The 72,089-nt window shown below is 40.8% G+C and overlaps 1 long non-coding RNA gene across 2 annotated transcripts; it reads left to right on the forward strand.

Annotated features, from left to right (window-relative positions):
• Positions 1 to 23,241: 23,241 nt before the first annotated feature.
• LOC141372915 (uncharacterized) lies at positions 23,242 to 32,257 on the forward strand. 2 transcript variants are annotated; one of them, XR_012378436.1, is made up of 4 exons: positions 23,292 to 23,394; positions 29,610 to 29,715; positions 31,634 to 31,702; positions 31,921 to 32,257. It is a non-coding gene; the product is annotated as an uncharacterized lncRNA (long non-coding RNA). The 2 variants fall into 2 exon arrangements; XR_012378437.1 differs by lacking the exon at positions 29,610 to 29,715 and having other exon boundaries at positions 23,242 to 23,394.
• The last annotated feature ends 39,832 nt before the right edge of the window (positions 32,258 to 72,089 follow it).

Here is a 72,089-nt window from a genome sequence, read left to right on the forward strand (position 1 = left end):
GTAATAATTTCCATTTCTCAGTGCACTAAGTTTAAGGTTCCTATGAGGGATCCAAGAAGAGCTGCCCTATAATAATGATAATAATCATTATAATGGTAGGAAATATTTACTAAGGGCTTGTCAAGTACCAAGCACTGTTCTTAAGCGCTTACTTGAATTAATTCCTTTTTCCCTCACAACAAACCTAGAGGTAGGAATTACTATTATCCCCATTTTATGTATGGGAGAACTGAGGCACGGAGAAGTGAAGTAACTTGCCCAGGTAGGAAAATTGTAACCAAGAAGATATTTGAAAGATATCAGCATATATAATTTGCTCAAGGCTGTGGGAGTTAGTGAGAACACTCGGGGATAGTGTAGGAAGTCAGAGAAGATGAGATGTCCTGGGACCACATCTTAAGGAACACCAACACTGAAAGGAAGGAAGGGAAAGTGGAACCCCAAGTCTAAGTTTGAATAGCTAGAGAGTCAGTAGGTGCCACAGGCACCATGACAGAGGAATATCGTGAAGAGGGAAGGCCCAGGAGAGACATGTGCCGCTAAGTAGGTGAGTGAGGAATACACGAGGAGTTAGCCATGTGCAGTTTACTGATGGCCCTAGCCAAAGAAATTTCACTTGAGGTGATTAGGTTAGAGCATTACAGACTGTTAAAAAAGTTAAAACAAGAAGTGCAGTTAGATGGGAGAAATAAGATGGGGCAGAGGACAAGGATTTTCCCATCAAGATGGAAGATTCATGGACTAGATGGGCAGTGCTGAGAAAGGAAGATGGCCAACCTCCCATCATCCCTGCTGCATATGGAATGGAGAGAAATGTGCACCTTCCCTGTGAAAGGGTAGCAGGAGAAACACTCTTCCCTGGGGTGAGCCAGAGTTCTTTTAAGGCAAGGGGTGGAGTGATCTTCCAGTGAAGAACTTGAGGGTGAATGTGAATCTGTTATTCCATAGGCAGGACGGAAGATTTGGGGACAGAAGATTGGAGAAGGAAGTTGGTTCAGGAGAAAAGGAGGGGATTTACGCAGGAGGAGATTGATCTCCAAGGAGCTTAGATCGGGGGTGGTGATCAAGGAAGATGGAGATGTATGTGAAGCATGGTGAATTTGACTGGGAAGAAAAAGGTTTAAATAATTAGACCTAGGGTCCCCTGGGTGGCTCAATTCGTTAAGTGTGTGCCTTCCACTCAGGTCATGATCCTAAGCGTCCTGGAATAGAGTCTCATGTCAGGTTCCGCAGGGAGCCTGCTTCTCCCTCTCCCTCTGGTGCTCCCCTAGCTTGTGCTCCCTGTCTCCATCTTTCCCTCTCACTCACTCTCTCTCTCTCAGATAAATAAATAAAATCTTAAAAAAAATAATTAACCCTAGCAGTATCCTGATGAAAGTCTTGGAGTTAGAAGTAGAAGGCCATCCATGCCTCTTGGGAGTGAGCCTTGGCCTGGTGAGTTACCTATACAAGGGACTCATCCCACCTCGTCCAGGTAGGAGGAGCCAGTGCTGGGCGGGGCTGAGGCTTGGGTGAGGTGAAGTACTGTCATTGGATTACTGGTGGGGACCCACAAGCCCGCTTACCCCACATGCCCAGCACTGCAGGCCAGCGCGTGCAATTCAACCACCGGGTCAACAGAGAAACATCTGCACCCTCAAATGTATTTGTTCCTCATCAACAGTAAATAGCTGTGATTTAGTGTGGACCAAGAAGCCAGACACTGCAATTGGAAGTTATTGGAGAAACTGAGACCCCTAGGTCCTTCAGCATTTCATCTGCAATTTCATTGTCTCTCCAGGATAACACGAGGCACTTCACAGCTGTCAACTTTCCTTCATTGTGAAGCCATGGGAGTCTCAAAGTCCTGCGTTGACAGCCCGAGCAGTCCTTGAGCAGGGATTGATTGGCCCACGTGGCTAAAGGAAACCCCTTAGGAGGCTTTTCTGGAAAGACCCTCCTTCCTCAGCCTCCTTGATCTACAGGTGCTTGACCTGGAATGGGTTCTCAAAGCTGGAAGCAGACCTGTGGATGCTTTTCTAGTGCATCTCAAGCTCTCATTTGTATCCTTTTGGGGGCTCCCTCGAAGGCACACAAACATCTGCATTCCCTACACTATGGAGGCAACACAATGCTTTAAAGCCTCTCAGAAAACCTACAGGACAGTTAATATGATTTAAGCCTATATTTAAATTTTATGAGACTCATTTTCAAGGCTAATAACCCAGTTTACTGTGCACAATATCAAATGCAAATTTTATTACTGACTTGGTAAAAACCAAGATGATCGTCATTAGCATATCTCCCTACATCACCCTTTTTAGCCAAAAGGTGCACCAGGAGTAACAGTGGGGGTTTTTATATGTGTTATAAATTACAGTTACTATCTCATTAGATAAACACATTTAAAATCAGGTTATCATTCACTTATATATCAGAAAGTTGTTTGTTCAATTGCAGCTAGTATCATATTCTAACATATGGTGCATGAAATTCTTAGACTAATAAAATTTCAAGGTACAGGGAGCTGGTGTCTTGGAAAAAACTGTTTCTGCTCCACGAATGGGTCGATATAATCTGTAATTGCTTTGAAACAATTATGCAGCAGGCTGTTTTGTACTTAATAGTATTTACATCCTTGGTTTTATTAGCAACAAAATGTGAGTGGAACTTGTGAAAGAGAAATTAATTTTTCCACTAAAAGATGTAAACTTTTAAATGAAGGTTCCAGCAGATTGAGGGAACTAAAAACGTGGGATCGGTTGGTTCCTGATTTCTTCACTTTCTTTTTACTGTGACGCTTCCCATTTCTCATTAACATACCAGAACCTTTTATGCAATTATAAAAAACAAAACAGAAAAAGCCTCGCAACATCCAGGCTTCTAACTTAAAGTTATATTTTTAAAGATGCGCGGTTTCTAGAGCTAATAGTCAAAAACGGGTTGGCCCTGGAAGGCTTACTTTGTATTGCTTTTGCAAAGAAGAAAGGTACAGGTAATATATAAATGTATATATTCTTTTATGTAAACTGAGCACCCATCTCAAAACAAGCAAAAAAGACCAATAGCCTTTGAGCCTATGCTCGCTATGGACGATGCATGAAATAATAATCTTTGTGTTAAATCATTTCTGTAAAGTTCGTGGAGTCTTGGAACTGTCTTGCCCATGCTGCATGTTAGAAAGAGCTTTGAACTTGGGCTCACTCATCTGTACAGTGAGGACACTGATACCAAACTCACTGAGTTTTTGTGAGAATTAAATTAGCTACAGTTTTAATCAAAGAGCTTTCTAAGCACTAAAGCACGACACAAATGTCAGTCGCCACAAATGATTCCTCATTTTTTTCTTAAAGCCTTGTCCAGACTAATAAGGAAGCACAGTACTGCGGGGTCTCTGTTTCATCTGGTCTTTCCAGGTGGATCTTTATCTTTGTCCCATAATCTCTTTCTGGACATTTACTGTGACAGAAGGTCCCATTCAGACTTTTCCATCTGCGTTACACGTTTGGTCCGATGGTATATTCTCTAACATGGTAGCATTCGTAGTGAGTAGAACATGAACTTTTTTAATAACTTATTTTTTTCTTATGTATAATGCATGCTCATTGTAGAAAACTTAGGAGATGGAAGAAAAAGAAAAAAATTATAAGTCCACACCCTAATGTTAGCTGATTTTGAAATATTTGATATAGTTTGATTTTTTATTGATTTATCTATAATACACATATGCTCATGTTTTATATAATTAAAATCACACTCTACTTAGTAATATATCTTGCCCTTTTCACTTAAAATTATATAATGAACATTTTGATGTTATCTGAAGTTGTTTGAAAAGATTAGTTTTTAACAATTGTGTACTATGAACAAAGAGAGTATAAAAAGTTGCCTCAAAACTTTTTATGTTACATGGAAATCAATGTAATTCAATTATAATTAGAAATTTTCAATATTAGAATTTTATTATGAAAATATTTAAATTAGAGACTATCTTTTAAGATGCCCACCCTCACAATTCAATTATTTTATATCTTTGTCAAAACAAAACAAAACAAAAAAACAAACAAAAAAAGCAAGTCACATTTGGAGAGTCTTCCCTCCATTTCCCTCCCGGAACTTGTCTATAGAGATTGCAGTTGTTCTCTTTTCCTGACCCCAAGACCAGACCACCTCTCCCCAGGAAGGTGTCTATTTGAGGGGTGTAGTTTTCTGAGGGCCTAATTTGTAGTTTTCTGAAGGTAATGACTAGAGAGGCACAACACTCCATTAACCAAGCTGGTAAAATTAACTATGTCCATCCCAGCGGACCACGGGACTTCTCATGCTTGGTAAATGTGATAAGACTTGAAGCTCTTGGTTTTCATTTTCTCACCATGACACAGAACTTGTTCCCCCAGGACTGAATTTTTCCATTTGAAGTAACACGAAGCTAATACTAAGACACTTGGGTAGACATAGCCCATTGCCTAAACATATGCAGTTAAAAACCAAAAAAAGTTTAATGGTTTATCTGCCCTTTAGTGTAAAAACAAAGAATTTACACATCACATATTATGCAAAGATGCAACCACCTCTTCCTTAATTATGAAGAGATCAACCTCATTTTTCTAATTGTAACGAGAGTCTCTATTTAAAACAACGAATGCAGATGAAAGCAATGGTAAGGGGCACCAAAGATCCCCAAAGTCAACAGAACACTTATTTCTGGACATCAGCTTTGGTCCTAGGTATATGCCTTTTTGTCATTTAGCAGGATTTGTGCTTTGATTTTTTTTAAAAAATGAGATCTTCTTACTCCTAATTCGGGTCTTCTCTGCTTTTGTTGCTCCTGAAGTGTAACTACGGCATCTTTGTGTTCTTCTGACCCATCAGTAAGCTATCAGTTGATATATTGTTACTTATCCTTTGCCACAAACCACCCCCCTATGTATAAATATGAAAATCGTCATCAACTGGTTAATGACCTGGTAAACTTTAACAGAGCGACTTCCAGAAAGAATAACTGAAACACCAGAAAATTTTCTTTTACTAATTAATAGAACTTACCCTAATTAATATCATCCAGTGAATGTTTTTACAAAGATGCCAAATATAACTAAACATTTATATTATTTGATAGGAGATATGGTTCTCATTCGTAAACCACCAAACAAATATATTACACCATTTTAATGCAGACAGAGCTTTCAATAATAACAGAACATTTCTCCCTTTCTGTTATGGCTGTGGAGAGCTGATCAGTGTTTAACAACTGGGGGAAAGAGCCCTGATTTTTAGCCTCTGCTGATTTCTGTGGTGGAGCTCTTCCGCCAAGACTGATTCAAGTCACCAATTGACTTCACTGAATGAGAAGTTGGGAAGACTCGCAAAGTCCCTTCAAGCCAGTTTAAGTCAGCTCCCGAAGACTACAGCATTATGAGTTTTACATAGTGTGAACAAGAAAAAAAGAAAAGAAAAGTAAAGAAAAAGAGAGAGGACGAGATAAAGAAAAACCCTCTGTTTTTGGTTCATTTACATTCACTCCATGACTTGACCCTACTAAGCTCTCATTTACTTTGATTATCTCATATTTACTTTAAAACTTTCATAAAAAGCAGTTCATCTGAAAGGGCTTTCTTACATCACCAAGGGCATGCCTAGTGATGAGTCAGGTAAGGAGCGTCAGTAAGGTGTGATCCTATAATGTGTGAGATTGTACAGTTTGCAAAACGTGAGACTCAGAATCATCCTCGAAACTCAAATGTGCACTGTGAAGATTAACAGGAAAACATGTTCAGTTTGTTCTTCTGTTGTGTCTATGGTTTCAAAAAATTTGTTCCAGTAGATTTGTGCTTAGTAACAAAATGACTTTCTCACATCTCTTTCAGGGGCTGCAGTGTCACTAAGGGAACAATAGTTGTGTTGAAGCTACTGCCCGTCTCCTCTTGGCAGCCTCCCTCTTTGGGGCTTCTCTTCACTTGGGAAAGGTAGAGCCCGAATTCCCTGTGTCTGCAAACACTTGTCTTCCCCAGGACGATGGTCAGTTCCCTGGACGGTGACATCGACGTCCACATTACTGCTGGGATCTGTCCTGAGTAATGTAATGTCGTGGCTGTGTGCATGTGAATCTATGGGCGTGTGTGTAGTGTGTGTGTATTTGTATTTTTGGCCAGTCCTCAGAAGATCTGACTTAGAAATAAACAAATATAATTTTCATACATACATATAAAATCACATATATATGAATATATCTCAATAAACACAATTATATATAATTATATAATTTTCACATATGTACAATACTATAAACACTTTACAATTTTAATACAATTTTGTATGAAGTTTTGTACAGTTTTTATATATTGACACAGATGCATGTATGTCTATAGTATATGTACTTGGCAGAGGAATGGTTTTCGTTCTCATTTTTTTTCTCCATATTTGATGAGAAAAGGAGAGAAAGTTATCTGAACCAGAGACTTTAAAATTTCAGCTCATTTGTGATGGTTAATTCCTCCTCCAGATGGTCTCCTGGGAAGTCTTCTGTGCCCAGTGGTGCCAAGGCAGCTAGGACACCCAGGTCCCCACCCAGTTCTCTGGGGCTTGTCAGGGAGGGGCTGCCGTCCCTGCTTCTGTCCCCTCTAATTGGCTGATCTCCTGACTCCCACAAGAGTCAGGTGTCTTTCCAAGAGAGAGCTGTCAGCTCCTCTCCCCTCCAGTCTTGCTCTGGAGATCCTAGTGTCTTTCTGCTTCACCTCACACTGCTTCTTTTTTTTTCCTCTTTATATTATTCTCTGAATCCACCTTTTTGTAATCTCTTTCCTTTTTTTTTTTTCCTCTTCTTAGGATCATTCTTTGATTCTCTTATGTCTTACAGATTTATAATTTTTATCCCTACACGACTGGTGTTTAATTTTCCATCTTTAACCTGTAATCTCATTTACTTTAAATTTTCACTATATTTGGGCCTTATAGCTCAGTCTTTCATCTTTTTTTGTGTGTGAAGATTTTATTTGTTTTTTTGACACAGAGAGAGCACAAGCAGGGGGAGCAGCAGAGGGAGAGGGAGAAACAGACTTCCCGCAGAGCAGGGAGCCCGACACAGGGCTCTATCCCAGGACCCTGGGACCATGACCAGAGCCGAAGGCAGACGCTTAACGACTGAGCCACCCAGGCGCCCCTCAGTCTTTCATCTTTTATACTTTCAACCTTTTATCTTGTTGCCTTTCATGTTTGCTTTTAAATCTCATCAATTTTATTTTACTTTTTAGGCTCAGCCTTAGCTTGGAGGGATTTTAACAACAGGAGCAATAAAAAAAAAAAAAACCTTACTCTTTCTCATTTGATGATTTGTTTTGATAATGAGAAGAAAGAGTTATGGCTACAGGGATAGTGGAAATGTAGAATCATCCACTGGCCAAACAGAGGAGGCTGTGACTTCCTCCCTCAGGCTGCCCCTGGAACCAGCCCCTTAGTCAGCTAAGGTTGGCTGGTAGACCTGGGAGCCGTGGGTTAACTATGTGCAGGGCTATAATTGAATCTCTAGAAAGAGCATATTTGATTTATTGAAGTGGTATTGCTTCCTTATATCTTAAACAAGGGGTCAACTAACTGTGGCTGCTCGACCAAATTTAGCCCACTTTTCGTAAGGAAATTTGTTGGCACACAGCCATGCCCACTGGCTTACCTATTGTCCCTATGTGCTTTTGTGCTGCGACAACAGAGTAGAATAGTTGCAACAGAGATTAAAATATTACCTATCTGGCCACTTACAGAAAAAAATTGATGCCCCCTATATTAAATCATGCAGTCATTATCCAAGTATCATCAATACAAGGCTTCAGAGACCGGAAATTAACAGATGTGGTCCATGAATTCAAAGAATTCACTGTCAGGTGGGATACAGAAAACTGAACACATGTGCGTGATACAGGGGGCTGTGTGAAAAGGACGATGGGTCTTTGGGGTCAGAAAAGACATTTCAGGGGAGAACTAGGTTCAGAACCACAGGTAACTGGAAATCAGGCAAAATTCTGGGAGTGTGGTGGGAAGAAGATGTGGTTCATGTAGAACCTTCCAGGCACAGAAAACCCACGTGCCTTGGCCCAGAGACAAAAAGAACATGGCTTGTTTGAAGAAGTAGGAAAAGCTCAGTTTTGCTGCAGCACAGAGGGGGAGAGGGAAGAGAATCAGGCCCGAGTGGCGCCTGAGTCTGAGGAGCGAGGACCTTGACAGCTCATGTGACGAATGTGGATTTTATGCTGAGGAAAATGGGGAGCCATTGAAGGTATTAAGACAGAGGAGTTAAAAAACAAAACAAAATGAAACAAACAAAACCAGGAGTGACTAAATGGGATTTCCATTTTAGATATCATGTGAGCTGGAAAATAATATTTTGTACGTATTGAAACTGACCTGAGAGGAGGTACCTGTGTTTACAAGATGGCCTTGAGCCATGCTTCACTGGAAGGTGGCACTCGGAGGGTGTGGCTGTCAGCTGCAAGCTCCAGAGAAGAGTTTTTTCAAAACCAGAGAGGGGACCAGTGGGAACAGGGAAAGCAGAAGGGAGGAGAGGGCCAGATGAGGCTCTGCTGATGGGCCAAGGCCTGGTGAGACTCCCCAGTTGGGTCACCAAAGGACATCTCAGGACTGTGGAAGCCCTCTTGGTGTTGAACTTCCTTATGAAGTTGTTGGCATTTCTGTGTGGTAAGCCCCTCCCTTCTCTGCCCCTCTCCCCAGTCTTCAGTAAAGTCTACTATGTCCGTAAATTCTGGGGGAAGAGTTACTTTATGAAGAAAGGGCCAAATTTTACCACCAGATTCTGCTTTGTCCAGTGAGAACCCTTATAAACTTTTTAGTTGTCACCCTGGTCACTGAGCCCCTTCTACAGTTCACGCTGGGAGAGAAAAGTCTGCAGACACCCCTCTTTCCAGAGTTAGGTGAAAAACAGTCTACTCTGAGCCTGACAAAACTTATTTGGGTATGTTCAGTCTTATCACATGACTGGATCCATATTTTGAGTGATGTAGGGTCACAAGATACAGCCATAGGTTACAACTTATAATATATATAATATTATATATTATATATATATATAATATTATGTATATTTATAGCTGGTCATGTGCAGTATATGTAATTTCTCAGCTTTGTCAATCAAGGTATATTTTCCCTTGATTTTGAGAATCCAGACCATTGAGTCATTGGGAACTCTTCCATCATCATATAATCAAGCACTGCTTCCTTATTGGAAAGTTGTATAAAAAGGTAAATAAAATATACTCATGACATCATGAATGTCACCAGTATTGTCACCAAGACAATTCAAGCACCACTTGGAATAGAGCTCTCTTACCTTTGTTTATTTGTTCATTTTATTAATTCTTTTACACAGAGTACTCTAGTTTTTACCTGGAATATAGATTCTCCATTTTAAAAAAGAAGCAGCTCTTTTTTTTTTTTTTTTTTTTTGAAACAGGTACTCTCCTATATGCCTGGTGAAATATAAATTTTACAAAGCAACTTAGCGAAAAGAAAAAAAAAAGATCTTTAAAGTGCTCATTCTCTTCGACCTAGTAACTCACTTCTAGAATTCTTTAGGAATCTATCCTAAGGAAATAATCAGGAAAGCAGTTACATAATTTTGTACAAAAATAACCAAAACATTATTTGTAAGTACTGATACTTGGGAACAACCTGAGTTTTCAAAAGTGGGGAATTAAAAACATAAATTATGGTCTGTGTCAATGATAGATTATTTTGTATCCATTAAAAATGCTTTCAAAAATAATCATAGAGAGAAAGGCATATAATACACTTTGTGGAAGTGATAGCAAACAAAAACACACAATATCATGTTTTATGGACTCTAAAACTTCATTGATGTTAAGAATAGGCAAAAGAGTTTCCTTAGAGTTGTGGATTTTGTACCTTAGTCACCACTCTTAAAAGAGTAAGATGGCCACCCGCTAATCTATGTCTTTTACACTCTTAGTACTCTGTCGTTACAGGCTGTCACCAGCTTCTCTGGCAAAGCCCCCTTCCTGTATCTGCCATGTAGACCGTCCTTGAAATATTTCAGGGCGTCTGAAGACCGTGGTGTCACTGCCTCATCCTCGTGGCATTCCAAAACAGCCCCCCAAAACCACACCTTCATTTAGCAATGTCTGTTGTGCACCACACTCTCAGATTGCCCGAGGCCAAAAGTGAGGCTAAAACCAGGAATAGACTTCCTTGACCTTTCCAGTCTAGGTGGGAAAGACAGGGAAGGAGACCCTTGTTCTCTAGTGGCTGGTAATTTCACCAAGAAAACAGATAACAACCAGCTAAATGACAAGGCAATTACAATGTGATTAAGAAACAATAAAAGTGCCATAAACTGTACGTGTCACAGGAGTTTGAGGATGGGGAAAATTAGTATGGGTTGAAGCAACTTGAGATACAATCATTGATTTAGTTGGCCTTTAAGTGAACCATACAGGATGCATAGATACTCCTATTTAGAGAGAGGAAAAGAGAAGAACATTGCAGTTTGGGGAACAACAAAAATAAACGACAAGTTTCTACAGACAGAAACTCGACACCTGGGCACTCTTCAACTTTGTTCCTTCAAGGCTCACCTCACCTTCATTCCCTGGAGACTTTAACACCTGTGTCATGTTACCAACTAATTTATTGCCCTGTCCGAAAGCAGCATGAATTCCTGACTTTTTGACCAAACTTTCACTCTATAAGGAGTGAAATTTCAAGACTCTAGAAAATAGGTCACATCATCTTGGAGATTTGCCCCCAGTTTTCATCCTCCTTTCTCTTCACTGGGCCTCCACGGAAAGGCTCCACAGTGAGGCACAGCAATGCAGTGTGAGGGAGCTAACACTTAGTGCTTTCATCCTGCAAGGACCCTACCAGGGATTGATGACATCACCGCTCCCCATTTCAGGACACTGAGATCTGGTGAAGTAAGTTGTCAACTGCTACGTGATGGAGCTAGGTCTCGAACTTAGTCCAGCTCGGGGACTTGTTCTCAGGGATTTCTGTACAGAGCTGGATGTGAGTAGTCTACTCATCCTGGTCTCTCTTTTCTGCATGATGTATTTTTTTTTCAATTTAAATTTTTTATATATTTATAAAGAACACTTTTTTATACTTATAAAATTAACATTAACTTTTAATATACCTGCAGGAAAGTATATTACCATACGTGAACTGATCAATTTTTATAAATTACATACATATGTAACACAGGGAACCAGCATTTAGAAGAAACAAAACTACCAATGTCCTGGAAATGGTCCTTGTGCATACTTCCAGACTACACCTACCTAAGGAGAACCAGTATTCTGATTTCTAAGAGTGTAAATGAGTTTTGTCTGTTTTTATAGGTTATATAATTTCAAATCATACAATATATAATCTTGTGTCTGACTTCTTTTGCTCATAAAATCTATAAATTTCCTTTTAAGTCCTGCCTTAGCTGCATCTTGCAAATTTTAGGATGTTCTGTTTTCGTTAGACTTTAGTTAGAAAATATTCAAAATTTCCCTTGGGATTTCTTCCTTGCCCCATGAGTAATTTAGAAATATGTTCTTTAGGGGCACCTGGATGTCTCAGTCTGTTAAATGTCTGACTCTTGATTTCAGCTCAGGTCATGATCTCAGGGTTGTGAGAGAGAGCCCCAAGTAAGGCTCCATAGTGGGTGTGGAGCCTGCTTAGGATCTTCTCTCTCCCTCTCCCCTGCCACCCCCACCAAAATATATTCTTTAATTTTCAAATATTTGGGGGTTTTGCATGTATCTTTTGATTATTGATTTCTAATTTAATTCCATTGTGGTCAGAAAACATACCCTTGTATGATTTTTTTTAAGATTTTATTTATTTATTTGAGAGAGAGAGAGAATGAGAGATAGAAAGCACGAGAGGGAAGAGGGTCAGAGGGAGAAGCAGACTCCCTGCTGAGCAGGATGCCCGATGCGGGACTCGATCCCAGGACTCCAGGATCATGACCTGAGCCGAAGGCAGTCGCTTAACCAACTGAGACACCCAGGCGCCCCCCCCCTTATATGATTTTAATCTTTTAAAATTTATTGAGACTTGTTTTATGGACCAGAATATGGTCTATCTTGGTGAATGTCCCATGTGTACTTGAGAAAAAGGTATATCCTTCAGTGATCGGAAGAAGTGTTCCAACAATACTAATTTGGGAAGATTGATTGATAGTTATTCAAATCTTATATACTAGCTGGTTTTAAATCACTTAAACCTAAATCCACTTGTTCAAACAATTATAGAAAGAGAAATGCACTGTATTGTAGATTTGCCTCATACTCTTTTTAGCTTGGGATTTTTGCTCCATGTATTTTAAAGCTCTTTTTTTTAGATGCATACACATTTTGGATTACTGTCTTCTTGTGGAGTCCTGTAAACTATATTTCCTTGTCTCTGCTAACATTTCTTGCTTTGAAGTCTACTTTTAACAATTAGTGTTTGCATGGTATATCCTTTTCCATCCTTTCTTCTCCTTTTTTATGTTTGTCTTCATATTTAAATTGTGTCTCTTCTAAACAACATATAATTGTGCCTTGCTTTTTTTAATTTTAAGAAGAAAAGGATTTAATATAGAGAACTAGGTACTTATAAAATCATTGAAAGAAAGCAGGAATCAGAAACCGTTAAGTTGACTCATAGACTGCCATAGTCACAACCCAATGGTCAGAAAGGTAGACATGTTGGGTACAAGTACCTCTCAGCAGCCCAAGCTGGTGACTAGGCAGCGAACATGTAGATACCATGTCTTTAAGAGCTTGCTTCTAGGTGTCACCACCTAAAATCAACAGCAAGATGGTAACTGAGACTCAACTTCAATATCCTCATCTTGCTACTGCAAATAGTTGCAAAACCTACTGCAAATGTGGAACCTAGCTGCAAGAGCCTAGCTGCAAGGGAGTCTAGGAAACATAGTTTTAAGTTTTCCATTTCTTCACTACTGAAAGGAACCCTAGAGAAAAGTGACAACAGAAACTGCGTCCAGGGATGTGGTACATTCTTCTTGTTTTGCCTGGAGCATGTGTCTGTTACCCTCAACCCTTATTCTTCCCCAGAGTGGGCAGTGCTTTTCAAACTGCGGATTATCACTAATTAATTGGTCATAAAATGGATAGAGTAGGTATTTGCCAGCAAGGAAAAATTTACAGACTAAAATGAAATAGAATAGAATAGAAAAGTTAAGTATTGCATGAAACGTCTGCTTTGGTTTTGTGTGAGGGTGTGTGTGTGTGCGTGTGTGCATGCACACGTATGGAGTTCTGTTTTAAATTATATGTGTTAGTGCAGAACACAGTCAGAAGCCTTGAAAAAAAATCCCTTAAACCTAAATCCCTCTCTTGTGTGTTGCAGAGAACTTCATAATTCCCTCACTTCTAGATTCTGTTATTTATTTATTTATTTGAGAGAGAGCACAAGCATGGGAAGGGGCAGAGGGAGAAGCAGGCTCCCCGCTAAGTAGGGAGCCTGACACGGGTCTCAATCCCAGGACCCTGAGATCACGACCTGAGCTGAAGGCAGACACTTAGCTGACTGAGCCACCCAGGCTTCTCCCCTCCTTTTTTTTTTACACTCTATATGGGTTAAACATCTGTTTCCTCATTAGACTCCAGCTCCCAGAGGTCAGGTGCTATGCTTGTCTTGCTTTCTGTTACTTTGGCAGGAGGTCTGTCTCATAGTTGCATTAAAAAAAAAATAGACTCTAAGTTTTAGAGCAGTTTTAGGTTCACAGCAAAACTGAGCAGAAGAGACAGAGAATTCCCACACGGCTCCTGCCCCATCACAAGCACAGCCCTACCCACATCTCATGCCGGAGGGGTATATTTGTTACACTCAGTGAACCTCCGCTGACACTTCATTATCATTCAAAGTCCATAGTTTACATTTGGATTCACTCTCGGTGCAGTACATTCTAGGGGCTTTGACAAATGTATAATGACTTGTACCCATGATTACAGAATAGCTTCACTGCTCTAAACCTCCTCTGTGGTGGACCTTGCTTTTTTATCCAGTCTGACTGGGTAAAGTAGAGTGAGTATCTCTGATGGGGGGGAACTGCCTTCTTAAAGACCCGGAGGCTGGAAGCACTGACAAAGGGATGCTTGAAATGCAGGAAGCCTCAGAGCAGGGAGAAGAGATGGCTGAAGCAGAGTAGCCTGTGTCAGAGGCCAGCATGAGAATTTTAGCCTCCTTTCCTGAGAGCAATGCAGAATTGACAAAGAACATTAACGTGGAAATGACATGACCGAAAAGGCCTGGCTTTTCTGGTGTCTCAGCGAATGCCCAGGGGATTTAGAGAGTTTTCTCCTTGAGCTGGTTGGAAATCCAGCATCCTCCTGCACTGTGAGAGCTTTGGGGATCCAGGAGAGACCGATAGCTGTTCTCCATCATGCCTCATAGAGTCACACTCTGTGCACACACATGTGCAGCTTTGCCCCAGCCAAAGGTCTGGACTGCTTTCACAGATTGTGGATCTCCTCTTCTGCACATGTCCCTCCTCCCTGATACCCCATCTTGCAATCCACACTTGCCTCGCCAGGTTCAGATCCCGATCCTGGTTTCTATGCCCAGCAACAGTGCAGCTCTCTGGCTGGCAGTTTGAAAAGTGCCCCCAGACAGACAGCTGGGGTAAATGCAGAACTCACTCGGGAGTTTTCTTTCTTCCAAGAGTAACAACCTTGCACTGTCTGTTAATCAATGCCTAAAAACAGTTGCTTAATATATTTTGTCCACTCTGATAGCTGTTTGCTATGGGAGGGGAAGCCCAATACTCATCTTTCTATCATGGATGGAAGCAAAAGATAGAATGTCTTCCTTTTGGGGGACTTTTTTCTGCCTTTTGTGGTGTGTGTGTCAGAGAGAGGGAGAGAGAGATAGAGGCTGCGGGGGGGCTGGTGTGGAGGGAGAGACCTGCATTTTTACCTCTTCTGTGACTGGTGAAGTAAGGAGAGTCGCCCCTCCTTTAGAAGGCTGCAAAGAATAAACTGTTAAGATTGGTCCTGCCCCAGATCTTAGGTCAGTGCGGCTTAGAGGACCACTTGCACTGAAATCCTTAGGCTCCATCCACCTTGTACTGAATCAAAATCTCTGGGGATAGAGCCTAGACATCTGTCTTTTCATGACTCCTCTGTAATTTTATGTTCTGTAGAACTGAAGAGCCATTGCCTTATGGGGGAGGGCCCTTTCTTTTTCTTCCACTTCCATACATCAGCTAGGTAAACCCAGAGGGCCAGGAATGTGATGTGGGTAGGGGTACGTGGGTGGGGCCTGTAGATGGGGGCTGAGTCCTCTTCAGCCTCTGGTGCCTTTGCATCCATGGGATCCAGCCAAGCTCACCAGGTGGAACAGACAGGAATAATAGCGAGTAACAAGGGTTAGCCCTGGAGTCTCAAGTGGTATGTATGGTCAGACGGCTACCATATTGGGTAGCATTCAAGGATGATAGCATTAGTCATCATGTCCTTTACTTTTACCCCCATATTCTAACAAACAACAAATACCACAAATGGCTAAATTCTCAGTACGACATGGATAAGTATCATACTGCATAAACATCTGTAAAACTTTTAGCATGCGAATTTTTAGAAGACATTGTGTTTGTTGATTTACTGAACCTAGCAGCGAGCACAAATATCATTGTCAAGTGGGTAAGTAGATCACAGGGAATGGTTAAATGGTTACGTGCTAACTTCTGTGTCCTCCGTGTCTCTTCTAGAGCCTATTCCATAACTGGCATTCAGGGATATTTATTGAGCAAACAACTAAATAAAAGTGACACTAAAGCAATTTTTATAAGTAGGGCTGCTCCTATTGTTTATTCTAGACATCAGAATCTTGACTCCCCAGGGAGCTTAACTCAACTGTAAGGGGTATAGTATACACCTAGATAGTATAGTTGTGGCTATAATAACATGTTCAAACATATTTGACCATAGAATTCTATTAGAATTACAATATATTGACATGTATGAGCACCAATAAAAACTTATGTTATAATGTGGGCTTAGAGTAGCAACATTAGAATGGTTTACAAACAGATTGTTGTTGGAAATGTTGGAAGTTTGTTCCATATGCTCCTTAAAAATTTATAACAAGAAAGACTGCTAGTAACACATTTGAGAAATTAAAGTACCTGTATTTTATCAAAGCAAAATATGTTTAAAGTGTTGAAGTTAGAGGGTTAGATACATAGCCCAGCAAACACCTGAGATGGGTAATTGGTGAATGTTAACTATGTATCAATGAAAAAAGTGATAGGCTTTTATGCAGCAGGTTATCTGCTATGCAACTAAGAAATCTTTGGTAGAATGATGCTCCATTATCTTATATATCACTAAGAAAGACCAAAAAAAAAAAGCTGCTAATTAAAAAACAGAGAAATTCTTTCTTATTTTCTGGTATTTTCCATACAATAATATGTCTATGCCAACAGGAGTATCAGTGATGCAGTATTTTTTAAAAAAGTAGTTCCTTTGGGAAAATGAAAACACTAATTTGAAAAGATATATACACCCCTATATTAATTGCAACATTATTTACAATAGCCAAGATATGGAAGCAGCCCAAGTATCCATCAATTGATGAATGGGTAAAGAAGAAGTGGTATATATACACAGTGGAATGTTACTCAACCATACAAAAACGAATGAGATCTTACCATTTGCGACAACATGGATAGACCTAGAGGGTATTAACACTAAGTGATTTAAGTCAGACAGTGAAAGACAAATACCATATGATCTCACTTACCTGTGGAATCTAAAACAAAAAACAAATGAACAAACAAATAAAAAAGTGGAAAGAGACTCATAAGTACAGAGAATGAGCTGATGGCTGCCAGGAAGGAAGGGGGTGGGGAATGGACTAAATGGGTGAAGGTGAGTGGGAGATACAGGCTTCCAGTTATGGAATGAATGGGAATAAAAAGTCCAGCAAAGGGAATAGAGTCATGGTACGGTAATAGCATTGTATGGTGACAGAGCATAATGTATAGACTTGCGGTGAGCAGGGCATAATGTATAGACTTGTGGAATCACTATGTTGTACACTGGAAATTAATGTAACTTTGTATACTTCAATTAAAAAAGTGCTCCTTTGGGATTTTCTTGTAAGTCACTGACACTCATTGATGTCGATTTACAAAAAATAATACCTATCAGAAGTAACCAATAGAAAGTTCTCCAACAGCAATCAGGTGGATATTAACAGCAGCTCAAGTCCTTAGTACCAACAAGGCACATGACTTAATTAAAGCAACAATAAACAGCTCTGGCCAAACTCAAGCATTGCAGGGAACAACAACCACTTCACAAATGATGACAGCAAATGGGAGATGCACTTGATCCTAGTGTCAATGATGTCAGAATATATATTTTAGTGTGCATTTTAGAAAAAAGAAACCAGGTATGTGGCAAAAAAGACTTTACAGTAGCCCTATCATTTGTCGAACAAAGGGTTGGTGCTAAATGAGTCATTAACAAGAAAATGATTTTTCTGTGCATGTGATTTTGAGACTCAGTTTGTCTCTCAATTTAATCTGTGTGTTTGGTGACCTTTTGGTTCTCTGTGCTTTCCCCCCGCCCAGGGCTCTGCGTGCTCTGTGGGGAGACAGAGGTAATGCTCTCTATATATGCCTTTTGGCATGAAAGAATTACTCCTTAATTCTTAATTAAACTCCTTAATCCAGTCCAAGCTGGAACACATTATGATGTGGTCTCGTTGCTAGTTTGGGTGACATAAAGCCACATTCTTTTGTTTTTGTTTTTCACTGAGTAACTTAAGCAGGAAGTCGTCCTTTTGCAAGGGCTTCCCCACTCCTTGAATTGAGAGTGAATTACTTAATACAGGTCTCCCTGCTTCTCAATGCCAAAAAGAAAGTGAAAAGGAAACATCTTAAATGCTGGTGCTGGTCCTGCACAGTCGCCCAAAACACTGCCCTCTGTGGAGGTGATGCTCCCGTGCCCAGATCCCTGGCTGGCTCCCAGCTGCCGCCCAGACTCCCCAGACTCAGAGTGGCGGTGGCGGGGGTGCTTCCTGGTCCCTGGCTGGCTGCAGTGCCGCCCAGACTCCCCAGACTCAGAGTGGCAGTGGCGGGGGGGCTTCCTGGTCCCTGGCTGGCTGCAGTGCCGCCCAGACTCCCCAGACTCGGGGCTTCCTGCTCCTGCTCCTTCAGGTCACACCCATCAAGGAAGCAAACCACAGTGAGGAAGTGGCTCTGGGGTCAGCTTCCAGCCCCAGTGACATAGGTACCCTTTGCACTTGGGCTGGAGTCCAATCCTAACGTCCCCTTCCAACATGTAAGCTCCATTTCCGGGGCTTTGATGTTCTTCCTGACACATGGACCTCCCCATGAGACTACCCCAACCTTTCCGATTGATTCTAATCATGTTGACTCTGAAAAGGGAAGTCACCAGTATCTCAACTTCTCCCCAAGCACCCAGACACCTGCTTCCTACCCAACTTTGTCTCTGTTCTCTCATGACCAGCAGTGTGATAGCAAGTGCTATTGTGAGAGGCAGTCCCTCATTCTGTTCCTTCCTTAGCAGATGTGGTACCGACTCATCCTGGGGTATGTAATTTAGAGACACCTACCGAGGGATCCTTCAAGGTCTGCCAGGGTGATGTGCTATGTCTACCTTCCTGACAAAGAATTCCCAGCAAGTTTTCTCACTGAAAATGTTAGGTTCTCTGTCATTGGGTACACACACACACACGCACACACACACTCACACTCACACTTGTACATAGAATCTTTTCATCCCTCCCCATTTGGCATACACATTGGATGACATGACATTTCTCGGTTGACCATAAACCTCATCAAGTCTCCCCCCTCCCCCGACCACAGCAACTTTAAGACAGCTTTTTTTTTTTTCACTTAATGTTTTAGGTACGCTAAGAAATTATAATGCATATGTTACTAGTTAGTCCAAAATTGAAGCCAAACTTTTGAAACAAACAACGTTTTCAAATTTATCTTCAAATGTAAGAATCAAATGAACCATAAAATATATACAGCTAACTTTGCAAGGTAGATTTTGCCTACTTTGACAGGCATGAGACAATTAAATGCTATCAAAATTCATCGTGGTATATCCATACAATGGGATGTTGTCAGCAATAAAAAGAAATGAGCTATCAAATCATGAAAAGACATGGAGGGAGCTTAAATGCATACTACCAAGTGAAAGAAGCAAAAAATGAAAATGGCTACCCAAAGTATGACCCCAACTATATGACATTCTAGAAAAGGCAGAGCTGTGGAGATTGTCAAAAATCAACGGTTCCCAGGGATTGGGGATAGAAGGAAGAATGAACAGGCGGAGCATGGGGGATACTCAGGTTGGTGAAAGTGTTCTGTAAGGTACTCTCACAGTAGATACATGGAAATAGACATTTGTCAAAACCCCTAGAACTGTACAAAGAATGAACCCTACGTTAGCTATAAATTTTAGTTAATAATAATGAGTCAATACTGTTTCATTCATTTAACACATGTTCTATGCTAATGTGAGATATTAATAATACGGGAAGCAGTAGGGAGAGGTGAGGGAGTATATGGAAACTACTTTCTGCTCAATTGTTCTGTAAAGCCGAAGGCTGATATGAAAATAAAATCGATTAACATTTTTTTAAAAAAATCAATTGAACTTAAAATCATCCTTAGAGTTCTGAACAAAACCTGTTTCTGGAATATTATAATTCATATGGAGGAAAAAAGAAATATTCAATTAAAAATTATTTGAGGGGCATCTGGCTGGCCCAGTCAGAGCATGCCACTCTTGATCTCTGGATTGTGAGTTCTAGCCCCACGTTTGGTGTGGAGATTGCTTAAAAATAAACTCTTAAAAAAAAACCATCATTTGACTCTCTAACACACCAACTAAGTTACCAATAAAAATGTAACATTTATTCTAAGAATTCTCTTCTGGTATCAGTTCTTTTCTATTTCCACCTTGCCTACATCTTGATCATACCTTGTTCTGAATAAACATGTAGCTTGATACTCAATGGTTAAGACTCCCATGGCTTGAGCCTTCTTAGGTTCTACCAGAGACAAGGAATGGCTTGAAAGAGATGTTCTTTTACAATAAGGCAGAAGCTGGTTCAGTTATGTAAAAGCAGAGGTAGTCCTGCAGGAATTAGCCTGTGTCATTTGATTTTTATGGAAGCTATTGTCTAATGTGAGTTAATGATTAAACACATTTAGTGCTGTTGTCTTTTGGATGTTAACCCATGCTTCACAAATTTTATTACAAAAAAAAAAAGAAAAGTATTTTACTCTCAACATTTGGGATGATATACTTTGGAATTTGTTTCTGATTCATTTTGAATTAAATATTTTACCTGTTAACAGAGTTTTTTAAAATTTAGCATTATTTTACATAAATAGAAATCAACGAATCGTTAGTATTCAAAATGATTTATACTATATAAAGGAAACCAAAAGCAAAAGTAACTCAGAAAAGAGGGAGCTACTTTGCTTTCACTATTCTCTGTGAATCAAATTTGAAAACCAATAACATAATTGATAAAATTCAAATTCAAATTTTCTATTTTTTTTCAGTCATGATAAAGTGAACTGCTAAATCAGCTCTGAGCCTGCTCCTTTAACATGGAAGTGACTGCAACCAGGAGTACAAAATTATGAAAAAAAAATATTCACCAAATGAGGTTTGATTTTAAAATGCAGATCCCATTTGAAGAGCTTCACAAAGGAATACTGCCTCTGACAAGAGGAGAAAAATCTACCCTTCAAAGCTAATTGTGGTATTAAAGTATGCCTGAAAGAAAGAAAAATGGGGTAGAGCTATTAAAACTAGTTTTGTAATGCAGACACACTTTTTCATGGAAACAGTAACAACAGCCTCGAGGGTATGGGGGCGGGGGGCGGGGGGGGCATTCGGAATGAGCAAGAGAGAGATTCTTCCACATGAATGAACAAATGAATGAAGGCTTGAAAAAAAAATCCAAACCAAAAATTGTTTAAGGTGACTAATTAAGACCCCCTCTTAGAAAAGCTGTTGCTAGGTAAACAAAACTGTTTAAAACATGTTCATCATTAGTGTCCCCTGACAGAAGGATGAGGTGGCAGACTTGGTGACAGAAGGGAGAAGAAGAGCGGCATATGGCCCCCAGTTCTGTCCCCTGCTGACAAGCTGCCTCGCTGCAAGCCCCTTTTGCTCTGTATTCCGTGCACACAGCAGATTGCTATGCCCCAACTTTCCCATCTGTACCCCAGACTCCTGTCCCAACAACGTGGCTGCCACACCGTTTTCAGCCGTGCAATAGGGGGTGGGGGGTGTTGGGGGGTTGGATCAAGGGCCTCCACGGGATCTGGGGGAGGATGGGACGGGAGATTAACAACCAATCATCACAATGCTATCCATAATGTATTGTCTCCACAGCATTACATGGTATATTTCCAGTGGGGATTAGCCCATCCATCACAGGCCTTTATTGGGCCCCCTTTTTTTTTGTTGTTGTATAAAGCCCAAACACTGTCGTAAAATTCTAAACTGCTTAATTGCTGTGCTGTAAAAATTTGCATATCAGAGATATGTCATTCCATCATTAAATGGCACTAGGTATTTTTAACATGATCCTGACAATCATGCCAGCGCACCCCTGAAGAAAGGTCATTTATTGGTATTATGCAAACTTTGCTGCTGAATTCAAATCAGCCACAATTAGGGGTCTGGATACTATTGGACTCAGTGTATTTTGATTTCCTCTGGTTCAAGGCTCAGGACACGTTGATCCTCTTCCTACATGATCAGAATGTTTAAGTAGCATCTTCTGCCAGCTTGGTTTCTGGGACGTTGGTCCTTATAAAGTTTTTACCTTCACCGCCTGGTATGCGCTGGGGCAGGGAACTGATTTTTGCATCTCAGATCTTGTCTATGATTGGAATACTCCAGTATTCCAATATAGCATCACCTTGGTTGCTTGCAGTGACAAACCTGGGCATGTGTGCGCCCAATTTTCTCTTTACCTTTAAAATGAAAGATGGTTGAAAATGTTTTTAAAACTCAGGCAGAAGATGACCCAGGATGTTCGGTAAGCCCGCATGATCTCAGTGGTAGATGGAGATTCCTCAACAGAGAAATGTCCTAGCAGTGGTGTCCCACCTCCACAGACCCCCACTGGGGGAGGGGGGTGTCAGTGGATGGAGGTGGCAGGAGCAAGGAGTCGGGCCAATGACACCCTGCTCTTTCCCAGAGCCTTTGATCCCTACGGAGTATTTGCCTCTCCGGTGGGATGATTTACAGAGCCCACTCGGCAGGGCTCCCTTCATCTCAAAAGCAGCCACTCCTGGTCCCCCGTGCCTGCTCCCCTCCACCCAGGGTCAGTGTTAGAACTAATGGGTAACTAATCCAATTGAAGCTACAACTGAGACCCTGAAACCATCAGGGCTTCAGCTGGAACTCAGCCAGGACACTCGAACAAATGCTGCATTTATTCCCCGCCTGGCAACTTCGTGAAACCCAGTGATCACGCTGAATGTCTTAAGTCGCTCGCACAGATCCGCATAAGCAGGGCCAGTAAGCAGGCAGCGTGGGGAGGTGGGGCGGGGGGTGGAGCGCTTGGCCGCCGCCTTGGGAGGAAGAAATCTTCAAGTATAAACAAACGGTAAATACTCATCCAGTGGTTAGGCCTTAATTATTGGTGATTTTTACTTTCTTCTTTACACTTCTCCTCACCCAAGATTTGTACAAGGGGCATGTATGAATTCCATAATCAGGGGCATTCCTCGCCGTACTGCGGGCTGGGTGTTGGTGAGGACTCGGAAGAACAACAGCGTACAGCTTTTCTGGGGACTCCTCAAGCTAGCAATAAGCATGACCGATTTCGGGTTATATATATATATATATGTTAATCATGTTGTGTTAATCACCATACATCATTAGTTTTTGATGTAGTGTTCCATGATTCATTGTTTGCGTATAACACCCAGTGCTCCACGCAGAACGTGCCCTCTTTAATACCCATCACCAGGCTAACCCATCCCCCCAACCCCCTCCCCTCTAGAACCCTCAGTTTGTTTCTCAGAGTCCAGTCTCTCATGGTTCTTCTCCCCCACCGATTTCCCACCCTTCACTTTTCCCTTCCTACTATCTTCTTCTTTTTTTTTTTTTAACATATAATGTATTATTTGTTTCAGAGGTACAGGTCTGTGATTCAACAGTCCTACACAATTCACAGCGCTCCCCACAGCACATACCTTCCCCAATGTCTATCACCCAGCTACCCCATCCCTCCTACCCCCCACCACTCCAGCAACCCTTAAGATATAGAGGACTGTGAAGCTTTGCTTGAATTTTGAGAATTAAGATATTTACCAAGGAGTGGCAGGAGTGAGTAAGGAGGACTGGAGAAGATAGATAAAGAATATGGGTAACAGTCAATGGATGAATGTATCAAAACATTTTTCTGATTGATATATATATGATATAATCCATATCTGATTATATTTGGATTATATGTGATCAAATAATATATGGTACAATATATATGATAGGTATAATAATATGATATATGACATAATGATATATGATATGTGTGTGTATATATGTATATGTATATATATATATATATATATATATATATATAACTGAATATTATTCAGCCTTAAAAAAGAATAAAATGGGGACACCTGGGTGGCTCACTCGGTTTAGCGTTGGACTCTTGATTTTGGTTCTGGTTATGATTTCAGGGTGGTGAGATGGAGCCCCAAGTGGGGGTCCCCGCTCAGTGCACAGTCTGTTTGAGATTCTTTCCCTCTGCCCCTCCCACCCTCAAATAAATAAGTCAATCTTAAAAAAAAAAGAATAAACTGCTGTCTTTTGCAACAACATAGATGAAAGTGGGTATTATGCTAAGTGGAATAGGCCAGATAGATAAAGACAAATACTGCATGATATCACTTATATGTGGAACCTTAAAAAAGAAAGTGGAATTCATAAAAACAGACAGTAGAAAAGTAGTTGTCAGGGTCTGGGGGCGGTGCGGGAAATAGGGAGAAGTTAGTAAAGGGAACAAATTTTCATAAAATAAATAAGATCTGAGCATCTAATTTTATAACATGGTGACTATAGTTGATAACCCTGTACGGTATAATTGAAATTTGCTAAGAGAGTAGCACTTAAATGTTCTCACAAAAAAAATTTTTTTAAAGATAAATACATGGGGCACCCGGGTGACTCAGTTGGTTAGCATCTGACTTCATCTCCGGTCATGATCCTGAGATCGAGCCCTATGTCGGGCTCCCCACTCAGCGAGGAGTCTGCTTTTCCCTCTCCCTCTACCCCTCCCCCTGCTTGTGCTCTCTTTCTCTCTCAAATAAATAAAAATCTTTTTTTTAAAAAAAAAAGGTAAGTATATGAAGTGTGGGTGTGTTAACACATGAGGGGAGACCTTTCACAATGCATGCATATATCAAATCATGTTGTACACTTCAAATATCTAACAATTTTGATTGTCATTTATATGTTTCAATAAAGCCGAGGGACAAAACAACAAAGTTGAAACTTTTTTAAAAAGAACACATTTAATGGGGATTTCTTGTCAAGGCAATGTCAGTAATAAGAATAAACAATAGTTAATACTTTTATATAGTGCCAGGCATGGTTCTAAGAAGTTTGTATGTTTTAAGTCACTTAATATTGGTAACAGTGTTATGGTAGTAAGTACTATTGTTATTCCCATTTTACAGATGAAGAAGCTGATGTGCAGGCAGGTTAATTAACTCGCCCTTGCTCACACAGCTAGAGGATCTAACATGGCAAATCCAAATCTCTAGTCCAGACCTCTTTTCTAATCCATCCATCATTCAGCTTAAGGGAAAATTCCACCTGGATATTCCAAGTGAATATTTATATTCAACATGTTCAAACTGAAATTGCCATCTAACCACATGCCTGCACAATCCACCTTTTGCTCCCTATTTCAGTAAATGACGCTGTGGACAGTTCTGTCACTTAGGTTCATAGACGAACCTCAGGGTCTTTCTTGGCTTTTCCTACTCCTGCATCCGTACGTCTATTGACGTTAAGATCCTCTCAACATCTTTCATCAGTTCCCTTCAGTCAGTCACGCTTTGGCTGCCATGGGGTAAGTCCTCAGCTCACCATCACTCAGGTTACTATAAATGTCCCTTGCATTGTATGGTTCATCTCCAGTCTTGACTCCTTCCAAACTGTTTTCCCCCCTGTCCCTACAGTTTTGTAGGACTTCAGTCTTCTCACGTCACAGGGCTGCCTGAATTTGGAGTGGCTTTCAAACTTCTTATAATGAAATAAAGGTCCTTATAATTTTCTAGCTTTATTCCCACTGTCATCATATGCCATAATGTTGCCCACACTTGGCTTTTTATAAGCTCTTTTTCCTGCCTGGAACATACCATTGCCCACTGGAAGAGTTCTACTCATTCTCTAAGATGCACCTCTGCCACCGTGCTTTCCCTGATCCCCCCACCCCCACCCCCACCCCACCCCAACCAAGGCAAAGCCAATAGGCTTTCGCCATGTTCCTGCCATCCCACATATATTCCAGTTACACCTGCTGTTTCCTGTACACAGCCCTTACATCTAAGTCATACCTGCTATCCTCTTCACATCCCATGGACACCCATATCACACTCAGGGTGATGTCCAGGGAGACAGAACTGTATCAAATGTGCCAAGAAACTAAGTTGCGGCCAAGGGAAAGCAGAACCAAGAGAAGGGAATCCTAATGGGGAAGCATATATACTCTGCTCGAAGAATTGTCAACAGTGTCATGCATAGGATTCCCAGGAAGTTGAGAATTTCCTCTGTGGTTGAGTCAAGTTACTTTGGACAGGTCTGCAAAGTGAAGATTGTAGACAACCGATAGGAAATGGAACAGACCAGAAGCACGAAGCCGCACATAGTTGACCACACCACTGGGGCAAGCAGGTCATGGTGGAGGGGTGAGTGGTCTATGCCAATTGGCAGGCACATCAGCAGACTTGCCCACTGAGCATCGTGCTTGGTGACTACAAATAGAGGGTCAAACTTTAGGTTAACTGCTTTTGTCCATTACTAAAAATATGTTAATTTGAGCTTTTTTATTCTTTTCATTTTTTTGGAGAAGATTAACTTGAAATTTAGGTATTTGTTGCCAGCCTACTGTATTCTGTAGCTATTAGCCCAAGATTGTGGCAAGGGCTTGAGCCCAGAGAGTGTCACCCTCTATGAGGAGCCCTTTGTACCATGATCATCCTTGACCTAGCAGTTACAAGCAAGGCTCAGGAGGACTAGGGCGCCTGTGCCTTTGGATACCTCCCAAAGCAGCCTGACACAATCACTTGAAGCCCCACAAACCTGGTATCACTGATATCAGGAAAGCTAACAGGAAACAGAACAGGAGCACAAAGCAGCACATGGCTACAATGCATATCAGGTGGTGAAGGTGAAAACTTTATAAGGCCAATAGCTCAGAGACCAAGATGGCAGAAGATGCTGCCTAAATATTCTGATCACGTAGGAAGAGGGTCAACATGCCCTGAGCCTTGAACCACAGGAAATCAAAATATGCTGAGTTCAAAAATATCCAAATCCCTAATTGCTGCTGATTTAAATTGAGCAGCATATCTTGCATAATACCGATAAATGGCCTTTCTTCAAGGGTGTGCTGACATGACTGTTGGGACCTTGGTGTTTGAATGGCCACAGTGTAGAAGTTACTCTATCAGGGTTATTGGTTGCAAGTAACAGAAACTAACTCTGGCCACGTTAAGGAGAAAAGGAATCAGTGGCTCACCAAATGATGGGAAGCTGGGAGACAAGATACAAGACTTGGAAAATGGGCAGGAATTGAGGCATCTCTGGAGAAAGAGCGGAAAGCATATTTTCTACCTCTTAGTGGATATAATCAGTCTCCTCAGGACATCAGCAGCTTTCCTGCTTTCCTGTTGTGGTACATTGCTTGGACACCCCTGCACACAGCCCAGTTTCTGCAAAAGAATCCCCACTATTCCTTTGCAGGTCCGCTCTGAATTAAAAGTCCCCCATGGCTCAATCTAAGTCACAGGCCCATTTATTGATTTCCTGAGACCCAGTAAGGGAGGCCTTCCCTCTTTCTTTCCACGTTCCTAATGAGGGGCAGGACATAACTTTCTCCAGTATAGCACATTATCATGAGGATTCCCCTAAAATAGTAAGGCCTTAAGATAGAGGCTGCTTGCTGGAAACACAACCCTGAGAAATGGCCTGCATAAAGAATAGACAAGGCATTGCATAATGGGCATACCCAGCCAGATGCACATGAGTTCAAAGCTCGGGGGAGATTGTCTTTGCAATGACAGCTTCATGGTGGTTCTGATAGGAAGTCAGGTTGAGGGATTCTCAAGTCGTGTTGTTTGAACCTCAGTGGATCTAGGCATCTGGGCCCAGGGCAGTTTATGTCACCCCCTTCACCGTGTACTCAAAATCACTTCTCCCATCCAATCAGGGCTTGGTTATCAGGAAGAGACCTTTCCCAAGAAGCTCCTCAATTCTAAGCAGAGCGGGGTTAGGCTACTCCTCCACCTTGCCGGCCACGCCCAGATATGCCTGTAGGGGTGCAATGTTGACAGTCTAGGTTCCAAGCTGAGATCCTAATACACACATATTTTACAGAATTAGCATCATAATATATTTAATTTCACATTCTGCTTTTTTTACTAAACAATATTATATAGATTGTCTCTGGATAGTTGACTATTTTTGAAAAGCATATTGTTTAGCGGCCATGCAATAAGCATCTCAGCCAAACAATGCAAATGATCAGTCAGCATACAACACTGAGGCAGTATGGTGTTGGGGAAGGAATATGGGTCCTAGATGTAGAAAAGCTGAGGACTGATTGCTGGCTCCCGTTTGTGAGCATCTATTTTCTCTAACTCTCAATAACCTTATCTTTAATGTAGAAAAAATAATAGTTTCTATATCATAAAGTTATAGCAAAGACTAAATGAGATAATGCCCATGAAGTACTTTGCATGGACCTGATATGAAATTGGTGGCCCATAACTTTGTTATGAATAATTTTTGTTTGCTTGAATAATTGTTTATGAATAATTTGTTTGTTTTGAATAATTGCAATATCAGTGCTGGGCGGGAGTGTTACTTCCTCCCTCCTATGTGTGTAAATTATGAAAATCTTGTGTTTGAGTCTAAAGTGGACCTAGAGGTCTGAATAAAATTGAAAGCAACTTTCTGAGTCACACTTTGCATTCCGCCATAACTCACACGTAAGAGATGGACTTGATATATAAACCCAACTGAATACCTCAGCGAAGCTATATAACAAAATCATCAGGGCTCAAATAAATTAGATATTTTTGAGATCTCCATGATGTCAGATTTAGAAGTGACCAAACTTTATTTAACTACATGATCAATCATTGACTCTGCAGAGATTTAAGGCATACATTTTTTATTACAAATAAGATGCTTGTTTTGGGGACTTCATTCATTTTTTGGCAAAATTCTGTACGAGGCCAGGGGTTGGGAAATTTTTCTGTAAAGGTCAGTAGTAAATGTTTTAGGTGTTGTGGACCAATATGATCTCTGTGAAAATAACAGTAAATGAATGGGCATGGCTGTATTCTAAATTGAACTTTATTCACAAAAACAGGTGGTAGACCCAATTTGGCCCATTTGCTAACCTCTGTGTTAAACACAAAACTTGAGTTTGTGGAACTTTTCACAGAAGAGGAACTCATGGTGCGAAGCAGAAGACAATAGGTGTTATGGGAGAAGTATGTATAACATGGAGGTGGAACCTCACTTGGCCACTTTGTATAATGGGACGAATGGTACTGGCTAGAAGAGATCTCTGAAACTCATAGCTAAGCTTCTTAGGGAGAGAGATTCAAACACTCACCCTCAATCAAAACAACCAGAATTGTTTGCTTTATGGCAGTAATGTTCAACCTGAAGTATGTTAGACTGAAAAATTTGCTTTATTTTAAATACAATAATGCTTGACCATGTTTCTGGAATGTTGGTATCTCTTCAGGAGATTTGTACCACAATCTATATTCATTATGCTGTCATTATCTCAATAATTTCTTTTCATGTGTAAGCATTTTTTTTTTACCAAAAGGATCGCTTATTAAATTAAGATGAAATGGCAATTAATCTAGAGCATTATCAAAGACAGGAATATGCATTTGTCTGAATCTCTATTTATAAACATCAATGGCCTGTTAATGTACTAATATTTAGGAGGGCAACATGATAAAAGGTTGCCTGCCTCTGTTAGCTCATTTTGTATTAACATATTCTTGCCACCAGTTAGGCAATTAACAGAGACTAAAGGAATACTAATTGTAGGCTTCTCAGCCAGTATGCTGGGTCAACTTTATTCCTAGGAGCTCACTTAGTGAATTTGTAATAATTGTAAGTGATGAAAGTAAGTGACTCTCTTTGAAAAACGTCCTGATACTGTTGTGGAGATAAAGATTAGAGAAAGCCCTTTCTACATGACTTTGTTGTAAAGAAATAAGTGCTTTGGGGCAAAGCAGGGACAGGTGAACAAAATTTTCAGCAAGAGTTATGCTAAGATTGCAAGAGGGGTCCTAAGGGTTGTCAAATTCTTTACAGATGATAATCGTTCTGGAGAAAACAGCTGCAACACAGGTCACCTTTTGATGAACTTAAACAGGTCAAATGCCGCCCTCCAAATAGGACCATGGAGACTAAAGCTCCTGTGAGTTGTTTAAATCCCATGCTAGCCTGATTTCTCTATGTCAATGTTCAGGAGAACCGTCTATGCTTTCTTTGCCCATTTTATATTGTTTGCTTCACATCCAATGAGTGAATATTTTTTAAAATAAATTGACTTTTACCAAAAGCCAACTGAGATTGAGCCCATAGAGGATACTGGAGTTGAGGAACTTCCTGAGACCCTTGGGGCAGACAAGACAGTAGAAAAAACCTACAGCCAGTCAAGTGTCAGGAAGAATGAATAGCTGGGAGATGATAACCGCACCAAGGTGCAGAAAAAAGTTCTGCAACTGTCCTATTAACATACCAGATTTGATTTGACTCCATTATATTTCATCAAATAGTTTAGAAAGCCCCCAGCATAAAACATCATAATTGTAATCATATATTTGGAAATTTAACGTGCACACCATAATGTACCATTAGTTACACAAATAACTAATAATTTGCTAATGACAATATTATGTTAAGTCAGTTTAGGGGCAATTAAAGTGAATGATATTTACATATGCCTAATGAATCACAGTCGATGGCAGATTAAGAGATTCTAATGAATATTCATCCAGACATTCGCAACCAGCTTCACAGTTTATAAACTGAATTATGGTTGATTTGCCCTTTTAAAAATGAATATGTGAATATCTTCTGCATGGAGAGAATGAACAATTGGGCCTGACTGTAAAATTTTTTTAAAGCAATGTACTGGTCAGAACACAAAACATTTTTATGCACTCTCATACCCCCGGCATCTCTGTTCTTTTTTATATCACAGATCAGTGTTGATGAACTATCCCCATTTTCATTCTAATCCATGACATGAAATATAGAAATTGTTTAGTATAAGATTAAATGGAATTCAAGTTTTATACAGCCCCACTGAGGAAATAATTACAGGTAGTTTTTGCCATCGAGGCAGTGAATACAAACTCTATGTCATGCTCTCTCCATCCCCATGCCACTCAGAAGGCTGTTTCGTAGCTCTACTCGGTCACGATAAAATTGGGGGAAGATTTACTATCCTTTCAACTTGGTCATTTAAAAAAATAATAAAACAAACAAAAACACCTTAGTTTGACCCTGTTAATATGATTTAAACCAAACAAAGTTATGATTTGAATATTTACTTTTTCCTAAAGACCATAACCCTTTCCACTTCTACTAGCTGTTCCTCAGAAATTTTGTGAGTCTTATTCCTGTGGCAAAGATGAAGATCGAACTCTCTTAGTCTTTCTCAAGATCCTACAATAGGTCTATGAGGGACCAGATGTCTACAGCTCTTATTTCTGTTTCATCTTACATTAGACAAGATTGTCTCTGCTGTTTTATGTTATAAAGGTATTCATTATTGCTAGCATTTTTCTCTCATAGGGAGTTAGAAGCTGGAATCCAATCATCTTGGTCTCTGGGACTGCAGTAAGATAATTGAGTGAGTGTGTCCTGGATGGCTGCCCACATAAGATGTCAAACTCCAAATAATAGCATGACAAAGGGAACCTCCCAAACAGACAGGTGGTGTAAAGACATGGGGTAAACTTGGAAGCTGACATTTTACTTTGCATACTTCCACATGTAGCTTAATAGTTTCATTGCATGTTATTAAAGCTTTTAAAGATCAACTAGCTTGACACGTGTCAAAGTTAAAGACTTTCTACTTTTCAAAAATAATGCCAATAGAGTATGTATTATCTGTTATGTTAAGAAAAGAATTCACTCTTGCTCTCTTACTCCTCTCATTCTTGCTTTTGCTCTCACTTTATTTGCCAGGTGTTCATTTATTTTTTATGTGGGGTTTGGCACTTTTAAAAGTCTTATAAGTATTTCCTCAGTCTTATAAGCCTTTATGTGTAAGTCTTACAAGTATTTTACAGGCAAAATCATCAATGTAACATTGATATTTTTAGAGTTTTGTATCAGGAGGAGGAAATCGGTGCCTTGGAAACAGCTTGGTGTCCTCCTGGGCAAAGTACAAGGTATTTACGAGATGGGATAAATGGGATTAACCCAGAACCCCTTTTACCCCAGGAATGCATCCTTCACTTGCCTCTACTTGGAGCCATAGGGTCTAGATGGCGGCCATTTAAGTCAGATTACACATTATATAATTTGGGAAATAACAAGTTGGCAAGCTAATATGTTACTGTGGACTGGTATATCCTATTGACTCCATCTCACCCCTTCTCAATCACAGGGATAGCGTTTGGAGGAATGGTCCAGAGGACTGCAATATATATTGGTGGAGATCAGGAGCCAGGCTTGCTATTCTGGGCCTCTAAGCACTACAGCAGAGGACTCTGGGCAGTCCAGTGACTGGGCACCCAAAGTGAATGCTCAAAGCTGGTGAAGGTGTCCCAGGAACTCATGGAGGTGATGAGGAGATGGAACAGGCCAAGAAAGAGCTTGATGTCCTTTCATTCTACTCATGGAAGAATCACTCCACTGCCAACCCTCCTATATGTCAGGGTTTCTTGTGAGATTTCATTTTGGAAGCTGTGACACTATTACAGGTGGGGAGCTGTGGAGAAAAAAAAAAGGCAAATAATACCAATAACAAAAGTACTGTCAAACAGATGTTTGAAAATTACTAGGATAAAAAAAACACTAAGAAAAAAATATATATTAAAGGAAAACTTCAAAACTCCTCCTACTTGAAGAGGTGTCCAATGGTAGGTATAATGAAATGTACTTACTTTCTTCTCCACTACTGTAAGAATTCTTCAGGGAAATGAAATGTTCCACCTCAACTTTGCCCTAACGCTTTCTTTGAGAGCAGGACGTGGACATTTCACTGTGGCAATTATCACTAAACACCTTCTCCCCCTAACACACGCATGGCTCTATAGCTTTAAGGTGTTTCTCCTTTTTATCACAACCTCCCTTCCTACTCTTCATGGACCTACTATACACTGTGAGCTATCAAATCTCATCTCAGGATTAGAGAAGCTGGCTGTTTACATCAACTTCCTAGACAACTTTTTTTTCTTAATCTCATGCCATTTTCATATGGCACAAGACAGCATTGAATGAGTTCAGAGAGCTTTCCGATGGTCTTAAGGTATGAAGGATGGTAAGGGTATGTTAAGGAATGTGAACAACTATGGTCCACTCAAAATGAGGTTCACATGAATAAATCCGGGACACATTCATGAATTTGGTCAGAGTTATGGGCAAAACAGCAGGGGCACTGACATTTCGAATGGGCATAATTGTTATGATTTTTCTGCATCATTGAAAAATTTGGCCATTTGAACTTCCATAAAAAGTCACAGACTGCTCTGTGAGATAATCATTTGTTTTGTAGTCTTTAAGTTGGGATTTCTTCATAAACTCTTATATATGTCTTGCATATTAGACTCACCTGATATATTGTTGTAATTTGGTATTCTGACATTGAATAGCTTGGAAGAACATAGTTCATTTTACAGATGAAGAAAACAAGCCAGCAAAGAGTGAAGTTTTTCAAAATCAACACGCAAGTTAGTCGAGTTTCAAACCCTTGCTTCACAGGCAGGATAAGGTTTTGCTCTTGTTCAGAAATTCTGCATAGAAATGATGCTCATTGTTTTGGAGTATGGTCACCAAGTAGCCAAATAGAACCCTTCCACTATACCCTCTGCAAAAAGCTTTATCTGGGCTCAATTGAACACCTTGATTCTTCTCATCATCTGACTTAGCCTCCCTGCATGGCCTGGGCTGCTGCATACACAGGTTGGTGGCAACTCATGTGCCACATTCTGAACTGTCATATCCAGTGTGGGCCTACAGAAAGGGCAACCTGAGTCTCTTCTTAATGGACCAGAGATCAAAGTGAGTAGGTTTCCAGGCTCAGAAGTTCTTTAAGGGTCGGAATAGTATGAAAAATACAAAAATATAGACTTTTGTCCATCCTCCCTATGCAAATGAAGTTCCCAGGAATGAAGAGTGATCATATCATTCTTTTGTTCAAAAATTCAGTGATAGTAAAGATGTCAATTCTCCCCCAAATTAACTACAGATTTAAAGGAATTCCAATAAAATTCTCAACAGGAGTTTTTGAAAGTATAAAACAAGTAAATACTAAAGTTTATATGAAAAGGCATAGAAACCAGAATAGCTCAAACAATTTTGAAAACAAGAATAAAGTTGGAGGAATCACATTATCCAATTTTAAGACTTACTATAAAGCTACAGTAACCAACACACTGTACATTGGCAAAAGGGCAGTTAGATTATGAAACAGAATATATAATTTAGAACTAGACCTACCATATAAATATGGCCGCTTCAGTTTTGACAAAGAAACAAAGAAAATTCAATAAAAAACAGTACATCTATAAGCAAAAACAAAAACAACAAACCCACATCAAAACCAAAAACAAAAAAACTATCTTCACACTTTGTACAAAATTAACTAAAAAGACCTAAATGTAATACATGAAACTATAGAACTTCTGGAAGAAAACACAGGTAAAAAGCTTCATGACCTGGAGTTAGGCAAAGAGTTTGACAGGGTTCAGAACACCCTATCCCAAAATATGGCCCATTGGCATACTGAATATTTTAAGCTGAAGGAATCTAAGAAAACACAGGCATAGGAGGGACTTTATAACATCCCCCTTCTTTCCTAAAGCAGGTCATAAGATCCTCATGTGAGAGGTGCCTTCCCTACCCCTGGAAGAAAGGAGCATCCTTATCTCTGAAGATGGAGGGGAATGGGGATGAATCCGAATGAAATTGCTGTTTCCCCCAGTTTACTACCTTTGGCTCATACCCTTTGGTCCTGTCACCTTTTCCATGACTTTCCACTCTTCATCAAGCCTAATATAAATATGCTCAGGTTTAACTGTTTCTTTGAGTTTTCATTTCCTTATGAGGTCTCCGATGTCACATAAAACTTACGTTAAATAAATTTGGATGCTTTTTGCTTGTTAATCTGTTTTGTCAGTTCATATTACAGAACCCCAGCTAGAGAACCTAAGAGGGTAGTAGGAAAAAAGAGGGTTTTTCCTCCCCTGCAAGTTCTTAGACATGACATCAAAGACAGGATCCATTAAAAAAAAAATTGATAAATTGAACTTGCCCAAAATTAAAAATTTAGCTTCCTAAAAGATACAGGAAAGAGAAGTAATAAACTGGGAGAAAATATTTGCAAGTCACATATCTAACACAGGACTTGTATCCAAAATGTATAAACAATACTCAAAATTCAACAATAAGAAAACAAACAACCCACTTTAAAAAAGCCAAAAGATTTGAATAGGTACTTCATCAAAGAAGATATACAGAAGCAAATAAGCACATGAAAAAAATGTTCAACCTCATTAGCCAGTGCTGAATGTAAATTAAAGTCACAATAAAATACAAAAACATACCAATCTTAAGGCAAAAAAAAAAAAAAGTGGAAAAACAACTTATTAATTCCAAATACTGACAAGGATGAGAGCAACTGAAATCATCACACATTTCTGATGGGAATGCAAAGTGATATAGCCACTCTGGAAATCAGTTTGGTAGTTTCTTACAAAGTTAAATATATATTTACCATATGACCCAGAAATCTTACTCCTGAGTATTTACCCTAAAGAAATAAAAATGTATGTTTACACAGACACTTGTACCCAAGTGTTTACAGCAACTCTATCCATAATCATCAAAAACTGGAAACAGCCCAAATATCTTAATTTAACAGATGAATACAATGGAATACCATTCCACAGGGCATAAGTAGTTGGTACACATAACAATTTGGAAGAATCTCAAAAGCACTAAACTGAGTAAAAGGAGCCGGTCTCCAAAGGTTACATGCTCTTCCATTGGAGAGGTTACCTAACCAAGTAGAATCCACATGATCCCATTCATGTGACATTCCCAAAGGGCAGGCTACGGTGAGGGAGTACCTGTCAGTGACCACTGAGGCTAGGGATAGGAGAGAGGAGTTACTACAAAGGGCTAGCACAGGGGAGAGTTTTGCCATGATGAAATTGTTTTGTATCCTAATTGTGTTGATAGATACAAAGGGTATGTACATGTTAAAATTCACAGAACCACACACACACAATAATCTATTAATTGTATGTTAATTAAAAAAAACTTTTAGTGGAATTCTGTTTCCTACTCTACCAAATCTACACTTTTTCTGCCTCCTCGTGAGACTCTGCACAATCTGCTTCCTCACTTTGTCATATTTTTAGGGATGTTTTCTTGTTGTCCCGTGTGTGACCTCTGGTACACCCTCAAACTATCCATCTTCTACGCTTTTATGAACAAAATTGATCCCCTACAAAAGGCTCGGCACCATGCTAGCCTTGGAGGTGTGAGATTTTCTCAACTATGATATCCTCTCCTCTTCCTTTTGGCCAATTCAAGTGCCACTAAAGTCTTTGCCAAGTCTGTACTCTGGTCATTCCTGCAACTCTGGCCACTACTCTCTCAACCCTCTTGTTCTCTGTCGTTTACACCAGGACCCTAACACTACACTGTGGTCATATGGTACACAATTCTGTTGCATTTCTCTAACTCGGTTTTAGGTTCTTTGAAAACAAAAACTTATGCTTGTTTGCTTACTTTTTCAGTCAAACCTCAAATGATCAAACATCTCTTCACACCGAATAAGCGCCCTATACATACCTCACTATTTCAAACATGTATTGGCATGAAGATGAATGAGTAGCTGCTAATCCGTGGGAAATATGAACATAGTTCCGAATTTGAAGGAGATTTAAGTTTTTCTTATTTCTAATTCCACTGCTTCTCTTGACATCATTATAAACTCTTTGCCTTGCCTGACTCTTTTTAGCAAGAACTATATCGCTGTATTCACACTTCGCTTCACACCCTCGACCCTTTCCCTGACCTTTGTCTCTCAGAAACCTGAACAGTTTTTCTTTTATTCTCTGACTTGTGGATGACTTACAGTTTTCACTTAATTCTACCACGTTTCCAGGACTTTCTCAAGACTAGGTGGTTTATACCCTGCATATGTCTTCTCCCCACCTCATGAATTTCTCTTTGCATTTTAAAATCCGAATTTGTTGTTTCTACTTTTTGCATGGTTAGGGACAGATGGTAAGACTAATCCAATCTTGAAGTACTGAGCATTATTGTGTACTTGCCCTTTCTTCCTTTGGTCATATGTTAGTATCCAGTTGTGAATTCCTCCATCCACTTCTGACCTAGAGTTCCTGTTTTGTCTCTCTCTCTTTGTCCTCCCTCACTATCTTGATGTGAGCCGTGGCTGTTGTAAGCCCATTATAATCATACTATCACGTTGGACAGTTGGAGGGGAAATGCTACTTCTTAGAGAAGCTTGAAGGCCCAGGGACTTAGATTTGAGGTTCTTGATTTTATTTTTACCTTGGTCCTGAAAAGTCATGCAAAGGCTCTTCACTATTTCCGTATATAAAATAACCTGGGTTTAAGTGGCATCCTTTCAGCTGAGCATGGCCATTTCTGTTTTCTGGAAGGAGTTTGACCAGAAACAAGAGGTAGATAAATGTGGTCCTAACAGAAAAGTGAGGCCACAGAGGACTGGGAAAGCAGAGAACCCCAAAGAAAACACGGCCTATGCTTCCCCCCATCCAAGACAAGTAGCAAACCTCGGTCCTCTGAGAAGTAATTTCTTTGTCTGCATGCTCATCACAATTAACTTGATAACATTGCTTCAGCAATGTTAGCAACAAAATCAGCAGCAGGACATTTCCTCAGTTGAAGACAAGTCAGTGTCTGCTCACCCAACCTCCACTTCAGAACAAAAAAAGAAAATACAAATATCCTGCAATGTAGCCACGTTTGCAGTCTTGTGGCTGAAGCCCACATCTGATGGCCACCTTGACACCAAAGGAGTGAATTCACAATTCACCAAAAACAGTAGTTTTGTTAGTGGACAAATTCAAGGTGATTCAAGGTGAGTAAAGTGTGGGCAAATTAGAGCCAGAGAGGAAATGTGGACAGTTATACTTCAAAATGTTAACAACTAAGTAGCTCTCAACAGCCCAGGTTTTAATGGTTTTATCCTTTAGGTGTGTTAATCTGTGTTTACTAAATTTTCTACAACTATGCTGTTTAGTTTTAATGAAAAAAAAAGTTATATTTTACTGAATTGCTATATGGGTCTGCATTGTTTCTTTTTTAATTTAATTTAATTTTTTTTTAAAGATTTTACTTATTTATTTGACAGAGACAGACACAGCAAGAGAGGGAACACAAGCAGGGGGAGTGGGAGAGGGAGAAGCAGGCTTCCCGCGGAGCAGGGAGCCCGAAGTGGGGCTCGATCCCAGGACCCTGGGATCATGACCTGGGCTGAAAGCAGATGCTTAACGACTGAGCCACCCAGGCACCCATGGGTCTGCACTGTTTATCTTCTTAACAGGACATATTACTTTTATTTTTATTATTTTTATTTTTTTAGGACCTATTACTTTTAAAATAAAATGATAATCATTCCTACTGTTTTAAACAAGTAGTCTGGAGCGGCACCAAGAAGAGGCAGGACTTTGGTAAGGGAAAATGAGCAATCATTGATTTTAGAGGGAACAAGTGGCTGTCTGACCTCAGAATGGAATCATCAGAATGGGGATTGAGGAAAGAAAAAGGATTTCAATTAAGAAAAAGACGCTACCTGTATTCATTCATCCATCCATTCATTCATTCATTCAGTGAAACTTCCCAAGTATGCACTCTTTGGTAAGGATATAAAATCATTTTGAAATCTGGAAAGGAGGTCTTACAAATCCTGCATAAGTTGTTGGAATAGGGTACAAGTGGAAATTCACATCCCTTTTCCTTCATATAGAGAACAAAAATAAAGTAAAATTTCTTTTAAGTTAAAAATACATACCCACCCTCAAAAACAAGAAAGCATCTCTGTGGTCCAGAAATAAGACAGAGAGGGATGATGGGGGCTCTAGGGTTCTGGGGGCTAGAATAGGAAACTGGCTACAGTTTCTAAGAGTTCCCCGGGCAAAGGGAAGAGACCATGAACTTCTGGCCTGGAGTCAGGCTGGCTGTGCAATACAGAGGGCCAGGGCAAGGTGCCCTTCCTAGAAAATGGAGGTAGGAAAAGCTGCCATTATGATCTGGGGCTGTGACCAATAACCATCCGCTGCCTGGGATGTCACAAGGGAAAAGTTGGGGTCCTCCAACCAGAGCTTGTGCCCAGTAGCATGCTGGTGGGGAGGTGGGATCAACAATCCTCCCGTAGACAAGACACCCCAACTGCCCACACCCACACACAGCTTGGTTCTGAATGAAAACCTAGGCCAGGTGTGCGGCAACCACAACTTCTCAGGCAAGAAGAGGCCAAGAAAAGAGGGGCAAGAGCACCAAAAAAAGGAAATTTCCACTCAAGGTGGTGTGATGATTACAAATTTATTTTATTTTTTTAAGACTTTTTTCATTTGTTTGAGAGAGAGAGCATGAGAGAGCACAAGTAGGGGGAGAGGGAGAAGCAGGCTCCCTGCTGAGCAGGGAGCCCCATATGGGGCTTGATCCCAGGACTGTGCGATCATGACCTGAGCCAAAGGCAGATGCTTAACCCATGGAGCCACCCAGGTGTCCCTGATTACAAATTTAAAATGTAGAAAAGAAACTCATACCATAATTGATGGCCAAAGCACTCAATGAATCAGGAATTCATTCTTAAAAGAATGGAAATAAACTTTATTTTGTTTAAGATTTTATTTATTTATTTGAGAGAGAGAGCACGGGTAGGGAGGTAGGGACAGAGGGAGAGGCAGAGGGAGAAGCGGACTCCTCGCCGAGCAGGGAGCCTGACACTGGGCTCGATCCCAGGACCCTGGGATCATGACCTGAGCCAAATGCAGACACAACCTACTGAGCCACCCAGGCACCCCTGGAAATAACACTTTAAAACTCCCAAAGAACTAAAGGAAAAAAAAATACCTCCCAAAATAATGAATTATAGGAAGGGATTATGAAATGAAAGCAGGTAGAAATGGAAAAGAACCAGGAAAAAGTCCTGGGAATGAAAACTATCACCACTATAATTAGAAAAAATAATACTACTCTAGATGAACAAAGCCCATTAATGAATTGGATGGCATGTTGGGGTGTTCACTCAAAATACAGAACAGATTGACAACATGAGCCAGAAAGGGTAGATTTAAGCTTCTGCAAAGGTACAATGGAAACGTTCCAGAGTGGAGAATCAAGGACACGGTAGATATTTAGCATACCTGGGAGTTTTCCAGAACTGAAAAACAAATCCCCAGATTGAAAGTGTACGTGAACAAGTTAGGTTTTTAAATAGGGATTGTTCATGTTAATGCATGCCCAGCTGTAGTCCCAAATGAGAAGCAAATGGAAACAATTCAGCACTTTCTCAGCTCTTGCCCTACCCTCTCATACTCACACAGAGCATACCTCTGGGGAACTTGGCGCATGACTCTTCCTTCCTCTCCATCTCCCACAGCCATAGGAACACTATGCAGCAGGAAGACACCTGAGCTAGGTGTGGCCAGGCCTGGGTGTGCCTCTGAAGCTTAGGTGTGTCATTCTTAATGGCATGTGAAGTATATTGTTTCATTGAAGTTGTAACACAGGTTAGCAGGGATGACCTTCCCAGCTTAATTCACTCTCTCCCCACCTACCCCATTTCATGTTTCAATTCTAGGTTGCCAAGGAAAAATGGCAGAAGGGGCCCAATCTTTGGCCAACTACAAAATAGACAACTGCTGCCACCAGGAGACCTCTTTCCCTGCACCCCACTGCAGCCCACATGCTTGTGGGTGATATTTATAGTGAGCATCTCTCCGTTCCATCAAGCGGCAACATTTAAATCTCTTCTTCCTGACTTTACTGGCTATAGGTTATAAATGTTTTATGAACCGCTGAGCTTGCAGCCTTACTATTTTATTAGAAGGTTAAATATCTTTTCTTCCTAGCTGTTTTACTAGTGAAATTGTTCTTTCTCTTAAAAAATGGTAACTTCATGCCTGTTATGAAATGGAAATTCGCAGGATATTGTTGTACATAACTGTCTAAAAATGGTTTGGCCCATTTGAAAGCAAGCCCGAATGGCACTAGGATTTTTCTTTCTTTTTTTCTTTTGGACTGACTACAAATAATTTAGGGAGGGGAAGAGATTTTTTGATATTTTAACAACTTGATCTGGTCCTTCAGGACTCCATCTATGATTGCTGAGATGTATTAAATTCGAACTCTGGCAACAATCCGAAGAATTTCAGATTGAATTTCCACAGGGGCACATCAGAATGAAGCAAAATAGATAATCAAGTGACTTGGATGACCCTGGGCAAGCCCCTGAACAATTCTGAAAATCAGTTTTCTCATCTGTCCTGTCTTTGACATTTCTTACTCTGCCTTTCTCCCAAACTAAGAATCAAATAAGCTGGGGAGGTAGAATGGGAAGAAATGACCTCTTCTAGAAAGTTGGACTAGGCTTCTTGTCCTCCATGATGGGAGAATGATGTTACAGAGAGAAATCATGCTCTCACTGACAAGGAAGAGCTGTTATTACCACCAACTTCTCAAAGGGAACCACCCCAAGCCATGTCTCTTGTACTCTCCCGTGTCTTTGTTCATACTGCCTCCTTGACTGTTTGTCTCCTCTTCTCTACCTTAAAGCCCCTCATCTTCAAAACCAAGTTCAATTGTCAACTTCCAGTCAGTCTGTAGCCTAACCCTCACACATACATGAAGTGGGAATCACTCCTTCATTGCTCATCCTAGGCCTTACTCCATCTATTCATTCATCTCTTTCCTCAGAAAATCTTTTACTAAATATGTTATATGCAGTGCTATTGGAGATAAAAAATTAAATAAAATACAATCTGTATTCTTAGGCTTGTATATCTTTAAGTCCACATTAATTTGAGCTCCCCACAATGTTCAAGATGAGACCTTATTGAAACCACAAAAATTCTTTTAGTCTTCAACTCACATTTCTTTCATTTATTAACTAAGGAAATATTTATTGAGGGTTTACTCTGTATCATATTCTGTGTTAGACATTAAAGAAAAGATAAGTAATATATGTAGTATACATGTATGCGCGCATATACGTATATTGTGTACTACATATATACTTATATATACACATATAATAATACCAAATATCATTACTGTCATTATTACTACATGGAAAACCTTTAGCGTGTCCCTCAACACTAGAGTCACAATGAGTCTATTCTGTTAAAAGTGAAGAGCTCAGTTATCTGTCTCTCTCACTAGACCAAAGTTTTATAAAAGACCATGTCTTCCTTTACATCATCACCCCTAGCATAATGTTGGGAATTGTAGATGTTCCAGAAGAATTAGAATGAATTGTACTGCCATTATTTTGAGTATTGAAGTCTGGTGAGAATATTTGTTTATGTCTAAGAAAGAGAACCCAGTTACTTTACAGTGAAATGGTACCTAATAATGTGGAATTCTTAGACTCAGCAGGTCTAAGGCAAGTTTGGATTTGTTTTAACATTTATGAAAATGTCAGGATTTTATGATAATTTAGACAGTCTTACTTAATTTAGTAGCAGGATGAGCCACTGCTGTTAGGTGTGACCCTGAGATCAGAAGAGTAGAACAACAACAAAGATCAGTGAAAGTTCTTGGGGCGCCTGGGTGGCTCAGTCTGCTGAGTGTCTGCCTTCAGCTCAGGTCATGATCTCAGGGTCCTAGGATTGAGCCCCGCATTGGAGGGGAGGGGGTCCCTGCTCAAAAGGGGGTTTGCTGCTCCCTCTCCCTCTGCCTCCTCCCCCCCGCTCATACTCATGCTCTGTCTCTCTCTCTTTCAAGTAAATAAATAAAATCTTTTTTTAAAAAAAAGAAAGTTCTCTTATATAAGAAAAAAGGAAATGGACTTATTGTGTAGAGAAGCACAGTTTTGGGATTGCACATGTCATAGAGTTCACTTGTTTCTATGATTAGATAATACATGTCCCTATTGAACTAGGACAGTATAAAAAGGCTTAGCACCAAGACACACAGGGAGAATACTTGATTTAATAAGACCAGGCTCACTAAAGCAAAGGAGTCAACTACTTAGCTGGAAAATAATTTTAAAAAGGTCTTTCCAACCCATAATCAGAAAGGCTGATGTCTCCCCCACCCGACCTCTTGACTATTCAAAGATGATTAGCTCTCAAATGTATGTTATAAAGGCTTTCTCTGAAAGATAACAACTTTTATAGCAAAAGAAAATGTCTTTGCCTGTATAGGAGTGGAGAGTACTTAAAATATTACTTCATGTCAATTCTGAAATCATTTGTTTGAGGGCAGCACTTGCAGGCCTGGATCTTTTCTTTGCCAGAACGATGTTCAAAACCCATAGCAAAAACTGAGCTACAGTTTATGAGAGTACTTTGCAAGTTCTAAAGGACTCTGTAAGTCTAGTCTGTACTATTTTTGTTATGCTTTGAGATTCTCGTGTCTTTTCCTGTGGTTCATCAGAAAAATTTCCTGCTTGAGCACCTCTAGTACTTTAGACCTAGATAATCCGTAATTATTAAAGCGGAATCATTACAAATGTATCCAGACCAAAAAGGCATCATCTGAAGGACAGAAAATACACTTATATCTCTCTTGGAGTGTTTGAAGTAAGGGCCATCTTTGAGTTTCCCGTTAATGAGGCCATCCATGGCCCCTTAGGTGTGGACATTCAGTTGTTGTAATGCCTCTAAAGCTACTCTATTAAAAGAGAAAAAAACCTAACTATACAACAGATGGGCAAATGCCCATTATGGACCTGCACATCAGTACACTCTTCCACAACCGTGGTCTAACTTGCTCCTGTGGTGATTTCCGAGCTCACGGTGGTCAGTGAAGCACTTAGGCAGGACGTGGAAGGTTCTAGGGGGCAGCCTTAATGCTCCAGCCTCCACTCTGAAGTGTGAATGTAAAAGGGAATGGCACAGACATCTTAAAAGCCTAGGGAGAGAGCCAGGGTCTAGAAAGTTCAACCTTCATCTGCCCTTATTAGGATGAACTGCATTTGTTTGCAATTGCAGTGAGCTGAGAGCAACTGTCCTCGCAGATTGTTTTTTAGACAATTCTTACGAATGCACACTATAGAAAGTAACTGTTCAGGAAATATTTTCTGATTTATTATTTGGTCCATAAAGCTATTTATTAAGAGAGACAAAAATGAAAAAATAATATACCCTAAGCAATGTAAAAATAGATAGGTAGTAATGGACCTTCCTCTTTCTTGTTTCTAAAATACATGTTGAGTTCTCTCTCTATACAGTAGTTAGATACTTGCCAGAAAAAAAAAACATAAGCAAAAGCAGAACCATTGTAGATACTTCACACTAAGGGGCTTTGGTACAGGGAATTGGTTAGGTGGATAATGGCAGAACCGAGGAGTCAAATGGGACCCAGTGAAGCAACCCAGAGCTTGGCAGATCAGTGAGCTATTACCACCATTGAGGAAGTAGAGTTGCAGGATGAGCCACTGCTGTTCAGGAGAAGTTAGGACAATTGTGAGGACTTCTGGGAGGAGCTGGGCCACCAAGGCAAGGGTGGAGCCAACAGAGCAGTACACCTTCAGGTGGAGATGCCTTTAGGAAGCACCAGCTTTCTCCCCCGTCTTTCAAGCTTCGGGTCTTCCACCAGTGACTCTCATTGGCCGAGCAGGCCTGGGAGTGAGAGGCAGGGGCCTCTGGGAAATCTAGTCCCCTCTCACACAGGGCAGAAGGCCAGAGGGACAGCTGAGGGCAAATCTGCAACTGACCAGCAGACACTCTAAGAAAAGGTGACTTTTCCCCAACAGTAAAGGAGTTTTATCCCTGTAGAATTTAAATAAATGTATAGATTGTACTCCTTTTTGCTTTAATTATACCCTCAGGTTTAATTAATGATCCGAGAACAGATTTGCTGATTAAGATTAATTAATTAGGGACCTCTGGGTGGCTCAGTCGGTTAAGTGTCTGGCTCAGGTTTAGAGCAGGTCTGAAGCAGAATTGTGCAATGTGCCATTTTGATGTCCTTGCCTTGTTGCTTTTAAGCCACAGAAGAAGCCATCCAATGGATGCCCAGCGACCTCCAATATGTCTGCCCTGCTCCCATGCTAGCACCCAAACCATGCTTAAAAATTACTTATCTTCCCTCTCTTCCAAAAGACAATGACAGTCAAAACTAACACCTGTAATACCCTTTCCTTCACTGCAGTTTATAAAAATAATTAACATTTCTTTAATGCTTTCTATGTACCATGCACTATTCTAAACATTTTATATGCACAAATTCATCCACTCCACACAATAATTCTATGTGGTAAATTATATTATAGTGTCCATTTTACAGATGAGGAACCTGAGACACAGAGAAATTAAACAGCCTGCCCAGAATTACACAGATTCCAAAAACCCATGAGTCTGACTCCAATTAATAGTCTTAGTCACTACACTAGATTCCTCTTGGCTAAGAGTAAAGCAATCAGATCAAATGAATTCACTATTACATGTGAATAATCGATAGTCATTAATCCTCCCAGAGAAGTCTGTACTTTCAAAAGGTGTCCATAAACCAGAGGAATCTAAAGCAACACATTTTTGTGAAATGTCTACTATGTGTCAGCTTTGTGCTGAGTGACATGCATCCAGAAATGATTTGATCATAATCCAGATTGCTGCTTTGTTACAAACACAGGCCTTCGGTCATAGCTGAATTTGAATCTGGCTCTGCCACCTTTCAGGTGTTGGCCTAAGCAGGCTTTTTAAATTATGCAGACTTTATTTTCTTTCCCCTGCAAAATAGGATAAAACAATAACTTTCAGTGGTGGTGGTGGATTAAATTAAGTAATGGCCATAAGACTCTTAGCAAGCAAGCCAGTACATAATAAGTACTCAATATATGGTAGCTATTAGTATTATGAGCTTTCTTCGTAGAGATATGTGAACAGAAATTACAAAGTAGTCTATAAAAGCTATAGTGGAAGCATAAAGTGAAAAGGATGGTATGGTGTGGGAGTCTTCAAAGTGTACCCCCACGGAGTCCTGAGCACCCACAGGTGTGTCTTGGGGGTTCAGGGGCAGGTGTGAGGTGTGGGGAGAGGAAATGACGCCACCACCACCCTGCTACTCCTGCTTTCATTTCAACCAGAACAGCTCCCATTTTGGGTGAGGGGTGTGTGTGTGTGTGTGTGTGTGTGTGTGTGTGTGTGTGTGTGTGTTAATATTGGCCTTTCCTGTCACATTGCTTTCAAGAACAGATCTTGTCTAAAATTACCACTGAGCCTAGGAGTTCTAAACTGAGTTTTCTAATCTTTTCTCTGGAGGATCTTGAGTAAGTCCTTCACCTTCCTTGTCTTCACTTCCTTCTTGTATAATATGAGTGAATTCATTTATTGTTCTTTCCAGGTAAAAAGTTCTGTCAGTTTTTGGACATGTGGGGAAACTCCCCCTAGGTAGTCCACTCCGAGAAAATACCTTCTAGAAATGCCTCGCCTAAGTCAAGCATACTTGTTGGTTTGTTGGTTCATTTCTTTACTTATATCACTTTTTGCCTTTCTCCATGTCTGAACTCAGAGACTCTCTAAAAGTTTCCAAGCTGGTAGCTCTCAAGGCAGTTGGGCAGCCCAGAAGTACTCTTGGATGTAGGTTCTGGAGTCATTGTACACATGGGCCAACTCTAATGTAAGTGTTTTTCCCTGCAGAACAGCTTTCTCTAATCAGAATTACTTCACAAGTGTCCTCTCCACACCAACAGCTGAGTTCATTAAAATCCATCAGTTCAAGGTGAAGGCACAATAGCATCCATCTTTTTAATATGGTAAAAAACATGTGTGTTTTTTTACATGGAACAAAATTTACTCTCAATCATTTTTAAGTGTATAGTTCAGTAGTGTCAAGTATATTTACATTGTTGTGCAACAGATCTCTACAACTTTTCTGAAACTCATACCCATGAAACAACTCCCCATTTCCTCTACCCAAAGCTCTTGGCAACCATGATTCTTTCTCTTTCTGTGAGTCTGACTGCTTTAGACACCTCTCATGAGTAAAATGACACAGTATTTGTCTTTTGTGACTGGCTTATGCCACTTGGCTTAATGTCCTTGACGTTCATCTGTATTGCAGCATGTGACAGGATTTCTTTCTTTTTCGAGGATGAACACTATTCCATGGCATTTTTTGTTCATCCATTCATCCACTGATGGACACTTGGGTTGCTTCCACTTCTTGGTTATTGTGAATAGTGCTGCTATGAATATGGGTGTAAAAATATCTCTTTGAGGTCGTGCTTTGAATTCTTCTAGAAACATATCCAACAATGAGATTGCTGGATCATTTGATGATTTAAGTGGGTCTACTTTCAGGGCTCTCCCACCACGGGCTGCCGGAGAAACTCAAGGAGAAATTCCCAGGTCACATTTGAGAATTTTCATGCAGCTTGGAACCTTCTGGTTTTGTTCTGCCCTATTCTATCAGGAAGTGACTGCTCCAAGAAGCAGGAGCTACTCCACATCTGGGAAGAATGCCTGCTGAGAAATCCCCAGCATGCTACATATACTATAAGCTTATAAAAACGACATACTTTCTGAACACTCTGTTGGCACAAGTCTCTGAGGCATCCTAGAATTGGCCCTCACAACTAGAAACCACGAGAATGTCCATAATCCAATTTAAAATATGCCAATTCTCAGGGCGCCTGGGTGGCTCAGTTGTTAAGCGTCTGCCTTCGGCTCAGGTCATGATCTGGAGCTCCGGGATGGGTCCCACATCGGGCTCCCTGCTCTGCGGGAAGCCTGCTTCTCCCTCTCCCACTCCCCCTGCTGTGTTCCCGCTCTCGCTGTGTCTCTCTCTGTCAAATAAATAAATAAAATCTTTAAAAAAATAAAACAATAAAAAAAATAAAATATGCCAATTCTCACTCTACTCGTCTGTAAATGAGACAATTTGCACAAAAATCCCTGCAGTCTCACCTCCCCTATCTGGGGAAGTTTAACAAGGGAAATCATGGAGAAGGTTTCGGTGATTTGGAAAATATTCAAGCCCAGGTTCTTGAATACTAAAGCAGCAGCATTACATGAAGTGGATTTTGTTTAACTGTTTATTCACAACACTCAATAATTGAACCACTAGGAGCCATGGTGACAGAAATGAAGGTAGATGGATAGGAGTTATAGAAGACAATGGGTCCCCTGTCTTTAACGTTAATTAGTTGGCGCCTGCCATATATTCCATCTGTTCACATACTGTGACCTCAATATACATGCTGCATGAAGAAAAAGGGAATAAAATATACATTAAATAATTATCATTAAATTTGGAGACTTTTTTTCAAATTGATCTAGAATGCTGATATTTAGAAAATAACACTTCTTCCACCTTGAAAATTAACTAAGGATATACAATTATTGTTAAGGAGAGAATATGTCCACGTCTTAGCTATTTGCTCCCCTTTCTTAACCATCAGTTATACTTTACAAGAGAAACCATGATGAACAAGTGCCAGTGAGTCCTTTGCCAGTAAAATAGGAGGACACGGCCTTGGTCCAGGTACTACGATGGGTTTAGATGTGAAGAAGGATCTGGGATTTTGATTTCTTCCAATGCTAGTGGTGTTTGGCCTACCTGTCAAAGCAGCAAACCAATCAAAACCCCTGAATTGAGTTAGACGACTGTATAAGGTGTAGGTTTTAAGAACAACCTAGTTAACTCTACAAGGTCAAGGCCTTGAAATTCAAGAGAATTTTATTTTATTTTTTTAAGATTGTATTTATTTATTTGAGAGAGAGAGCACAGAGAGAGAGTGAGAGGGAGAAGCAGACTCCCTGCTGAGCAGGGAGCCCAATGTGGGGCTCAATCCCGGGACCCTGAGATCACGACCCGAGCCGAAGGCAGACGCCCAACCAATTGAGCCACCCATGGGTCCCTCAAGACCATTTTAAATATGAGGAAGTTTCAGTTGAAGTGAGTATTTTTGTCCTAAAGGAGAAGAAAAATCAGAACTTTGGAAGCATAAACTTAAAAAATTATTTAGAAAAATTAGCCAAGAGCAGGAATTGGAAACACAAAATATATATCGCTAGAAAACAAAACAAATAAACAACAACAACAAGAAAAAACAAAACAAAGTCTTTGGAAGGTGAAAAAGTCCCTATGGAAGTTTTTTCTATTCATGTTTGCAAACTCTAAGTATCTACCTTCTATCAGCTGTGGACAAAAGAGGCAGTGAAATTTCTGACTTCTTTTCATGATGAAAACAAACTTGAGAGGCTACTGTACTTCCAATGGGAAGTCTGTGTATAGCGGATTTGGGGCTTGTTGCCTTCCATGAACACAGAGGTTAGGCCGAATTGGACAAATTTACAGCTGTACAGCTGAGTTGCATTTATGTGAAGGCTCCCTGATGCACACCACGAAAAGAGAGAGAGAGAGAGAGAAGGGGAGGGGACAAGGATGTGGGGGGGCCCAAGGGGAGGAAAAGGGAGAGGGAGCTGGGGAGGTGCCTGGGCCAGGGTTGCAGATCACCCCCAAGAGGGAAGATAATAAGGAGAGTTGTTCCATCACTATCTGAAGCCATTACTTTTTAAAATAATGGCTATATGTAAGAGGCAATATAGCCTAGAGGTCAAGGGTCCAGCCTCTGAAATGAGGCTACTTGAAATTAAATTCTGAGGTTACCACCGTGAGCTCTAGGACAAGCAGCTCATCGTCCTGTACCTCAGTTTCCTTATTTCTAAAATAGGCAGAATAACATTTCTGTACTTCTTTGGGTTGTTGGGAAGATGAAATGAGTTTCTCTATGTGATGCTCCAAGCAGAGCGCCTGGCCCCCATATGTGGTATAAAAGGGGAGCCTTAAGTGCTAATGGTCAAAGGGAGACCCATGCTGAGCAACCTGACAAGATGAGCTGAAACATCGGTAAAACTTGCCATCGTGCCTTAAGAGCACAAGGTAATGCGCTTCTTGTTTCAAACTTAAATAAAGTGGGGCACCTGACTGGCTCTGGCGATAGAGTATACGACTCTTGGTCTTAGGGTTGTGAGTTCAAGCCCCATGTTGGGCACGGTGCCTACTTAAAAAAAGAAATAAATAAAAAAGAAATAAAATAAAACTTAAATAAAGTGATTACTTCATTAAAGCCACTTGAGTCTGAAGTAGTCTGGGTCCACTCTTGCCAGAGCCCTGAAAACATCAGAAAATAAAAGACAAAAATGGAATTTGACTGCAAATTTTCTTTATTAAAAGGTAATCCTATTTTTGTTTCTATGAAGGAATGGGCCTTTCAAAAATCTCCTCTCGTGGCATCCTCTTGGATTAGTCAGAATAACCACATGTTTATATAGGATCACAGGCTATGGGGTTTCCCCCGAATGCTAAATAAAAGCACATTTTGGGCTTCAAAGTCGTCACCTGGTTAGGCAATGACCATTGTCCTAGATACAGAAATGTAAGAGGAAGGACATTTTAGGGGGAGTAAATCCAGTGGTTTGTTATTTCTAAAAGTCTGAAGCAAGGACCCTGAACCTGAATCTGTGTTTCAGTGTTGATAAATACCTCCGAAATGGAATGTATCTTGTTAGATGCGTGTGGTTTTCTGTGACTAGGGTTCCTAGCTTTGGTTGGATTTTTGAAAGAGTCTGTTACCCAAATCATTAAGATTCACTGGACTAGCAACATATTCAAAGACTGAAGGAGAAGAACAAATGTAGCTTTTTGAAAATGCATTTAATGCATTTTCCGGTTTTATATATAACCATGGCTGCATTCAAATGCTCTGTTCAAATTCCCAGACGACCCCCCAGCTAAAATGCATTAGCCCCACACAGGTGCAAACAAAATTTTTATCTCCTCGTGTTTTCCTGACAGCGTTTATCTGAGTCCCAAACCAAATAATCTTGCGTATCTATCATGTGAAAAATACAAAGAAGTTTATTTTTAGGGGAAAGCACTTTTTCATTCATAGTAATCGACGATTTCTGAAACGAATATGGATATGGGATGCCAGCCCAGAAGAACAGAGCACACGCAGGTCAGTGGAAGAAACTGATTCCCAGAGTCGGTGAGGTGACAGAAGTACGGAGACCTCAGTGCATCGCTACCGCTGCTTGGGGCTGATTGTCTCCCAGGTGCCACCGTCTCTTCATGAAGGTCCCTCTCAGAAGAAAAGCTGCCTCTTGTCTGCCTACTTGCCTAATTCCTGTGATGCCGATATTCTGATCAGCTATCTGGGTTTTACATGGTTTAGGCATTTGGTATCACCATTCTTAGCCTCTTTACCAGAGAGGCAGTGGCCTCACGGAAGCAGCTACCTAGTCATAGCGTGAGATTTGCACGCACACACACACACAACATACAACATACACATATGCCACAAAAACCTGCATACAAATGTTTATAGCAGCTTTAGTCATAATTGCCAAAACTTGGAAGCAACCAAGATGTCCTTCAGTAGGTACATAGGTAAATAAACTTCGATACATCTAGTCAGGGGAATGTTATTCAGCACTAAAAAGAAATGAGCTATCAAGACATGAAAAGACCTGGAGGCACCTGAAATGCATATTACTAAGTGAAAGAAGCCAACACGAAAAGCCTACATACTGTATGATCCCAACTCTATGACCTGCTGGAAGAGGCAGAACTGTGGAGACAGTAGAAAGATCACTGGATGCTGAGGGGGAGAGGGGTGGTTGGGAGAAGGGAGGGATGGATAAGCAGAGTACAGAGGACTTTTAGGGCAGTGACAATTTTCTGGATGATACTGTAGTGATGGGTACATGTCATTATACAGTTGTCCAAGCCTTTAGAATGTAGAACACTAAGAATGACCCCTAAGGTAAACTATAGACTTCAGGTGATAATGATGTGCCAATGTGGGTTCATCAGTTGGAATATATGTAGCACTCTGGTAGCGGTTGTAACTAGTGGGGGGGACCATGCGTGTGTGGGGAGGGGGTAGAAGGGAATCTGTTCCTTCCCATCAATTTTGCTGCGAACTAAAATTGCTCCAAAAAAGTAAAATCTTTAAAAAATACGTAGGCATGCACATAAAATCTGAACATATATGCTCTGTAATGTTCACCACCTTCCCTTGGTTTCCAGAATACAGTCCAGGTCTTTTGACTAAAAACTAAACCCAAATAGTCCATACTCTTCAGCGTGGCATTCAAGACCTGCTCTGCCCTCTTCCTCCCTCTCTTAACTTTTGTCCTTTCCCGCCTTTTCTTCCTGCATACTTCCTCTTCTCCATCCTGTCGCCTCCTCATGCCTTGAGCTCCCCCTTTGGAAATGGAGTGCCACGTACCACACCTCTGCCTTCGTGTTTCTTCTACCTAAACCCGCCTCCACACCCATCAGATCTCCAACCCATTCTCTGCCACCATTAAAACCCGCAAGACCCATCTCAAACACCCTCCTTTCTTCAACTCCCCAAGCCAGAAGCAGTATCTTCCTCATCTGGGCACTTTATGTGTTCTTCTTCTAACACCACTTGCAAAGTTTGCCTCCACATTTGGATATTTCGATCCCACCCAACCCTCCACCCCTGCCCATCTCGCCTACCCCAGGCTCTAACCATATTCATCTATTATGCATAGAGGGTGCTCAATAAACACTGGGGAAGTGAACTGAGTTGAGTATTGAGGCTATCGGGGTAGAAAACACTCCAATTAACAATGAAAATATTGGTATAACATTTTTCTTTATACAATAGAAATGCATTGTTCAGATGTATGTACCTATATTAGGAAGGCATAGAACACACTGGTATTCTCTTTGATTCTGGGTACTTAAATTTGCCTTTGAATTGGGCTGCCACCATCTAAGAGTTAGAGGATTAGGGCAGCAAATGGGTCCTTGCATGGCCATCTGATCCCAAGCATTTATTTTACTAAGAGGTAAACAGGCTACAAAGAATGTAGCTAGTTGGAGAGGAGCTTGGTTTCTTACTTCCTGTCCTCCGACACAGAGATTTTTTTCTTGCTTATTGTAGCATTTAGCTCAGAGCCTGACACAAGTATTTCTGAAATATTTTCTTCCTACAACTGTCATATTGAGGTTTTAATTTTTTTATTTCCTTCTTGCCTTCATTTGCATTGACTTTTTTGTTACTGTTGTTGCAAATACTGAAATACCAAACACCCTTGGACTCTAGGAGAGCAGAGCAGTGGGTTCCTGTGCTGCCGTCCATGGCCTCCGTTTTGTTAGCAGATACTGCCCTCTGCTGGTCCCTGGGCAAATTTTACACATTTATTCTAGCTTTGTAGGAAATCACCAAGCATTCCAGCGGGCAGTGAATGAATGACGGTAAATGGGAAACAGCATCCTCCCATTGCTAATAATCTCATCGCGTCAACTTTTAAAAACTCTTCAGTGTTCCTTTCTATACTGTTAGTAATTCTAAACATTTTGCAAATATTCTTCAAACTCAAAACTTTTAGCATTACCTTTTTGTTTTATTTTTCTGTGTAAAGTTTGTTGTAGTATCTTGAATAAAAGGTGGTCTGGGGATAAAGGGATGGTATCCAAGATCTATAAAGAACTTTTCAAACTCAACGCCAAGAAAACAAATAATCCAGTCAATAAATGGGCAGAAAACATGAACAGACCAGACACTTCTCCAAAGAAGACATACAAATGGCCAACAGACACATGAAAAAATGTCCAACATCACTAGTTATCAGGGAAATATAAACCACAATGAAATACCACCTTCCACCAGGTAGAATGGAAAAAATTAACAAGACAGGAAACAACAAGTGCTGGTGAGGATGTGGAGAAAGGGGAACCCTCCTACACTGTTGGTGGGAAAGCAAGCTGGTGCAGTCACTCTGGAAAAACAGTATGGAGGTTCCTCAAGATGTTAAAAACAGAGCTACTCTACGACCCAGCAATTGCACTACTAGATATTTACCCCAAAGATACAGATGTAGTGAAAAGAAGGGGCACATGCTCCCCAATGTCCATAGCAGCCATGTCCACAATAGCCAAACTGTGGAAGGAGCCGAGATGTCCTTCAACAGATGAATGGATAAAGAAGATGTGGTCCATATATACAATGGAATATTACTCAGCCATCAGAAAGGAGGAATACCCAACTTTTGCATCAACATGGATGGAACTCGAGGAGATGATGCTAAGTGAAATAAGTCAAGCAGAGAAAGTCAATTATCATATGGTTTCACTCATATATGGACCATAAAGAATAGCATGGAGGACCACAGGGGAAGGGAGGGAAAACTGAAGGGGAAGAAATCAGAGAGGGAGATGAACCATGAGAGACTCTGGACTCTGGGAACCAAACTGAGGATTGCAGAAGGGAGAGGGGTGGGGGGACGGGGTAACCGGGTGATGGGCATTAAGGAGGGCATGTGCGGTGATCAGCACTGGGTGTTATATGCAACCAATGAATCGTTGAACACTACATCAAAAACTAATGATGTACTATATGCCGGCTAATTGAACATAATAATAAAAAAATAAAATAAAATAAAAGGTGGTCCTGATCTTTTAGTCGGATATTTTTTTTTTTCTTCATTTCCAGTTTCACTTCAGGATCTTTGATGGTGGTGGTGGTTTCTTTTGTTCTGGTACCAAGTCTTATGGAGTCGTGCCCAGGCTCTGCCTCTCTATAATGAGGCAATCTGGGCCCAGGATAAGCCTCAATTTTAGTTCTTTTATTCAGATATGGCTCTAGAAATACCTACCTCACCAGAGACAATGTAACGGTCAAATGAAATATATGTGAAGACATTTGGAAAACTCTAAGGTGCTACACTCATATGAACCATGATGATTATTTCTAGATGAAAAGAACAATATTAACAAGAGATACTAGGTGTTATAATATCAAATGAAGAACAGCTTCATTAAAAAAGCTTACTTTTAAAAATGATAAAATGTTTAGAGATATATAATGTAGAAAATGTTCTTTATTTCATTCACTGGAACCTCTTAGATTAATACAGAAAATGACTCATTTTTCTGAGGAATTTTCAGTATAATCTTGGCAAAGAGCCAGAAAATTGATTTAAAATCTAGTGAGTCCTCATCGTGTATCAGCCCTATAATTCCATTTTTTAAGTATAAGAATAACAGTCTATCTAATAACAGCTTGTAGCCCTTAAATATGCTTTATATCTTTAAAATAAAAATAAAACTACCATTAATTGTGCAACTATTATAACCATAAAAAATGGACCTCACATACATCATATCCTCAGAAGAATCTTGCTTTATTTCTTTGTCTAATAGGGGAGGACTTTGGGGCTCAGAGAAGTTAAGAAACTTACCCAAGACCATGCGACTAGTAAACAACCCTCGGGATCCAAATTGCGCTTGTTCTGACTTAGGAGTGTGTTTAATTGGCATTTATCTCCATCATTTATGCTCCATAAAAAAACAAAACAAAACTGTCAAAAGACAATGACACTTAAAGGGGAGTTAATCACTTGATTTCTTAAGAATTATTCTACTTTCCTTTGCTTCCTTCTGCTAATACAGGTTTGGCCACGCACTGACTTTTAAATTCTGAAAACACCTGCCTGGTGATTGTTGTCTAACAAAATTAAATACTCCTATTAAATATACTGAGAAAAAAATGCACTATAATTATAACTAAAAAATACACTCTAATTTTTAAAATGAATCAATATTGTTATACATTTTTGCTTTCAACTCTTTTGAGTGACATAAAATTCCCCATCTGCCAGGTATGCTGTCAAATGTTAGGAACAATTATTTGAAGAGAAGTGAATGCAGTGAAGGTGGAATTATACTTTCAAAAGTTTAAGTCCTGGCTTGCTTTTTCCTATCACTTTATACAGTTGTGAGCTTACTCTCCAAATTTCCCATAAGGAGAATGCAGACTAACCCTAACATAACATCTATAGGATAGTAACAAAATAAGTCTAAACATTAAACGATATGTTTGCTTATTAGAAACTTCACATGCATCTTCTCTTTTTACCCTCACCAAAACCCTCTACGGTAGGAAGTTTTATCCCCATTTTACAGATAGGTAACTCCAGGAACCTTGCCTGAGTCAGGGCACTGGGCTACTCGGCGGCAGAACCAGGACACACCCAGGTTTTAAGGCTGCCAACCAAAGGATCTGGGGCTCCGGTCGGTCCTGAAACCCACCCATACTTTTTACCCCTCAGTGTAAGGCCCAGTTCTAGCACTGGCTTCAGCCCAAACTCCTCCCAATTGACTTTTGAGGTTGGAGTTCTGGACTCTAGTCTCTAGCTTGGGTTGTGACACCTGTCAAGCTCTTTCCCAAGCCCCTGCCTCCTGACCAGGTGTGTGGCCCATGTGGGCAGGTGACCACGTAAAATTTGTCTATCATGTGCTCAACCTTCATGACTAGGTTCATTTCACACGTGCAGCTCTGCCAAAATCCATGTCCCTGAGCACCTGTGAAATGGCCCCAAAGCCCACTCACTGGGTCTTCACCCCTTTTGCTTAGATTCTTCTTCCACTCTAAGGAGTTTCTTGTTTAATTCGATATTATGCTGATTGGTCTACTGCAGCATAGCCCGGAGGTCCTTGAACTTAGCTCAGAAGTCCTCAAAATATGCCTAAAATAGAAAATGTTTCATTACATTATGTATAATATAATTTTCTTTGATATATCTCATGAAAAATAATTCTTCTCTCTAAGTAAAGGCTAGTTGGTTTCTGGGCAGGGCTTCAGTCACCAATATCCTTAAAGCAAGTCACTTTTTGCTTAAGTTAGCCTGGGGTTGTTTGTTTCTGTTGTTTCAAACCAAAAAACAAACAAACAAAAAAAACCCCCACACCCTAAAAGATAGACCCTCTCTCTCATGCTGCGTTTTGTAATCATTTGTGTACTTCTCCAGGGGAGCAACTGTCTTTGTTCAGATTTGTTTTCCCCAAACTGTCTCAAATTGTTGCTAAATGTAGAGGCGAGTGACATGGGCCTATTGCCTTTTTTTTTTTCTTTTTCTTTTTAGGTGTCTCTTCCCAACCCCTGTGGTTCTTCATCATTTTGGCTTTTTAATGGAAGGGAAGACTCCTCGTGACAGATCAGCCTCCTGTCCGTGAACTCAGCTTTGAGGACCCTGTAACCACCCTGAAAATGTTTCTCTTGAGAGCCTCTGTGCTGGGAATGTCCATTTGCCTGCCAGGATCACCTCTGCACTTTCCTCCTCCCTGCTGTCTGCTCCAAGGTGCTGACTTGCACAGACCCCTCCAGGGACTTGGCAGGAGACTGGAGGAAGGGAGTGAGATCAGGGATTCCTTCTCCTCTCGCTCTCTCTTGAGGTCACCCCAGCCTGTCTCTTAAACAGAGGTCACTGCTTCTCTCAAGACAGCTGATGCTGCGTAACCTTCTGCTTCCTGGTTCTGGTAAAGCCCTCCCTCCCATCGTCCCTTTAGGTTCGGGGTGGTAACAGCTCTGCTGCTACTAAGTACCTGTCCTCACCGACCTATTCCTTATGCCCACCCCCCCCACATCCTTGCAAAATTCTCCCTTTACAAATAAATATTCCCCAATGTTTTCCATTTCCCACATGCCATACCTCTCCTAAGATCCACAAAATGTAAGAGATTAGGCATTGCATATTTGAACTGCAATGGGATCTTTATAAAGGTAGATGATTCTAACAAGTATACTTTTGATCACCTATGCCTCCACTGGACAGCCTCCCAAAGGGTCTAGATGCTTGTTGCTCAAACCAAGAGTATCAGCTTCACCTGGGAGCTTGTTAGACATGCAGAGCCTCAGGTTCTGTCATAGACAGAATCTGCAGAGATGTTTTATGTGTGCATTAAAGTTTTGGAAGCAGTGGTCTTAATTATCCTGAGGTCTAGGATACAGGGTACTCCCTACATTTTATGTGACCTCAGTGCTTAGTTCTGTGGCCAGATGGAGCTAGAAATCATGCAGGGGAAGCCAACACTAGGAATGAGCACAGACTGAACCATGGGATGTCAGTGGCTAGAGTTTCCATCAACGTGCCTCTCTCTTCCAGGAGTGAGGAGGAAGAATGGGTGTTCAAAGAGACACCACACAAAATGGCAGAGTGGGCAAGGTGGATGGGAGGCTGCTCAGCAGTGGAAAATGCATGATGGTGGGTCAAGAAGGGTGTGGGGAGCAGCACACACCAGAGTCACACTTGCTGGGAAGAGTTGAGCCCTGGCTTCCGTGTGGGTGAGGAACTTAATCTGTCCGGATACGCTCATTACCAGTCTTTTTGACATAGATATATACAGAGTCCTCCTTAGTGCCTTTAGATAGATACCCACCAGCCACTGATTGTCACACACCCATTTTACAGATGGGTAGGTAGGTAGATAGATATAGATATCTATCTATACATCTCTATCTCCATCATATATACACACATACTTATATAGATTTTCCATTTGATTTAAATCAGAAAAAAGTTTGCAAAAGACCCTTTCTTCTTCTTTAATAATACCTCCTTCCTCCACCTAATTTCCTTGCAGGTACTTTGTTTCCCAAATAGAAACTGCTTTTTATTCCCAATTACAAAGGCACAAAACAACAATAGAAAATAAAGAGAATAAAAAATAATTCTTAATCTTACAAACCAGTGAAAGCACCATTAACGTTAAGCTCCATATCCTTCCAGAATTTAAAAAAATATATATATATCCATTTATATTTACAAATACATATTCATTTATATTTATCTATTTTTGTTTTGCTTTATTTTTACAAAAACAGGACCATAGTATACATACTTTTTCATAAGCTACTTTGTTCACTGAACAATATATATTATGGACATATTTCCTTGCCAATAAATTAAAACTTACCTTTACTTTGAAAGATTCTGCTATGAAAGCATAAGGTTTCTGAAAGAATATTTTGCCACGTGGCGTTTTTTGGCAGGTGATGTTGAGAAGACCACACGCGTCCATGTGGGGCTGTGATCTGCACACGGTTGGGTCTAGGACAAGCCGGTAGTTTGTAATGCAGCAGGGAAACCTAGGTAATAAACAGCTTCTGTGAGAAAGGAAAGCTTTTCTCTTATTCGGCGCAGGTTTTCGAGTAAAGGATGGTGGTGACCAGTGAGGGCTCTGAGGTCCTGAGTTCCATTCTGTCCTGGACTGCACTTGGTAACTACACCTGGACAAGGAACTGGACCTCAGTGTCCCTTTCCTCATTTGCAAAGTGAGAGCGATCTGAGTGTCTCCGAAGGGGCTGCTGTGAGGATCACATGAGGTAATCCCTGCAAAGCGTGGAGGGAGCCTGGCTGTAGCAAGTGCTTAACCATGGTGGCCCTTACGTTAGGGGGAGAGCAAAAAAATCCTCAAAATCCCTTGTACCACCTCCAGAAAGAAAATAGAAGGAAAGGGAGAGACGGGGGAAGGGGGAGGAAAAGAGAAAGAGAGAAAATGAAGGAATGAAAGTAGAGTCAACATTCCTTCAAAGATTCCTGCAGCAGGAATTTTTCAGAACATGCAGGCGAATGGAAATTACATCACTATATGAAACCATCCATTTGCCAGGCTGAATAAGCACTAGTGGAAACCTTTTGAGTTTGAACCCCGAGCCCCTGGGGAGGAAGTGAGGATGCTCTGCAGTCAGGATCAGTGCTCTGCAGCCGAAGGTACATGCGCTCTTTCAACACGCAGTTGGGGAGGAGTGTGAGGTTGAGAGGGAGCACTCCCATCTGTCAGCTGAGCAGGATACTTGATCCTTCAGTGACTCACTCTCCCCAGCTGTAAGATGGGGATAGCGTCACTATATTTCATGGGCTCATTGTAGCAGTCACATGAGTTAATACCTGGCACATAGTAAGTGCTGTATGATTGTGTTATTATTGTTAAAGTCTGTTGGCATGAGTCATGGACTGGTGTGAGACCCCAATGAGGGTCACCAAACTGGAGAACCAGAATGATTTAAAAGTAAAAGTATCTCTTTCTAAAAGTCTCTCTCTCTTTCTCAATATGGATATCTATATCTATCTGTATTTCCATCTATGTCTGTCTACCTATCAATCTATCCATCTGTTGAAAGACATTCATTCCTTAGTGCCAAAGCTCACCATCTAGAGACAACCGAGGGCATGCCTACATGAAGAAGGAAGGGGAAGGTTTATTTTGCTTGCTACGGCAGGAGAGAACACACGGCAAAGGACTCACAGAGCATTTCTGTCTGAGGGAGCTGGATAATTCTGAGGAGGGAGCCAGAAAGAGTGGGATGTTTCAGATAAAGGTTGTGGAGAAGTGGGTCATTTCAGTAATATCAGTCATCTTGGTTCAGGAGTCGGGGGGAACCAAGCGGATGGGGGTATCCTTTGTCAAAAAGCAGCCAGCATTCAGAGATCAGTGATCATTTTTGTGGCTGTGGTACACCCTTCTAGAGAAACACTGTGTACTTGGTCTTATCTGTGTTCCATTGAAAGTGCTGTTTATGTTCAGCTAGAAACATCACGGGATGATTATGGACAGAACTATCTTCCGTTCTCACTAGGGGGATACTGTGTGTGTGTGTGTGTGTGTGCGCGCGCGCTCGCGCGTGAGTGTATGTGTGTGCGTGTGCGTGTGTGTGGGATGTAATTCCAAATGACAATACGTGCCATTTATAAGGCCTTTATATTTCCAGGCTAGGCAATTTATATACATTAACTCTAAGCTGCAAAGCAATTCTCTCAGGAAGATAGGATTGCCTTTATTCCACAGATAGGAGAAGGCAAAGTTCAAGAACACAGAGCTAGTAGCAGTGTGTGGCCCAGATTCTAAAGCAGGCCCGCCAGATCCTTCCTTGTTTCTCCAGCCTGCCCTCTACCCGGCTGTCTCTTCAGACCAGGCTCCCTTCATCTGACCCCTCTGTAGTCATTAAGCTGTTCTAACAAGCTCTGTCTCGCTCTGTCTCTGTCTTGCTCTCTGTCTCTCTGTCTCTGTCTCTCTCCTCTCACACACTTGTACGTAATGAGGTGTCCCCGGCCTGGGATTGCACTCCAACCTTTTGTAAAGCTGAAGAAACTTTGCCACTTAATTATAAACCATTTCTCCCTGAGTTGAATTTACTTCTGGGGCAGACTCCCCCTCTCCCCTTTTTCCTAAGAACTGGGGCCCCACAGCACAAATATGAAGTCAGTACATACCCGTTGAGGATGGGTGGTGTGCACCGAAATGAACACAGCTTGAACGCAGATGCTTTGGGGGCGTTAGCTTTCTGTTACTGAGGCAATGTTAGCTACCCTCTCCATGCAGACTGCCCACCAGCCTGGGTTGGGAGCACCTTACTTGTATGACCTCAAAGGCTCTTCTAATGTATCTGAGAGGTGGCGATGATTATTAATCTAAATTTACAGATGAGAAAGTGAGAAACCAGGAGTTGAGTGGCTTGCTCAAGGTCACCCGGCAACAAAGGGGTGGACGGTGCATTCAGGTTCAGGCTCGGGGTCTCTGAGGGCCGATCCATATATGTATGTAGACCTTTTAGCAGAATTTTCCTCTGCCCAGATCAAGATCAGCAAAAGCAACCCTTAAGCTGGCATAAACATGTGCAAGGCCAATGGCAAGAGGAGCATAGCTGTGTTTCAGTGGAAGGAGCCAGCTCTCCAGGTCCTCGGGTGCAGGGGCAATGGAGGCAGGCAGGGAGGCAAGGTGGCAAGGGGCTCTAAGGACAAGCACGGGCTGGTTGGGTTCCCAGAGAGACGCCACACCCAGCAGGAATAATGCAAGTTAGGCTCTGAGCGGCATTGCCTGTCAGGTATCCCTGAGCTCTTAGTCAAGTCATATGTGAAAATACTCCTGGCCTCTGGTCTGCTGTGGGCCAACCAAGGGTGGTGACCATCCAGTTCTTGCACCAAGCAGCAGGGCCACATGCCCCTTCCCTTCCAGGCCAGAGAGGTGGGCACGGTGGACGGGAGTTCCAAGATGGGCAATGAAGCGTAGTGGAGCAAATGCCTCTTCGAGAACTCCCAGGAAAAGCTAGGAAAAGGCTTCGGGCTGCTTAGCTTCTGGCAATCTAGCTGGTGCAGGTTTATCCTTTATCTGTAAACACAGGGATCTAAGGCCAGGACCACAGGGTTATATCTTGTTAAAAATACGCTTGAAAAAGAAAAAAAAAAAAAGGAGGAAGAAGAGAGGAAGAAAGAGGAGGGGGAAGTTAAAACAAGCAAACAGGATTCACTAAAGCGGGACACGTGCATACCCCGTGACTTAGCAACAGAAATGGGTCCCCGGGATCACCAAGAGCCTGGAGCCTATACAGCAGTGCTATTTGTAATAGCCCCAAACTGGAAACCACCCAATGTAGACCAACAGGAGAAAGGACAAAGAAATCAAGAATCGTCATCAAATGGAATATGATCCACCAATGAGAATAAACTATGGCTTCACGCAACAGCATGAGTGAATCTCACAGGCATTCTGCTGAAAAAAGAAGTGAGATACCAGAGTGTGCTGGCTACATGAGTCCATTTATGTAAAGTTCAAGAGCAGGTCAGGTGATCTATGCTGGGAGAAGTCAGGGTGCTGCTGATCCTTGTTAAGGAGAGTGCAGAGGTTTGGAAGAGGGGTAGATGGAAGGTTCCATGGCTTGCTCAGGTGATGGGTCAGTTGAAAAACAGTTGAGCAGAATACTTGGCTATGTGTACTTTGCTGTATGTATATGCACTTTAATAAAATTGTTTTTTTTTAAGATTTTATTTATTTATTTGACAGAGAGATAGAGAGAGAGCACAAGTAGGCAGAGTGGCAGGCAGAGGGAGAGGGAGAAGCAGGCTCTCCACTGAGCAGAGAGCCAGACGCGGGGCTCAATCCCGGGACCCCAGGATCATGACCTGAGCCGAAGGCAGCCGCTTAACTGACTGAGACACCCAAGTGCACCAATAAAGTTTTTTTTATTATTATTATTAAAAAAAAAAAAAGATGTCTGATCCTTTAACAAAAGATCAGAATGCCTGGGTAGGGTCATGGCCCTATCACTGGCCCTACAGACAACAGACCGAATTTTCATGCCCAGGTGGGAGGCAGACATGTAAATGAAGCCTACTGCTCCTCTGGGTGACCACATAATGCCATGACAGAGCAGAATGGGAAAGGGAGACTGTCTGCATGCTACATGCAAAGTCCTACAGGGCTCTATAATTTAGGGATGGGATAATGTGGGGACAGAGACAGGGGGAGGAAGTTCTGTGGGCAACCATAGCCCTGAGAGCATGTGGCTTGAAACTACTTCAGGCATGGAAGGGGCCTTGTTACTCATGGCGCGCAACTGGTCAATCTTATATTTGGAGAGCAGAAGCTGCAGTCTACTGAAATAATCAGGCCCTCTATTTACTATCCAGAATTCTTGTGTGGCCTCTTCTTGACTGAAGACCTTTCAACTATTTGGCCTACACCAGTGAGCCTGAAGTGACTCACAATTCGAAAAAACCTGGGCTTGGCTAGTGATAAGAGGGATTCAGAAATATTACTAATTGCAATATCATTTTCTGGAACAAAACACTTCCCAGTAAAGCGAGTAGGCTTTTCCTGAGTCTTTAACACACCTTAGTGGCCTATAGAATTTCTTATTGTTGCTGCAGGGTCCTGAAAGAATAGGATCATTATTGGTAGCTCTGACTGTAATTCTTTTCCATTATGTCAGTTACAGAGATATGGTCGTGGTTTTTCCAGTCAGACCCCGAACAGGGCTGGAGATCATTGTCTTTCACAGCTTATCTGAGAATCAGCTAAGGTGGCTGCAAAGAGCCCACCCCCTCAGAATCTATGGGGGTGACTCATGACCCCAATCACTTTCTGGCTTCTGTAAGTGTCTGGGGTATCTGTTTCTCTGCATGTAAAATAAACAAAGAGGATATTTGCATACTGAGAAAGTTCTGAGAAATGTGCTTTCACATGGAATGTGTTTTGAATTTAGTGTAGAGGTGGTCCACCTGCTCATAAAAGGAGAAAGATTGGACAGAGAGCATATTTCCTCTTGATGCCGGAACTGATATATGATTTGTTAGCCTTGTATTCATGGTTTGGGGTTAAACTTTCATTCAGTATACAATTATGAGCTTACGGTGTCAGGAAGGCTACCGCCCAGAATGAGCTGGGACTTGAAAAGGATACAAAACTCAGTATTAGGAAAAAATGAAGGGAAATTACAAGAGGGGTTTTAAGTTTTATTTGAGCAAGAAGAACAAGGAAGCAATCCGCCGACTGCCTGGGGCAAGTGAGGTAATGATAGATTTCAGAGAGAAAGCCGAATAGTCTGAGTTTGGTGTTCTCTGCAGCAAAGGCTTTTCAGAGGGAGAAAGGCAGGTCAGTGGAAGCCCAAGATTTGTGGGTAGTTTATGAAAGAGATGAAGCAGATCACATGTCACCAAGCAGAGGTAGTCAAGTTTCTCTGGCTCCGGCACATGAGGATGAAAACAGAGAGGAGGTTTCTTAACTACCTGTCATGATCTTTGAGCAGTCAGAGAGAGCAAGGGAGGTATTCATAAAAGAAAAAGAAGCACATAACATACTGATTTGGTCTCTGAAAACAGTATCAGCAAGGCTGATGTCAGTATCAAATAAAATCCTAGGGCAATGTATTAAAAGGATGGTCTGTGATGTAATGACATGGCGGTCCCTGGGAGACATGGTTCTTTCTGGAGACAGCATCTGGTTCATTAGAACAAGTCCATCTGGACAGTGCTCATTTCCTTAATTGATGGGTTTACGAGAGAAATAGGAATAGTGAATACAGATTTTGGCATGGCATTGACCAAGGGTCCCATGACATCCTTGCAGACAAAAGGGAAAAATGTGTCCGTATTAATGGATTCATAGTTGTTTGCACTGATGTGGCTCTAAAATGCTGGTTAGTGCATGCTCGATGGAGGTCTCTAGTGGAAAGACTCAGCATTGAAGCTCCCTTCTGTTCCACATTTTTACAGCCATCTGAAGGGGATTTATATGGTGCCCAGATCACATCTGTGAGTGCTGATGAAAAGCTGATATTTGTGGTAGGGAAGAAGATATAAATATATATAAAGACAGAAAATAGACTAGTCTGATAGAATCGGAACCCTAAAATGGCTTTAATAGACTGGTGTAAGAGAACCAATTCAATCTATCCAAACCTCAATTTTCTCACCTGTAAAATGGGGATAATATCTTCTTTCCCACAGGGCTGCAGTGGAGATCCAATCAAGATAGTGGATTAAAAAATTATGCAATTGGTGCCATGTTTAGCAGAGAGTTATGTTCAAATATTATTTCCTTTGTTACTACTAATAATACAGTGACAGGCAATAAGTAAAAAACAAAATTTCTGGATTTTGATACAAAAATCAACTCCATTTCTACAGAACCAGGAAGGTGTAAGTTAATAGAAATTCATCAGACAAATACGTAAGCCTTTGGGTTGATCTTAAACTAGGTCTGAGCCCAGAGTGTATGTGACTGTCACTAAAATCCTATGTACAATGTAGGTGTCCTCAACAGAGCTTTAGTGTCTAGCACAAGGAAAGGAGCTATTCCATCTGCCAGTTGGAGCTCTCTCCACACCAGAGGTGCTAAGTTCAGGGCAGGACCACACCCTTTCAGAGGTTCTGAGTCCTGGATGGAATTAGAATCACTTGGGGAGCATTAAAGACTACTAATGTCTGGGCCCCAATCCAGGACTATTAAATCAGAATTCTGGGGATGGTGTTGAGAAGCACCACTTTAAGTGAAATATTGACTTTTAGGAGCTTTTTCTTTACAGATCCATCCAGGACGGTAATGGGATCTGAGACTCAGCTATCTGAAGGGGGATTAAACAAATTAACTAAGAGAGGCAGAGAAGTGCCTTCAAATGACTGAAGGACTGTAATGGAAGAATAAGATTTATCTTTCCTGTCTCCAGAGGGTAGAACTTAGACCACTGTATGAGTTACATGGAAATTCATGTTTACTTAAAATAAGAATAATATCCCAAACAATTAAACTTGTTAGAGAATTAAATGAGTTATTGGGGAAATGATTAAAATCCCATGGGTGCTGGCCTTCAGTGTTTTCATAGTTGCTTTCCAGGAGTATTATAGGGTGTATACTTAAAGGAGCCTTTATGTTTCAATCAATTAATACATTTCTAATTTTCTTTATTATTCTTTTAGATGATGAAACTGACCACAGTCAGTAAGTAATCAGGGGTCAGACACTGGTATTTTTAAAAAGCTCACTTAGTGACTTGCCACCCCCTGGAACTGTTCTGGCCCTGGGGCCCCAGCCTCCATCAAGGATTTGAGTGATCCGAGTGCTGTCCAGGTGGGCAGGGGAGCGTGGCAAATGATCCATCAGCCTCCAGGCATGGCACACCTGTGGGAGGCTGAACTGTAGTTCATGTACTGAGCCTGAGCTTCGGACAATAATGACAGTGTGGAACTCTGAATCCGGGCCTCCTTGCTAATTTTCTGTTGCTCTTTTCTGCTGTTCTTATCTCTGAGAGGCAGATTGAATCCTGATAAAGGTACTTCATAGTAAAAGTCTTCATCATGTTACGAAAGATTTTTGATCTTCAGCCAATGACCCATTTCTTTGCGAACAGTCAATACAATTGAATTCCGGTAAAATCGAGGATTTGGGTAGTCCCTTGATGGTTGACAATAGAGGATTAAATTTGTACGTCAGAGCTCATAGTCCTGGAATACCATCTGTTTAGTCCAACCCTTTCTGTTCCCATTTTTAATGTGTTGTTCTTTTTGAATATAAATCATGTTTCTGCGCTAATAAATCTGCGTGGCTGTACGTAAATGATTATTATTAGTTCATCAAAAGGGAGGAAAACCACCTTGGCAAAGAAGAAGGGTTTATTTCATCCAGGTTATGCATTAGTGATCAGAGAACAAGATCTAAAATATTAATTCTGTGAAATTCCAACACATCTCTTTGTTTCACCGCCAAAGATTAAGAGGGAGAAGGGCCTTTCCTTTTAACCTTGAATCTCAGTCTCAAGATAATTTGTTTTTAAATTTTAAGAAAAGGCTTTTCAGTCATTAATTGATCCGACAAATGGGGAAACTCTCTTTCAACCTGATTACTTAACATTTGTTTACACATATGTTTTCTTTCATCCAACATAACTTTCAAAATAATCAACTGGTTTGACCAATCTAGTATGCCATCAAAGAGTATTAAGATATACCTTCATGGTTTGATTTATGTTAGATTGTCTTGAATCAAAAATCAAAATTGGTCAAAGTAGAATTCTTAGACCTAGAACATTTCGGATGTTTAAACAATATTTGTCAATTTTTTTAATTTTTAAAAGATTTTATTTATTTGAGACAGAGAGAGAAAGTGAGCGAGAGAGAAAGCACAAGCTGGGGGAGAGGCAGAGGGAGAAACAGACTCCCCACTGAGCAGGGAGCCCGAAGCAGGGCTCGATCCCAGGTCTCTGGGATCATGACCTGAGCTGAAGGCAGCCACTTAACTGACTGAGCCACCCAGGTGCCCCAATATTTGTCGATTTAGTGAATAATTCCCATATTAACAACATCTACAAAATCATTTTTATGCCTCCATTTTTTCACGGGATTCACTTCATGCTAGAGGAATTCTATAGCTTTGTGGCACATGCTGTTCGATACCTTCCCATTATAACGTCTGTCACTTCTCAGTCGCTAACAGGACCCCAGCTTTGTTTAGGGCAGCCATGTGCTCAGGAATATACAATGGCCACTAGTAGGAGGCATTTGACAGAGTTTCAGCCCAATGAGAAGAAAGCGTGACCTGCTCGATATTTTTGAGGAAGCATGTCCCTTTCTTACTGAGTGCTCTCCGAAGAAATATGTCAAATTAAAGCATGATGTTAATGTTAGAAAACAAATTTTGGAATTTTGTTTTTGTGTTCCGGGATATGTGGCAGGTTAAACACACAAACAGGTTGTTTAGCTGATGGCGTTCTCTGTCATTAGGCAGAGATCACCAGCTGTGGAAATTCCATGCTGCTTTCGGGGCTGAGCTGGAGCTCAGAGACCTAAACAATGTGAGCCCTTCACACCAGGTGCAAAGGCCGGCCCAGGTCCCCACCTGTCTTCCCGGGAAGCTCCGTGCCTCACAAAGCCCAGGAGAGAGCAGTCACATCAGGGGTTCGGAGCCCACCAGAGTCCTGAGGCCTCCTGGGCACCTGATAACCTGGCTCTCGAAGGCAGAACTCTGATTTCCAAAACGGAAAGGGGGTCCTATACTTAGAAGACTGATGCATGAAAGGTAAGAAAAAAACGAGCCAAAGCTCTGGAGAGTGGACAAAACAGTGTGGTCACCTGCTTTATTCTAGGCAAAGAGAAAATAAAGTCAGATGGCATTTATGCTCATGGGCGGCCACTAAATTTACCAAGCCTGTCCTCAGCCCTCAGTCCTTCGGGGCTGCCTTCCGTCCAGGTTAACACTGGCACTACTGCCCTCTGTTGGATAGAAACTGAACTTCACTATGGTATCTTGTTTTTCTTGCCGGCCAATTTAAAGAGGTCAGAAAGAATTGAGTTGAGCTCTAGTCCCAGTCATCTCCCAACCACACATTCAAAGCCAAAATTCTTGAGAGTCACATTTTTTTTTCCCTGAAGGGCAATTGGGAGCATTGATGGCTACTGTGATTCTAAAACCAGTGCACCCAACTTTACGGACTAGAGGTTATAAAAGGCACTGACAGTGATTCCTAAACTTTATCTTTTATTAGCTAAACTTATTATCCAAGCAAACTCTTGGATAAGCTTCCTAGTGTAAATCCACGGCTCATTCCAGCCCCACAACAGCCCCTGAGGCACCTCCACGGGACCAAAGCACTCAGCAGAGGCCAGTTTGAAAAAAAAAAAAAAAACAAAACCCCCCTTAAGAGATTTGTTTGAAGAAACCTAGGGAGAATTGTTTTCCAAATCTTTTCTTTGTTTAAAACTGTTTTTTTTTTTTTTAATGAATTGATTTCCAAAACAGAAAGTACTTCCCCCCCTGCAAAAAAATTAAGGTATCTATTTTCTTACTTCCTCGACAAAAATTCTGCGAAATTTCTGCAGCTCAGTGAGCCAAAGTATGTGGGTATGTAGTGTTCTGGTCATCAAAAGAAATGGGAATATTTTGTTATGTAAAGAAGTTAGAGGAATATATATTTGTTCATAGAAGGTGGTTTCTGGGGCTCTTGCTAGCATACCCACCAGGTGCTTATTTGTTACTTATCTGATGAGATAGGGAGGCCCTTGGCTCTGTTGCCCAGTTAACAATTATTTTTCTTGTTTCCAATAATAGATCTTTCTCCTGGGTTAGACTCACTATAAGCAAGAATTGAAATTTTTTAAAAGCTAAAAAAAAATAACTTAGAGTGAGAAACAGAACAGTCACACGGAACATTCTCTCCTGCGGCAGACCCGTAGGAAGTCCTAGCTCATCAGCCCCAAACCAAGAGGAACAGATCTGAAGTCCGAAAAACCAGGTTTATTGTAATGTAAAACCTTTATAATGTGAGAGACTGAGCTCCAGAGGAACTACGAAGCATCTCAGCCATTAAAGGCAGAACTGAATTATTACAGGATTTGAGACAAGGTGGAATTAAGGTCAACCTTGAATGCAGGGCTGTGAGGAAAGGGTCAATGTCAAGGTTGGACTAGAATGTGAACTTAGAACACTGTTTCTTTGGAAACCAGAGTCAAGATAGATGTGGAATATTCTGTCCAGACACCCCTTACATCTGGGTTGGAAACTGAGGCTGCTTTGTTGTATCAAAATGACTGAGATCCTCCAGGCAAAATGGAATGAATGTTCCATCTTCACTGATTAATTTCAACCACAATATTTCTGATATCTATGTTATCATAGATAAAAGTGTTTCTCAGTGAATAAAGAAGCAGTAGTCACTCAAATAAGAAGGTCACATGACACTTCACAGCTGTGGCATGTCCTTGGGAGGAATATTGTTTCCCATAAACTTTGCAGCTGGTTCTCTCATGTCTGTTATTCCAGCCTGATGAACGGCTGGCCATGTGTTTACTTTCTCAGTCCAAGCAAATTTGTACTTTCTCAGCGGGATGGCGAATGACTCTCTGAGTTAGCTGGGCAAGCGCATGCGCAGGCTACCAGAGCAAGGTAGTTGGTGATTCGAACATTTGAGAGCATCAGGCCGGGACAGGTAGTCATGGTCCCCTCGCGTTGACCTCCGACCCTTACTCCTTTCCTCTCCTTCCATTGCTCCTAGGCTCATCCCTGTCCTTTCTTCAGGAGAAGGTGAGGGATGGCAAAGATCTTATTTGACACATTCTTCCTTCATTTGTGCTAATATTTTCAGGAAAACTTTTCTTCTTTTTGTTATGGTCCCTTTTGTGTTGTTTCATAGTTTAAACCTGAGAGGGGAATGGGGGTCTTACCTTATTTTTGAATTATTGGGGGAAACAACTCACAGTTTGCCCTTGACAGGGTTCAGGACATGCTACCCAAAATATGGCACCTTGACACACCGAATATCTTAAGCTGAAGGAGTTCAAGAAAACAGCAGAAGCAGGAAGGTAACTCTGACCTCCCTCCACCCACCTTTTTTTCTCTGAAAGCAGGAGATAAATCTCTGACGTTAGAGGTCCCCTCGCCCCGCCTCCGTGTCAGGAGGAAGGGAGACATTCTTATCACCAAACACAGGGAATTAGGCTGAGAAGGCTGTATAAACAAACCTTTTTACCTCTTCACCATTTTACGACCCCAAGCCCAATCTCCTTTGTCTTCTCTATTCTTTGCAAATTTATTGTTTGTCTAAAAGGTATGAAAGCTTCCTGTTCTGGTCACTTCTTCGGGTCTTCATTCTCTCCTGAAGACTCCTGTATATGTGTAAAAATTCAATAAAAACTGTATGCTTCTCTTCTGTTAATCTTTGTCGGTTTAATTTTTATACCCAGCCAGGGACTGCAAGAGAGTCAAGGGATACTTTTTCCTCCCCTACATCCTAAAATATAGCTGAGAAACTTTAATTTAATGTGAATGAAATGGACCAAATAACCCTTAGGAAAAGGATTATAATTTTGGTTGAAGTTATAATTTGACCTCAAGTGAGCCAAAATAAAATACTGAAAATAACTTCTAAATGAAACTGACTATCCTATATTTACTTAGAAATATGGCAGTTTGTTTACCGTGGTTTAACTCCTTAACAAACTAGGTGAGAAAAAAAAAATAATTTTCATCCCTGACATTTTTTTTAAAGAAATGCTTATACGTACTCATGCCCCTTTTTAAAAATGTATGAGAAAGTTAATAAATGACTCTTGATTAACTTTCAAATCAAAGGTTTTCTTGATATGACTTCTATATAATTTTCTGAATTTTCCAAATGAGGTGGATCTGAAATCCCCAGGGCAATTTCTGCCATGGAAAAGCTGGATAAGCCTGGACTTCCCAAGTGATGTCACAATGAGACTTAAGCTTTGATAATCAGGAATTTCAAGACCAAGCCAACATTTCAAGAGATTGTCCAAGAAAACAAATGTGAGAAGATTTCTGTGTGAGGTTCATTGGATATAACAGAGTGATGTTTTCTTTAAGTACCTATAATTGTATATTCAAAGCAAACTCTTAAAATATCTTGCTATGCAGTGTCTAAATATCTTGAAGAGAACACTTAAAAAACTGTCCAGTGAGGCGTTCACACTACAACAATTTTAAGTGATGAAAACAAATTGCAGAACAATCTGGGCAGCAATCCCAGTTTGGTTGGAAAAAAAATAGGAAAGAAAAGAAAAAGAAAAAAAAAAAGACCTGTGAGTGGTTTGTGTGCATGAAAAGAAAAGTATCAAAAATATCTGGTTATCTGGAAGGAAACCCAGCAAACTGTTAAATGGAGTTACTTCCTGGAATATATAGAGAGGGCAGGAGATTTTCATTTTTTATTTTACAGCGTTTTGTGTTGGTTTTCATTTGTTATGATTAACATTATTGTATTTGTCATTTAGAAACTCATCAAATTTTGAAACATCACGTGTCTCACTTGACTCCTCCCTTCTTTAGGTTCCAATATTGTTAACATTTAGCAGGAACATGAATGTAAAGTGTTTTTAATTTTGATGTCAATGGGCTAATAAAGCTCTTCTTAACACATTAAGATATAAAGGAATTGTATTGAACTTTATAATAAATAATAATATATGATAGGAAGTATTAATATGTCATGTAAATAGTGGAGCTTCTGAAAATGGCAGAAGTCGAATCTTATTTGTGAATTCATTGATTCAATAAATGTTTAAGGACACTCTATGTATAAGGCTCTGAGCTAGATGTCAGGGCAACAAACATGAAAAAGTCATGATCCTTGTTCCTGAAGAGCTTATGTTTCATTGGCACGGACCAGCACACAGAAAATAATTGATACACTAGGAGGAGTGGAATAACAAAGATGTATCAAAGGGATGCGGGACACACTGTGTGAATGAAGAATAGGGAAGGCTCCTAGGGGCCCACTTTTACTGGAACTTGAAGGAGAGAAAGTTTTCTAGTCAGAGAACACAGGTGAGGACACTC

Source organism: Callorhinus ursinus, unplaced genomic scaffold, assembly GCF_003265705.2.
Source record: "Callorhinus ursinus isolate GAN/ISIS: 27379988/994484 unplaced genomic scaffold, GSC_fseal_2.0 scaffold6, whole genome shotgun sequence".
Taxonomy (NCBI): domain Eukaryota; kingdom Metazoa; phylum Chordata; class Mammalia; order Carnivora; family Otariidae; genus Callorhinus; species Callorhinus ursinus.